Genomic DNA, 72,089 nt, shown 5'->3' on the forward strand with positions numbered 1-72,089 from the left:
TTCACAATCTGCGACCAGTGACTCTTCCTCAGAACTGATTGTGGCTAGGAAAATGCTGTTTTTTTTTAATGTAGAAGATAGGATGTGGGGAGAGAGTATGGGGTAAATCTTAGGCATAGATAGAGCCCAAAAAGAGAGAAGAACGGTTGGAAAGACAAAGGCGAGAATAACAATCAGTTTGGGAGGGTGAATAGCTATTAATGGGGACTGTTAGTGGATAACACTGGATTGAGGGTAAGAGCAGACTGTGTGATAACAAGGCCTGGTGTGTGGGGGTTGAGATAAGGACATGAGAGAAAGTGCTTCAAGCCTTAAAATTGTTGAACTTCATATTGAGTCCAGAAGGCTGCAGAGTTCCCAAGCAGGCAACAGGACAAAGGACTCTGTCTTAATCTGAATGATGAAGTTCAATCATGGTAGAAAAATATCAGAACTACAGATCTCATCCAATCTTCAAAGGTAAGGATCATGAAGCTGACTATTCACCCACCAACATCAATGTTACCTATAACCGTTCATCTACCAACATCAATGTTATCTGTAACTGTTCATCTTTCAACATCAATGTTACCTGTAACTGTTCATCTACCAACATCAATGTTACCTATAACCGTTCATCTACCAACATCAATGTTACCTGTAACTGTTCATCTACCAACATCAATGTTACCTTTCACCATTCATCTACCAACATCAATGTTACCTATAACCGTTCATCTACCAACATCAATGTTACCTGCAACCGTTCATCCATGAACATCAATGGTACCTGTAACATTCATCTACCAACATCAATGGTACCTGTAACCATTCATCTACCAACATCAATGGTACCTGTAACCGTTCATCTACCAACATCAATGTTACCTGTAACCATTCATCTACCAACATCAATGGCACCTGTAACCGTTCATCTACCAACATCAATGTTACCTGCAACAATTCATCTACCAACATCAATGTTACCTGTAACCATTCATCCACGAACATCAATGGTACCTGTAACCATTCATCTACCAACATCAATGTTACCTGCAACAATTCATCTACCAACATCAATGGTACCTGTAACGATTCATCTACCAACATCGATGTTACCTTTCACCATTCATCTACCAACATCAATGTTACCTGCAACCATTCATCTACCAACATCAATGGTACCTGTAACCATTTATCTACCAACATCGATGTTACCTTTCACCATTCATCTACCAACATCAATGTTACCTATAACTATTCATCTACCAAAATCAACGTTACCTGTAGTCATTCACCTACCAACATCAATGGTACCTGTAACCATTCATCTACCAAAATCAACATTTCCTGTAACTGTTCATCTACCAACATCAATGTTACCTATAACTGTTCATCTACTAACATCAATGGTACCTGCAACCATTCATTTACCAACATCAATGGTACCTGTAACCATTCATCTACCAACATCAATGTTACCTGTAACCGTTCATCTACCAACATCAATGGGGTACCTGCAACCATTCATCTACCAACATCAATGTTACCTGCAACCATTCATCTACCAACATCAATGTTACCTGTAACCATTCATCTACCAACATCAATGGTACCTGTAACCATTCATCTACCAACATCAATGGTACCTGTAACATTCATCTCCCAAAATCAACATTTCCTGTAACTGTTCATCTACCAACATCAATGTTACCTATAACTGTTCATCTACCAACATCAATGGTGCCTGTAACCAATCATCTACCAACATCAATGTTACCTGTAACTGTTCATCTACCAACATCAATGGTGCCTGCAACCATTCATCTACCAACATCAATGGTACCTGTATCCATTCATCTATCAACATCAATGTTACCTGCAACCATTCATCTACCAACATCAATGGTACCTGTAACCATTCATCTACCAACAACAATGGTACCTGTAACCGTTCATCTACCAATATCAATGTTACCTGCAACCATTCATCTACCAACATCAATGGTACCTATAACCGTTCATCTACCAACATCAATGTTACATGTAACCATTCATCTACCAACATCGATGTGACCTTTCACCATTCATCTACCAATATCAATGTTACCTATAATCATTCATCTACCAACGTCAATGGTACCTGTAACCATTCATCTACCAACATCAATGGTACCTGTAACCATTCATCTACCAACATCAATGTTGCCTACAACCATTCATCTACAAAAATCAACATTACCTGTAACTGTTCATCTAGCAACATCGATGTTACCTATAACTGTTCATCTACCAACATCAATAGTACCTGTAACCATTCATCTACCAATATCAATGTTACCTATAATCATTCATCTACAAACATCAATGGTACCTGTAACCATTCATCTACCAACATCAATGGTACCTGCAACCATTCATCTACCAACATCAATGGTACCTGCAACCATTCATCTACCAACATCAATGGTACCTGTAACCATTCATCTACCAACATCAATGGTACCTGTAACCATTCATCTACCAACATCAATGTTACCTGCAACCATTCATCTACCAACATCAATGGTACCTGTAACCATTCATCTACCAACATCAATGTTACCTGTAACCATTCATCTACCAACATCAATGGTACCTGTAACCATTCATCTACCAACATCAATGTTACCTGTAACGATTCATCTACCAACATCAATGTTGCCTACAACCATTCATCTACAAAAATCAACATTACCTGTAACTGTTCATCTACCAACATCATTGGTACCTGTAACCGTTCATCTACCAACATCAATGGTACCTGCAACCATTCATCTACCAACATCAATGTTACTTGCAACCATTCATCTACCAACATCAATGTTACCTGTAACCATTCATCTACCAACATCAATGGTACCTGTAACCATTCATCTACCAACATCATTGGTACCTGTAACCGTTCATCTACCAACATCGATGTTACCTTTCACCATTCATCTACCAACTTCAATGATACCTGTAACCATTCATCTACCGACATCAATGTTACCTGTAACCATTCATCTACCAACACCAATGACACCTGTAACCGTTCATCTACCAACATCAATGGCACCTGTAACCGTTCATCTACCAACATCAATGGTACCTGTAACCATTCATCTACCAGCATCAATGTTACCTTTCACCATTCATCTACCAACATCAATGTTACCTGTAACCATTCATCTACCAACATCGATGTTACCTTTCACCATTCATCTACCAATATCAACGTTACCTATAATCATTCATCTACCAACATCAATGGTACCTGTAACCAATCATCTACCAACATCAATGGTACCTGTAACCATTCATCTACCAACATCAATGTTACCTGCCACCATTCATCTACCAACATCAATGGTACCTGTAACCAATCATCTACCAACATCAATGGCACCTGTAACCGTTCATCTACCAACATCAATGGTACCTGTAACCATTCATCTACCAGCATCAATGTTACCTTTCACCATTCATCTACCAACATCAATGTTACCTTTCACCATTCATCTACCAACATCAATGGTACCTGTAACCATTCATCTACCAACATCAATGTTACCTGCAACCATTCATCTACCAACATCAATGGTACCTGTAACCATTCATCTACCAACATCAATGTTACCTGTAACCATTCATCTACCAACATCAATGGCACCTGTAACCGTTTATCTACCAACATCAATGTACCTGTAACCATTCATCTACCAACATCAATGTTACCTGCAACCATTCATCTACCAACATCAATGATACCTGTAACCATTCATCTACCAACATCAATGGTACCTGTAACCAATCATCTACCAACATCAATGTTACCTGTAACCATTCATCTACCAACATCAATGTTACCTGCAACCATTCATCTACCAACATCAATGGTACCTGGAACCATTTATCTAGCAACATCGATGTTACCTATAACTGTTCATCTACCAACATCAATGTTACCTATAACTATTCATCTACAAACATCAATGTTACCTATAACTATTCATCTACCAAAATCAACATTACCTGTAGCCATTCACCTACCAACATCAATGGTACCTGTAACCATTCATCTGCCAAAATCAACATTTCCTGTAACTGTTCATCTACCAACATCATTGGTACCTGTAACCGTTCATCTACCAACATCGATGTTACCTTTCGCCATTCATCTACCAACATCAATGTTACCTGCAACCATTCATCTACCAACATCAATGGTACCTGTAACCAATCATCTACCAACATCAATGTTACCTGTAACCGTTCATCTACCAACATCAATAGTACCTGTAACCATTCATCTACCAACATCAATGTTACCTGCAACCATTCATCTACCAACATCAATGGTACCTGTAACCATTCATCTACCAACATCAATGGTACCTGCAACCATTCATCTACCAACATCAATGTTACCTGCAACCATTCATCTACCAACATCAATGGTACCTGTAACCATTCATCTACCAACATCAATGGTACCTGTAACCATTCATCTACCAACATCAATGGTACCTGTATCCATTCATCTATCAACATCAATGTTACCTGCAACCATTCATCTACCAACATCAATGGTACCTGTAACCAATCATCTACCAACATCAATGGTACCTGTAACCATTCATCTACCGACATCAATGTTACCTGCAAACATTCATCTTCCAACATCAATGGTACCTGGAACCATTTATCTAGCAACATCGATGTTACCTATAACTGTTCATCTACCAACATCAATGTTACCTATAACTATTCATCTACAAACATCAATGTTACCTGTAACCATTCATCTACCAACATCAATGGTACCTGTAACCAATCATCTACCAACAGCAATGTTACCTGCAACCATTCATCTACCAACATCAATGTTACCTGCAACCATTCATCTACCAACATCAATGGTACCTGGAACCATTCATCTAGCAACATCGATGTTACCTATAACTGTTCATCTACCAACATCAATGTTACCTATAACTATTCATCTACAAACATCAATGTTACCTATAACTATTCATCTACCAATATCAACGTTACCTGTAGCCATTCACCTACCAACATCAATGGTACCTGTAACCATTCATCTACCAAAATCAACATTTCCTGTAGCTGTTCATCTACCAACATCAATGTTACCTATAACTATTCATCTACCAATATCAACGTTACCTGTAGCCATTCATCTACCAACATCAATGGTACCTGGAACCATTCATCTAGCAACATCGATGTTACCTATAACTGTTCATCTACCAACATCAATGTTACCTATAACTATTCATCTACAAACATCAATGTTACCTATAACTATTCATCTACCAATATCAACGTTACCTGTAGCCATTCACCTACCAACATCAATGGTACCTGTAACCATTCATCTACCAAAATCAACATTTCCTGTAGCTGTTCATCTACCAACATCAATGTTACCTATAACTGTTCATCTACCAACATCAATTGTACCTGTAACCAATCATCTACCAACATCAATGTTACCTATAACCGTTCATCTATGAAAATCAGTGTTACCTGTAACTGTTCATCTACCAATATCAATGTTACCTGTAACCTTCACCACAACAGCCACAATATTCAAATAGCTGGTCAGCATGAGCAATTTAGAAATGAATCCACAATTTTTTTTCAAATTTTATGAATGAAAAAATGAACTGTTTTTGTTAATTTAGAAAGGCTTGGTTAAAGTTAATTCACTTGGATCTGCGTGAGAGGTACTCAGTAGGGAAGAGATCCTTTTTTACATCAATGTTGTTGTAACCAAATGAGGATTTGCTGAATAAAGTTCACTCCATTTGAGTAGTTTTGTGTATACCATCCAGAATCACAACCAATGGGGGATTCAGGATCTGTTTACAGTCATTTTCTTATTTTAATTCACTAATAATTGGTTGAACAATTACTTTGAATTTTAAAACATAAATGTTTTTAATATCTATGATTTAAAATGCTCACAAAATTGTCAATTCTGATTGAATTACTTAACCACAGAATTTTTTTCATCATGTAGGTAGTTGAAGAAAAATGTTCTGTCATCAGAGACAGTAGTTTCTTTCTCAGGATTATGGCCAAAATGACAAGGGGGGGGGGGGGGAATCATAGGTGGGGTAGCAAGTGTCGTGAACACTCTTAGGTCTCCACAGCTCCATTTAACCAAAGCAGAGGCATTCAAAATTGACCCAAAAAGATAGGAAGTGTAACTATGACATAGAATGTGAACCCTCTGGTTCACTGCAGAGTTACAGCAATGCTATGACTAACCTAGCTCAAATTTACCAACCATTTTTACCAACTGAGCCATTAAAGAAACACGATTAAATCTGAAGATTAGGTTAAAATAGATTAGCTGCTGTTATCTAGTTCAACTTTGTCACAAAGATCAGCGGACAATGCTGGCAGGAACAGCCATTAAAGAAAGAGACTAAAACCCTTCAAATTGTGATTGATCACTGATGACAGTCACTGTCACCCTTTCATCTTAATTTACCTGCAATGATTCAACAAATCTTTAAACCCCAAATAGATATCTACATAGCCAGATTGGGCAGGATTTTCTCTGTCTCTGTCTATCCAATAGTATTGCTGAAGGCTTGAGAAACATAATAAAGCTCCACAAGAATTAAGCCTACCATTAATATATGTTGAAGCATTAAGTAGATATTCATTATATTGTCATTCTATAATGGAATAAAATGTCCAAAAATTACTTGGCACAGCCCATAGATGTTCAAGCAGTAATACAACACTTTCATGAACTTTGCTGGAAAACTGCTGGATCATTAGAGTTCCCTTATGGTAAATATTGATTTGTTAAATCCTTTGTGGATATTACAGTTGAGGCAAGGAACAGTTTGAAACCAATAATTTGACAGGTCCCACTTAGTATGGAGCTGTCAATCCAGCCTCTGTAGAAGCAACTATTATAAAATATTTGGTAAAAGTACTCCTTGATGTTAATTACATCCATCTGAAATGTAACATATCAGAAACCATTTTTGAATTGACAGGCTAATTTTACAACAGCATTGAGGAGGAGATAGAAATACCTGTGAAGACCTAAAACGGGAATAGACCTACATGCATTAGTTGCTGCATTAGAAATACATGCTATCCTCAATTGCAAGAAATATACATTCAGAGATTATGCTGCACCAATAATTGCTGCATAATGTTCATAAACGTCAAAGGACTTTGGCTCTCCAGTTAAAATTTGCTCATTTTCATTTAGGAAGTATACTGGTCCTGTTAGAAGTTACTGACCTCTGTTTGTGTGTCCTTAGAAACAATAACTGAAAGAAAAATGATAAAATGGGGTTGATACAGCAACCTCACAACTATTGTCAGCCTACTTACTGTTGTCTTAATATTAAAAATTTCTGTAGATTAGATTACTTACAGTGTGGAAACAGGCCCTTCGGCCCAACAAGTCCACACCACCCCGCCGAAGTGCAACCCACCCATACCCCTATATTTACCCCTTACCTAACACTACAGGCAATTTAGCATGGCCAATTCACCTGACCTGCACATCTTTGGACTGTGGGAGGAAACCGGAGCACCCGGAGGAAACCCACGCAGACACGGGGAGAACGTGCAAACTCCACACAGTCAGTCGCCTGAGGCGGGAATTGATCCGGGTCTCTGGCGCTGTGAGGCAGCAGTGCTAACCACTGTGCCACCGTGCCACCCACTGTAATTATGTTACTTCCATACTTTCTTTTCTTGTTATAGAGTCATAGAGATGTATAGCATGGAAACAGGCCCTTCAGCCTAACTTATCTATGCTAACTAGATATTCTAAATAAATCTAGTCTAATTTGCCAGCATTTGGCCCATATGTATCTAAACCCTTTCTATTCATATATCCGTCCAGATGCCTTTTTAAATGTTGCAATTGTACCAGCCTCTACCACTTCCTCTGGCAGATCATTCCATAAACACTCCACTCTCTGTGTTAAAACAGTTGTCCCTTAGGTCCCTTTTAAATCTTTTCCCTCTCACCTTAGACCTATGCCCCTCCAGTTTTGGCCTCCCCGACCCCAGGGAAAAGACCTATCCATGTCCCTCATGATTTTATAAACCTTTATAAGGTCAACCCTCAGCCTCCAACACTGCAGGGAAAACAGCCCCAGCCTGTTCAGCGTCTCCCTATAGCTCAAACCCTCCAACCCTGGCAACATCCTTGTAAATTTTTTCTGAATTCTTTCAACTTTCACAATACCTTTCCTAGAGCAGGGAGACCAGAATTGAACGCAATTATCCAATTTTTGATAATTGTTATAAAAAAGGAATATTCTGTCAAAACCTTTCATCTTATACACCTCAATGGTGACACACTCACAGTCAAATTGATGCAAGCTTAGTTTTGAAATGCAGTGCATCAAATCAAATCCTGGGAGATAACGTCTACCCTAATTTTATATTGTATAATATATTGCACTAACTGCACGTTATCCATATTGAACATATTGGCTATTTTTGTTCTTGAAAAGTGTCCAGTTTACCTCAGATTAGGTCCAAAGTTGCATGAGTCTCTACAAGTTTCTGGTCAGGCCACAGTTGGAGTATTGTGTGCAGGTTTGGGCCCCATATCTCAGAAAGGGTGTACTGACCCTGGACTGTTTTCAGAGGAGGTTCACAAGAATGGTCCCAGGAATGAAAAGCTTAACATATGAGGAAAATTTGAGGACATGGGTCTATACTCGATGGAGTTTAGAAGGATGAACGGGGGATCTAATTGAAACTTAGGGAATACTGAATGGCCTGAACAGAGTGGATGTTGGGAAGGTGTTTCCATTGGTAGGAGAGACTAGGACCCGAGGGCATAGTCTTAGAGTAAAGGGAAATCTCTTTAGAACGGAGATAAGGAGAAACTTCTTCAGCCAGAGAGTGGAGAATCTATGGAATTCATTACCTCAGAAAGCTGTGGAGGCCAGGTCATTGAGTATATTTAAGACTGAGATAGGCTCTTGAGTATTAAGGGGATCAAGGATTACAGGGAGAAAATGGGAAAATGGGGTTCAGAAACTTATAAGCCATGATTAAATGGCAGAGCTGACTCGATAGGCTGTATGGCTTAATTCCTGCTCCTATGTCTTATGGTCTTATGGACACCAGGTTATAGTCTAACAGGTTTATTTGAAATCACAAGCTTTCAGAGCATTGCTCCTTTGTCAGGAGAAAGTCTTCACCTGATGAAGCCGCAATGTTCCAAAAGCTTGTGATTTCAAACAAAAGCTGTTGGACTATAACCTAATGTCGTGTGACTTCTGACCTGGTCGACCCCAGTCCAACACCAGCACCTCCACATCATAATACAGAGTACGGTGAAAAGGATAAGGTCCCTCAAAAATTTGGGTGACTAGAAAAGATGGCTACATTTTGCTGTTATTATGCAATGAAGGGAATATTTTCACTAATAAGATGCTGCGGTCAAGCCAAAAGAAGCTTCCACCCACCACACAAATGAGGAATGTGTTTTATTAATGTCATTGCCAGTGTGATGTCTGTTATGCAGGTTGCTTGTACCAATGACTGATGGACTGCATCAAACAACACAACCTTTCAGCTGTTCGCAACAGGCAAGGACAGACCATTCTCAAATAGCTCATGTTTACAAAATGCAGAAAATTAAGTCCAACATTAGATATGTTATTGACATTGATAGAAAATTAATTGAAAGACAGGAAACAAAGAGGAGGAATAAGCAGGTCATTTTCAGAGTGACAGCCAATGATTAGTTGGGAGCCACAGAGCTCAGTGTATGGAGACAGCTATTCAGAACATCTGTTAATGCTTTAGATGAGGAAAGTATTGCCAAATTTGCGGATAACACAAAGCTAGTGAACTGTGAAAAGGATGCAAAGATGCTTCAGTGTGATTTGGACAATTTGATGAGTGGGCAATGCATGACAGATGAACTATAACGTGAATAAATGTGACATTATCCAGTTGAAAAACAGGGAAGTTCTAAAGCAAAAGGGATCAGAGGGTATTGGGAACAAGTAGGAACAGAATACTGATTTGGATGATCAGCCATGATCATATCGATTAGTGGAGCAGTTCAATGGGCCAAATGGCCTATTCCTGGACCTATTTTCTACATTTCCAATTCGAAATAATACTTGCCTTGATCAATTAGGGTCCACTTACCAATCAGTCAGGACCCTCTTCTCATGCGTTATACATCATTGCTGTTTTTGAAATTTGATATTTTTGTGATTCTGTCCTAATGAGTACATAGGAAAAGTCTTACCAGCATTTTTCATAGAGTCATACTCAAGCTCACTTCAATATTTTACCACCTTCAATTTCCGTTTACTCCAAGTGAATGTATTAGTTTACTTTGTTTTTGTGTATTATGTACATTTTCTGTGTGAGATCCTTCAGAAAGCCATGTATATATTAATTCACATTTTCAGCATGGGTAAAACACTGACAGTATCATACTAGCTGTCTGGTCTATGTAAGACCACAAGACCATAAGACATGGGAGGGAAAGTAGGCCCACCAGATCTGTTAATCCTCATCTTCTACTTCTCTGCTTTTCCTCAAATAATCATTGATGTTCTTACTTATTAAAAATCAGTTTTGAATATATGTAACAATCCAGCCTTGACATCTCTCTGCAGTAAAGAATTCCAAAAACTCTGCATGCATCAAATAAAAAAAGTGAAAGAGGATGAGATTTGTGTGTGCAGTTGAGTCCCTGAATTCTAGTGAACCACATGTACTAAAAATGAAAATGACTGCCATAATTTAGCTCAGGCTGAATTAAAGTACATAAGTAGCAACTATCACATACTCCTTCATGATTTTTTTTTCTTGGTGCAGGACATAGTGTTGCAATCCAGCTGGAGACAAGGAATTTTGCAAAATAAACTTTCACTTAATATTGAAAGGATGATAAGATGAGATTTCATGCTTTAAATTATTTACAGTAACAAATAAACTTAAAGTGCTGCTGAGTAAACACTATCTTCATATGCAACATAAACCAGATACCATAGAACTCAATACATCCTTTTTACTTTTAGCACAACTGAGAAAACAGACTTCATAGTCAATATTACATTGCTCCTTAAGTAAACATTGCCCCTTAAGCCCTGAAGAAAGGCTCATGCCCGAAACGTCGATTCTCCTGCTCTTTGGATGCTGCCTGACCTGCTGTGCTTTTCCAGCAACACATTTTCAGCTTTAAGTAAACATTCAACTTTCCCAAATCAGTTCTAACTGATGCTTTTCCTATTTCGGTTTGGGGAATTCTAACTCCAGGAATGGCATTCATGATGAGAGCATTCCTGAAGATCCTTTCAGCCTCATTTGAACTCCTCAAGTATTGGTCTTTTCAATCCAAGCTGATATTATGCAATAAAGGGAACATCTTCACTAATAAGTCAAAAGAAGTTTCAACTATCACACAAATGAGGAATGTGTTTTATTAATGTCAAGTATCTATATTTGTTCTGGTGTGGTGAGATTTTCAGACTCTATAGTCTCTGACAGAATGCCTGTCTGGGATATACAGTGATATTTTAAAATGATTGTAACTCAGTATCATGTAAGTTTCCTCTTTACCATCCTACCTCAAACATCATCATAGAAATGGGAAGCTTATGTTGAATCTACTGTTAGCACAAAGGCTGCTGACATTGTCTCTACAGTTAAGCACCTTCCTCCTTCTGTCCAGTACAACAAACTGCACCCACTTAAATTGTTAACAATCGAACCACCCAGCTTGCTGTCAGTCAGACTTTAGAACAGGTCACAAGACCCATTTCATTTTATTTTAAATTAAAGGCATTTCAAAAACATAACAATCCTATCAACTTCATAATTGTAACATTACATGCAAACCATAACAAGCATTAAGAAGCTCACCTGAATTATTTTCAAAATGCAGAGTGATATTATTCAAAGCTTGGGCAATTGGATGGATCAAATGTAATCAAGTAGATTGTACAAAGAATATGAATGATGTGGAGGTGTCAGTGTTAGACTGGGTTGGACAAAATTAAAAATTTAAAAAAAAACAGGTTATAAATATGAAGAATATGGAGAAAATGGATTTGATTGATTACCTAATTTTCTTTTGCACTTTTAAACATATTATAAAGGTAAAGACCACCTTCATTTAGGCTTTTTAAATACATCTGGCAACAAAGCACATTAAAGATAATGAATTGTACTTCTAGGACTCACAAACCACAATCTAACCTATATTTTCCATCCAATTACAAATTAAAACTCAAAAAAATTCATCTACACCCACACAAATAAGTGGACTCAGAACATTTTATACACACACACATATATATATATTTTTATGGAAATTCTTCTTTTAAATCTTTCTGTTCCCTATATTAAACTTTACTTTTTAGAAATTGAATTAATATACTGCCAATGCTCAGAAATTAAATGATTTGTTCATGTCCATAAAACCCCTTGAGTGCAGAAGGAGGCTATCACATCTGCACTGACCCACTGACCATATCCCGTAGTCCAAAATTTCCAATGGCTAAATCAATTTGACACATCCCTGAACACCACAGGGCAATCCAGTTAACCTGCATATCTTTGGAATGTGGAAGGAAACCAGCACACCTAGAGGAAATCCAGGACACAGGGACAATGTGCAAACTTCACACAGATAGTCGCCCATAGGTGGAATCGAACCCAGGCCCCTAGTGCTATGAGGCAACAGTGCTAACCACTGAGCCACTACGTACAGTCTACCCTTTTTTTTGGATTTGACCAAAAAATTAGATTTCTCAATGAAGTAAATTTGCAAACTGCACCTGAAAATAGATCATATGATATTCCAGATTAATCATTTAATTTCCCATGTAGAATCACACATCCTCAGATAGTTTTTGTTTATTCATTCACAGAATGTAGGCATCACCAACTAAACCAACATTTATTGAGCAAGGCTGATTGTCCTTGAGAAGATGGTTGCGAGATGTGTATGTGAACTGTGGCAGTCTATGATGGACACATACTCTGTTCCAGAATTTTGACCATTACAGTGCAAGAATTTAGTTCCAAGTAGGAGTGATGTGTGTTGGAGGGAAGCTTTCAAGTTGTGGTACTCCCATGCAAGTATTGCCCATGATCCTTCGAGGCATGCCTGGTGATGTAAGAGTAAATGCACACCCCCTGAGGTTCAAGTAGACCCTGAAATTGAATAAATAATGCTTTTCTTGTTCTAAAACTGAATCTGACCTAGAGAGCATCGATCCATTGCACAGAGTGGGGTACTAATGTAAGAGAACTTGAAGGTAGGATCTGTACCCTTAAGTGGGTGGGAGCCTGATACCGCAAACTTAATTATTTTATGTCTCCAATCCCATACGTGACTAAGATAGCTTTGACTGTGAGTTTTTACCCAATTGTTGAGGACACCACCAAAATTAAATTCAGCCTAGAACATGTAAATCACTGCTTCCACTTTGTAGAAGCATAAGTTAACCTACTAGCTGTACATCTTTCTTAAATTAATAACTGCAGTTAATTTTAAGAAGACACATTGTGAAATGAATATAAAGATTATTCTGATTAGGCATTAGTGAACTGAGTGAACAAAATCATGCATTACCACTAGTGTCATTTCCTGGGATTGGCCTCCAAGTCAATAACATCTTGACTAGTCAATAAAGCTCAATCACCCGACAGACTACTGTAGGAATTGTAACTTTATGCTGCATATTCTAGTACATAGTATGTCAAATTAACTAACAACAAAGTTGATATGAGAAACAATTTCTATATTTAAATGGTTTTATTATAATATTGCAATGATTCTCTCTGCTTGATTAATCACATTAATTTAGGATTTTCAAGCTCAAATCTTCTTCTGAGAAACCAGAAGCAATTGGATTAACACTTCATGAATTGTTACATATAGAAATCTAATACAAAATGCTTCTACTGACAAGAGATTTGCAACTTATTGCAAGTAGTGATAAGTGGTGGGTCTTGAGTTGCATTTATGTGGGGTTGATTGCCACTGGCAAATGTTTGATTGATAGAACTAAACCTATAAAGAAATGGCTGAAGTAACTTGTTTTAAAGGAAACCTTGATTTGACCCTGGAGACCTGAGAGCGATAAGAGTGATCAACCTGATAGTAGTTATTTTAAAAGCAATGAGTTTACACAATGGTCCCCACTGTTCCCTCGTGCACACAAATATCTACCTAACATTGATCTCATGGGGTAACCTCTCTATCAAAGTGTTCCTAGCACTTTGATCTCAGGGCTTCTTGTATAACTGGGAAATGTGGACCTATGGCCTGGGTAAACTGGACTTGAGTAGTAGGACACACAAAGCGGTTGTTAAGCTTGATTCCTCTGTTTGTGAAGTATAGTGTACACTAAGGCAAAATGAGCACACAGAAACCTTGACCAAACAGTGTCTCTAGCTTAGTATTAAAGAAGGATTAGGCATTATGATTGCTGGGTTGTATGCTTTGAAATCAATGAATGATTTGTGACTTTGGCAAAAAAAAACAAATACTAATACAAAGGCTTCTGAACCATTTTATTTTTGGCCATTTTTAATTTCCAACATGTCTGTTGCTCATCCAATTACCAATTCACTTGAACAGCAACTTTTTTCCCTGATGATGTATTGGTGTAGATAAAACAAACAGATGAAGTCAATTAATCGTAATCTTTTCCATTCTTTTCCGCTGAAACCCAGAATACTGGCTTTTCTCTTGCTTGCATTTTGTTGGTAGTTTATTTCAAAGATCTTGGAGAATAGTTCTCAACTAATGGAACATTTAAAATGCATGTAGAATGCCATCGTGAGTCCATCATTTGCCATCATGAAAATAATGTGGCCGCGTTTCCTTTACTCCTTTCCCCTGATCTTCTGCCAGAGCTTCTGCATACATTTGGTGTTGAATCTGGAGAAATGCATTAATTGCTCTTTTCAGCCAACACCATCATTCCATTGGGAGTTCTGCTAATGTCCCTGCGAAATCATCATTCAAGGATCGAGAGAACTCCCATGTAAGTTCAAGGTTATATTATTTTATCGACAACACTTGTTCTAGTGTTTCACTAATCTGTGTGTGTGTGCCATTAATTTCAAAAGTTGCATTGCTAATGGTGTTTATTGCTACACATACAAATAAGAGAAAGTGAGGACTGCAGATGCTGGAAATCGAAGTCAAGGGCATAGTGCTGGAAAAGCACAGCAGGTCAGGCAGCATCCGAGGAGCAGGAGAATCGACATCATGAATTCCTGACGAAGTTCTTATGTTCGGAACATCGATTCTCCTGCTCCTCAGATGCCGCCTGACCTTCTGTGCTTTTCCAGCACTACACTCTACACATACAAATAGGTTTTGTTTATAATGCACATTTTAATTTGTTACTCAGCAGGTAGCACATTTGATATACAAAGAATGCATTTCGCTTACATCTTTTTGTCTCAAACATTTCATCCATAAAAGTTAAAAGCAACTTACAACTGAATGGATTATGTCAGAGTCGAAGTAGAGGAGGAGAACAAATTAATCATTCTGAAATAACAAATCTGACCCTCCAGAATGGACAGTCACCTATAGCACTGAGCAAAATGGGAGCCAATGAAATTACTCAAAGCATGTTTGAAAAACCCTTCTGCTCCTACTCTGGTCTCTCTAAAATAAAACAAAGAACTCCAGTTGCTGGAGATGTGAAACAAAAACAGAAATTAATGGTGAAACTCAGCAGGTCTGGCAACAATTGTAGGAAGAAAGCAGAGTTAATATTTCGAGTCTGGTAAGGCTTCATCAGAACTAACTCTTCATCAATTCTGAAGATGAAGAGTCACCGGACTCAAAACATTGATTCTGCTTTCTTCCAGAGATATTGCTCGACCTGCTGAGTTTCCCCAGCAATTTCTGCTTTGGTTTCTCTCTGCATATTGAGAAGCGTAATTACTGGAGACCTAGGGCTCAATATGTACACACCATTATCAATGTTTTAAGGTGGTTAGATGGCAGTCAGACTGAAATTCCTCCCTCTGTCTGTTTTCTATGACAGGTGAACCTCCTGCATTGAGATTCATCCATTAAGATGGCAGCTTCTTGGTACAATCTGTATTACCAAGAGAGAAGCCACTAATGCCCACTTGTAAAGGTTATGCCTCTGATAGGTATCACAATGGTCTGCACTGTTGCCTCACAGTGTCAGAAATTCAGCTTCAATTCCAGTCTTAGGTGACTATGTGGGGTTTGCACATTTTCTCCCTGTCTGTGTGGGTTTCCCTTGGATGCTCTGGTTTCCTCCTACAGTCCAGGGCTGAACAAGCTTACTGGTTTATCTGTGGTAAATGTAGGGTTACGGGGATTGTGTAGGGGGTTAGGTTTGGGTGGTATGCATTTCAGAGGGTCAGTGTAGATTCAATAGGCCGAATGGCTTCTTTCCACACTGAAGGGATTCTATGCTTTTTGAAATAATTATTTTTTCCCCGAAATTGGAGCCTTATAGTATAAGTCACATCAGTTGGAAAACTGGATTGTAAGCGACAAGAATGATTTCAGATGGGGGACGGGCAAGATCATTGTCAGAAGTAATCAGCTCAACAGCAAGGTAAAGCTAAATGGTGCCACAACTAATCAGTCAGGTGCTATTTGACCTCAACATTAACTGCACGTGAATTGAGGCAGAAAAGTTATGAGATGACATAAGACTTTCTGAGAATTACAGCTGCAGATATGTTTATTCAGTATTTTTGCTCAAAATAATTATGTTTAACAAATAGGTGCCAGATTTGGCTCAGTGATAGTACTTATACATGGAAGCTAAAAGGTTTTGGATTCAAACTCAACACCAGAGACATGCATACATGATCAAGAAAATGTCACGCTGGCATAGAATCAAATTCAAGAAAGCTGAATTTGCAAAGGTGGCAGATGTTTTCAGGACTGTTCGAGCAATTGGGTCATCAGCAAAGCATAGAAAAAAATTCAAAATCAACCTCATGCAAAATGAATTGGTATGCTGATAGAATTAAACTAAGCGCACAGAGTTATCAAAATCAAATTGCTTTAAGCAAAATTAGACTCAAACAAAAATACTTTTACAGGATAAAAGATCTTAAGAGAAGAATGCAGGGATCAAATTCAGCTAAAAGTGATAAAAGGCTAAAGGAGATTGAGGTGAAGATAGGAGATGACCAAAGTGACAACTTTAGGGGAATAAGAACAAAAAAAAAGCATATCCCAATATTCACCGAGGAAACTGCTACTAAAATTCACTACGCTGTGGCATTGTGGGAATATTACTGGGATAGTAATCCAGAATCTCAGACTAATCTTCTGGGAACATAGGTGGAAACAACAACTGGTGATCTATAAATTTAATAAAATTCTGGAACACAATATAAACTGGCCTGATGGTAACTATGTCATTAAGCATTGTTGATTGTTGGAAATCCCCATCTGATTCACTAATGTCCTTTGTGGGACCCGACAGGCTGAGTGGTCTACTTCAACTCATACAAACATTTCAGTCTTGACAAAAACATCGAAAGATTCCACAATGCGGCAGGGAATTGAAAAAAATCAGTTTTCCTGTCACCACATAGCTGAATAATACATTGCAATTCCAAGGTTTGATATTCCCAGTCTCTTACAATTGCCTTAGATGGTCTTCCTGCAATCACTGCTCTCCTTTCCGTTCCCCTTGTGAATGTTAGATTGCAGAATCACCCAAGTGTGTTTAATCATAATGCAATGGAAACTGTGCCACAATGCATTTATTAAACATAGAGATTACAATCTCTGTGAGTGTGTACTCATCAGGACCACATGAGAGGAATCAAACAATAAAACTGACTTCCATATGGCGCTCCATATGCTGCCAATGAGAGATTGTGTGGCTGAGATTAAAGAATTGAGGTCACTTCATTAGATTGGGCTACAATAATGATGTTTAATCCTGCAGTCCTCAAAACTCCAAAGTTAAATGAAAATATTCATAACAAATGTGAATAAGGAATCAATTTTCAAAAAATCCTAAGGGTTTAGGATGGGCCAAATGAATCATGTTAGGAAAAGAAATACTTCAGGAAACAGCAGATATAAGCAAAATATGTTATAATCAATAACATTGCCATAGAATGCTAACCAATCCACCACCTCATCACACATTGTAAAGCCACAAGACCATAAGACATAGTAGCAGAAGTAAGTTATTCAGCCCCTGCAACCTCTTCTACCATTCAGTGTGATCATGGCTGATCAACATTCCTCATATCCATTTCTCAGTATTTCCGTTGATTCCCTTCTCATCAAGAATTTGTGTTGCCCCACAGCTCTCTGTGGCTAGGAGCTCAATAGACTCCCCTGAGAAAAGGAAACCCTCCTTATCTCAGTTTTCAATTGGTGTCCCTTTACTCTGAGATTAAAATAGAAACATAACAACTTGGTACAGGAGTATGCCATTTGGCCCTTTGAGCCTGCACCACCATTCAATATGACCATGGCTTATCATGCACTTCTAGTATCCCACTCTTGCTTTCTCACACTAGCCCTCATGCCTTCCAGTCCTAGACTCTTTCATGAGGGGGAGCATTTACTCAGCATTTACCCTGCCAAGCCCTTTGAGCATCTTGTAAGTTTAAATGAGATCTTCAATCATTTGTTCAGACTCCTAAGAATAGAGTTCCAAATTATTTAGCCTTTGTTCATAAGACAATCTATTCATATCAGCATTCATCCTGATGAAAAACCATAAAAACTGTGGATGCTGGAAATCAGGAAATAAACATTCAGTAGGTCTTTAAACATCAAGAAGAGAAAGCAGAATGAATGTTTTGGGTCGAATGACCTTCAGAACAATTCTGGACCTGAAATATTAATTCTGCTTTCTCTCCACAGTATCATCCAAGTGAACCTTCTTTGAACTGCCTTCAATGAAATGATATCTTAAAACTGCTCCCAATAATCCAGGTGTGGTCTCCCTAGCACCTTGTACAGTTACAGTAAGGCTTCCCTTCTCTTATACTCCAACCCCCTTGAAATAAGGGCCAACATTCCATTAGCCTTCCTGATTACCTGCTTCAGCTATGTGCTAGCTTTCCGGTTTAGATACAAATACTCCCAAGTCCTTTTCAGTTGCAGCTTTCTGATGTGTTTCTCCATTTAAATACAATGTTCTTTTGTTCTCCTTTCCAAAAAGAACAATTTCATATTTTCCCACATTATACTTCATTTGCAAACATCCTGCCCACTTACATAACCTATCAACATTTCTTTGGAAACTGTTTGCATCCCTCTCGCAACTAGCCTTTCCACCTATTTTTCTGTTGTCTGCAAATTTGGCAAAAGTGCATTTGCTTCTGTCCTCCTTACTGTATATTGTAAACGGTTGTGGTCCCAGCACTGATCCCTGTAGAATCCAATAGGGCACAATCACCAACCTGATAAACAACCCCTCATCCCCAATCACTGTTTCCTGCTGATGAGCCAATTCTCTACCCATCCCAATATACTACCTCTGACAGCTTATCACAACCTTCTGTGAAGTCCCCTTGCTAAATGCTTTCTGGAAGTCCAAACACCATGCATTCACTGGTTCCCCTCTGTCCGCTCTGATTGAGACTTACAGTGTCATAGGGTTACAGAGTCATACAGCATGGAAGGATGCCTTTCAGTCAAACTACTCCATGCCAACCAAATTTTCCAAACTAAGCTAGTCCCACTTGCATGCATTTGCCCCGTATCCCTCTAAACCCGTCCAAACATATTCTAAATGTTCTAAATATATTTTCACCCATCACTTCCTCTGGAAATTCATTCCAAGTACGAAGCATCCTCAAGAAACTCGAATGAATCAGTAAGACAAATTTTCCTTTAATGAAGCCAAGACATCTCTGCTTGATTAGATAATGACTTTCCAAATGTTCTGCTATTACAACATTCGTATTTGATTTCAATACTTTTCCAAGCATAGATGTTAAGCTCATTGGACTGCCGTTATCTACATTTTGTCTTCCTCCCTTTTTGAATAGGGATGTCACTTTAATAGTTTTCCACACATCTGGTACATCTCCAAAATCCAGGGATATTTGAAAAATTGCAACCAATGCATTCACTATCGATCTCTTTTAGGATAGTGGATACAGGCTATCAGGTGACTTACCTGTCTTTAGCCCCATTAGTTTGATAGTACTTCTCTTCTGATAATGGTAGTAGTTAATTCTTACCCCATATTCTTTAATATTAAAGGGATGTTCATAAGTATCTTTCATCATAAAGACATTTTCAAAATATCTGTTTAACTCCTCCACCATTCCCTTGTTCCCCACAACCATCTCTTCAGATTTGTTTACTAAAGGGCCACTGTTTGCTTTGATCTCATTCCTTTTTTTTGTATAATTAAAGAAGCACTTATTGTCTGTTTCTATATTCCTTGTTACTTTGCCCTGATAGTTTATTTTCTCTGTCTTTATTAACAGTTTAGTCCCATTTTGCTAGATTCTGAATTTATGCCTATTTTTAGGTCTACCACTCACTTTTGCTTTTTTTAGATTAGATTACATTACAGTGTGGAAACAGGCCCTTCGGCCCAACAAGTCCACACCGACCCACCGAAGCGCAACCTACCCATACCCCTACACTTACCCCTTACCTAACACTACGGGCAATTTAGCATGGCCAATTCACCTGACCTGCACATCTTTAGACTGTGGGAGGAAACCGGAGCACCCGGAGGAAACCCACGTAGACACAGGGAGAACGTGCAAACTCCACACAGTCAGTCGCCTGAGGCGGGAATTTTCTTATATGCTTTTTTCTTTCAAGTTAATAATCTCCTTAACCTGCTTGGTTTATCCCTCTCCTAGAATCTCTCCTCCTTCCTGGGATATACTTTCACTGAGAGTCATGAATTATCTCCTTACATATCTGCCACTAATTGATGTCATTCCTGCTACTCCATCCACCCAGTGCACTTCAGCTAACTTTTTTTTAGATTACTTACAGTGTGGAAACAGGCCCTTCGGCCCAACAAGTCCACACCCACCCGCCGAAGCGCACCCACCCAGATCCATTCCCCTGCACTTAACACAATGGACAATTTAGCTTGGCCAATTCACCTAACCTGCACATTTTTGGACTGTGGGAGGAAACCGGAGCACCCAGAGGAAACCCATGCAGACACGGGGAGATTGTGCAAACTCCACACAGTCAGTCGCCTGAGTTGGGAATTGAACCCGGGTCTCTAGCACTGTGAGGCAGCAGTGCTAACCACTGTGCCACCGTGCTACCCACTAACTCTATGCTTATTTCATTGCAATGCCCTTTATTTAAGTTAAACATGGTTGTTTCTGACCTAAGCTTCTCATTCTCAAATTGAATATTAAATTCTATCATTTTCTGATCACTATTTCCTAGGTGACCCTTTACTCTAAGGTAATTCATTACATCTGCCTCTTTATCCATTACTGAATCCAAGATAGCCTGCTTCCTGGTTGGCTCCATGATGCATTGTTCTAGGAAACTATCCCTAATGCACTCTGTTGTCATAGCTACTCTTTCTAATTTGATTAACCCAATCAACATGAAGATAAAAGTCACTCATAATTATTACTCTATTCTTTTCATATACTCCTATTATTTGTTGATTCATTACCTTTCCTATAGTTTGGGGGCCAACGCATTGCTTCTAGCAATGCCTCCCTTCCCTTGTGTTTTACCCGACTCAAATGAGCCTCAATCATCTCTCATCGTGGTCCTTCTTTCATCGCTTATTAACAGTGCTAACTCATCATCTTTTCAATCCCTTCTTTCTTTTCAAAGAATCAAACATGCCTGAACGTTAAATTCCCAGCTTTCAGCTCCTTATAACCATGTTTCCGTAACGTGTATTAAATCACACCTTGACTTGCTCCACTAGTTTATCTGCCATGTTCTGAATGCTCCATGTGTTCAGATTAAAAGCCTTTAAAGTTTGTTCAGTTGTTGAGTTTCTCTACACTTTTTTTGTTCCCTTGGTACAAAATGGCATTCACATATTCTATCCCATCTTTTTATTTTATGGTTACAGTCATCCCCAAAACGAACCTGCAATCCTACCGTCTCCTTTTCCTTTGATTTTCTAAGTTTCCATGTAGTTGAACCAAACACACTAACCCTACACCCACTGCCCCACCCAGCCCCTACCATTAAGTTTAAATCCGTAAATACAGTTCTCATTATACGATTCCCCAGGACTCTTGTACCAGCCTGATTCAGGTAGTGCCAATCCTATCAGAACAGCTCTCTCGTTCCTCACAAGATGTTGTGATGATGAGTGTTGCAGGTTGAGGGATTTGGGACACAGTGCTATGTGAACTCAAATTCATACCCATTTCTCCCTCAGTAATCTTTGTTGCACATGTTTACCTCTTCATCTTGTTGACCCTGTGCCAATTGCTTAGGATGTAATATGAGGAATATTGTCTTTTTTGGTTCTGCTTTATAATTTAGCATTTTAATTTTACTCATATCCACTCAGCAGAGCGAATTCTTTCCTCTTTTTTGCTTATATTGTTGTTACCTAACAACAATTGGACCTCTCCCCTCTCACTCCAAGTTCCTCTGCAGCCCAGATGGGATATTCTGAACCTGGGCACCAGGCAGACAACACAGTCTGCAGGACTCTCCACCCTGACCACAAGGAACAGTGTCTCTTCCCCTGACTATATGATCCCCAATGAAAACAACATTTCTCTTTTCTCCCCTCTCTCGAATGGCTCCCTGTACCGTGTTGCTATGATCAGTTTGCTCATCCTCCCTACAGCTCCCACTCTCATCCACACGGTGAACAAGAATCTCAAACCAAATTAGACAAATTCAAGGACCTAAGGCTCCGTCAGCTCTACCTCTTGAATCCCTCTACCTGCATCTTTGGAAGTTACACCTTCCTGTCCCTGACCACTGACTGAATTCAAGGTAGTTAATCTATGGGGCGTCAGGACTGGGGATGAGGCTTGGCTGAATAAAGCTGTTTTATTCAGTTTAGTTCCAAATAACATGTGAGAACCTTCTGCAGGTAGATAAAGTTTTACTAGTGCTATTTTGCTGGAGTTTCTTTTGGATCGATGCAGTTGGTTGAGGTGCAACTGCGGCAGCTCTCACATTCCTGGCATGAACCTGATGGTCTGACTTTAGGGCCAGCAACCCTTGTGATGATGTTCCAGTTATAACTTTACAGAGGACTGAGAGCCTGGCCAGGTCTATCCCGTCATGCAGACTGTGGATTCTGGCACTGAGTTGTCCATTCCTCATCAAGTTCAGAGATTAAGTTGTACTACATCCAGGAATGATGGGATATATTTTCACTGTAACCTACCCAAACAGACCTATAATGTTCCATCAGTGGGCTAACATGGTTTGCAGAACTTGGCTGTCGATGAGGGATGATAGTGCCAAGTTTTACTCATGTGTCCTAGATCATGAAATTAAAACATTTTGTTTAAAGTCAACAATTTAAAGACAAATATGCTTTCAGGACAAATAAATTGCCCTGAGATATGGCATGATTAAATCAGTGCAACAGATAACCACTGAGGCTAAAATTCAAGCAGGAAGAGCCAGAATAATAACACAAAGACAACCAAGAATTGAAGTACTCATCTATGGGAATAATAATGAGTTTGTTAGCATATTCACATTAAATTGCTGTGTATACAAGTTTATTTTGCTTACTAATTTAGTTATAACATAAATGGATTAGTGAGGCAACTGGACTAGCATCTAGGTGTGCATTATTAAAATCCAGCTGGAATTCTTCTGCATTCTCACAACTCCTGAGTATTTCGAAATGCTTTAGAACATAGAACATAGAAGAATACAGCGCAGTACAGGCCCTTGGGCCCTCGATGTTGCGCCGATCCAAGCCCACCTAAACTACACTAACCCACTATCCTCCATATACCTATCCAATGCCCTCTTAAATGCCCATAAAGAGGGAGAGTCCACCACTGTTACTGGCAGGGCATTCCATGAACTAACGACTCGCTGAGTGAAGAACCTACCCCTAACATCAGTCCTATATCTACCCCCCCCTTAATTTAAAGCTATGCCCCCTTGTAATACCCGACTCCATACGCGGGAAAAGGTTCATACTGTCTACCCTATCTAACCCCCTAATCATCTTGTACACCTCAATCAAGTCACCCCTAAACCTTCTTTTCTCTAGTGAAAACAGCCCCAAGTGCCTCAGTCTTTCCTCATACGATTTTCCTTCCATACCAGGCAACATCCTGGTAAACCTCCTCTGCACCCATTCCAATGCCTCCACATCCTTCCTATAGTATGGCGACCAAAACTGCACACAATATTCCAGATGCGGCCGTACCAGAGTCTTATACAACTGCATCATGACCTCAGGACTCCGGAACTCAATTCCTCTACCAATAAAAGCCAGTACGCCATATGCCTTCCTCACCGCACTATTTACCTGGGTCCATGAAGAAACTTTGCCATCAACTACTACCCTCTGTCTTCTTCCATCCAGCCAATTCCTAATCCAAACCTCCAATTCACCCTCAATGCCATATCTCCGTATTTTCTGCAGTAGCCTACCATGGGGAACCTTATCAAACGCCTTACTAAAATCCATATACACCACATCTACCGCTTTCCCCTCATCAACCTCCTTCGTCACCTTTTCAAAGAATTCAATAAGGTTTGTGAGGCACGACTTGCCCTTCACAAAACCATGCTGACTATCCTTGATCACATTATTCCTATCCAGATGTGCATAAATCCTATCCCTTACAATTCTCTCTAAGACTTTGCCCACAACAGAAGTGAGACTCACCGGCCTATAGTTGCTTTGTAAACAATGAAATAATTTTGAAGTATCACTGATGGAAGATGAGAAACACAGAAGTCAGTTTACACTCAGTAAGCTCCCACAGTCACCAGATTATCTACTTTTGAGATGTTGAATGAGGGACACGTATTGCTCAGGTTATTGGCGATAACCCATATTCTTTTTCTAAATGTTACCATGGAATCCTTTATACCCACCCAAGCAGGGCAATGTTACCTCGTTTTACATATGCAGGAATGTAAGAACGAGGAGCAGGAGGAGGCCGTCTGGCCCCTCGAACCTGCTCCGCCGTTCAATAAGACCATGGCTGATCTTTTGATGGACTCAGCTCCACCTATCCACTCACTGAATCTAATCCTTAATTCCTTTTTGCTTGCCTTTATTCACAACCCTTTGGGTGAGGAAGTTCTTCCTCAACTCAGTCCTAAGTCTGAACCTATGCCCTCTAGTTTTCATTTCACCTGCCAGTGGAAACAACCACCCTGATTCTATCTCATCTATTCCCTTCATAATTTTATATGTTTTTATAAGATCCCCCCTCATTCTTCTAAATTACAATGAGCACAGTTCCAGTCTACTCAATCTCTCCTCATAAGTTAACCCCCTCAAATCTGGAACCAACCTAGTGAACTTCCTCTCCTAGTTTTAAAGTTTAATCTGAAAGGCGGCACCTTAGATAATGCTGTGCTCCTTCAGTGCTTCACTCGAGTGCCAGTCTTGATATTCATGTACAAGTTTTCGATTGAGATTTGAGCCCAGTCTCAAATTATTGAAAGGTGAATATCTAGGTGAGGGATCACTTATCCATGTGCATATCCTGACATCTGAATGTCATGATTAATATCCAAGTACAATGTAAACTTCAAAATAGGGAAGTGTGAATCTTTCTGTTCATTCTTAAGCATGTTGAATAGTCTTTCCTGAAGGATAAAGTCATTTCAATAAAGAATGGTATTTCTGAAAATTACTTTTCCCTTAAAATTGTTTGCAACATTCCAAGCAATTCTGAGAGGACTCAGGAATAAAGTAAAAGAGTAAATGTAATTTTTGTTGTTGTCAGCCACTTTATTTGCTCCTTTTGTTTTTCCGTAAGAGACCATAAGATTTAAGAGCAGATTTAAGCAATTCAACCCATTGAATCTACTCCACTATTCGATCATGGCTGACATGTTTCTTAACTCCATTCTCCTGCTTGCAACCCTTGATTCTCTTACTAATTGAGAAACTATCTATTTCTGTTTTAAAGGCACTTAATGATTTGGCCTCCACAGCCTTCTACTGCAGTGAGTTCCACAAAGTCAACACCCTCTGGTTGAAGAACTTCCATCTCATCTCAGTTCTAAAGTGTCATCCCTTCACTCTGACGTCATGCCCTCGAGTCCTAGCCCCTCCTACTAGTGAAATATCTTCTTTCAATTCTTCTTGGTAAATTGAGTGATTGAAGTTTCCTGTTCATCTTTGTATCTGAGTTCCAGGGAGTTTGTTGTTCTGGTTCAAGTGCATTAATTCAATGGAAGCATCTGCATTGAAAGAAATTATTTGGAAATGCTTCATTGAAATCACCTTCAGAGAATGAAGAAATTAACTGTCTGCTATTTTTTAAAAAATCTAGACCTTATCAGATAGTTTTAACCTTTTTCTACTTTCCCGTTTACTTACAGGTTTCAGAGCTTTGCTAAAGAAAATAATTTCCAGTTTTATTTATAAGAAGATGGAAGAAATACTAAAGCACATGACTCTTTCTTCAACTCACTCGAGGCAAATAAAACTAAGAAAAATAATTGCGTGCTTGAACCGTTGACAAGGTGTAATATAATGAAATATTAATGGTAACTCTCACATTGCAGTTTTGGGATAGTTCATTGCACAGGTCCAAACTTAAGAATGTCCCTCGCTACCACAGTTCATACTGTATTTCATTTTATAGCATTGTCTGGGCTCAGATTAAAATTCTTGACCCCCTGCAGCACATCAACAAGTTAGCTTTTTAACAAATGATGGGGCACAACTTCTGGTGAAAGTCTGCTGTACTTTGACCGTATGTTCAGAATGTTGGAGTTCAAATATCTCCTATTGTGTGCACAACAAGCATAGGAACAGCTAAATTCTCCTCTATGATGTGCAAATGTCTTAAAAGTAATCTTGAAGTGTAGGAAAATGCTACCTGATTCCACACCACCATCTGGACCTGAACCAAGTTATCCTGTCGACTTTTCAGACCTGACCAGGTTGTTCCTGATGATTGGAGGAGTCCAGACCCAGGTGTCATAATTTAAGGAAAAGGATTAAACCAAAGTAATGAAGAAGGCATTTGGTACATAGAACATTGAACATTATAGTGTAGTACAGGCCCTTCGGCCCTCGATGTTGTGCCAATCTGTGAAACCAATCTGAAGCCCATCTAACCTAAACTATTCCATTCTCGTCCATATGCCTATCCAATGACCATTTAAATGCCCATAGAGTTGGCGAGTTTACAGGCAGTGTGTTCCAAGTCCCTGCTACTCTCTGTTTAAAGAAACTACCTCTGACATCTGTCCTATATCTATCACTCCTTAATTTAAAGCTATGTCCCCATGCTAGCCATCACCATCTGAGGAAAAAGGCTCTCACTGTCCACCCTATCTAACCCTCTGATTATTCTTATATGTCTCAATTATGTCACCTCTCAACCTTCTTCTCTCTAATGAAAACAGCATCAAGTCCCTCAGCCTTTCTTCATAAGACCTTCCCTCCATACCAGGCAACATCCTAGTAAATCTCCTCAGAACACTTTCTAATGCTTTCACATCTTCCCATAATGCAGTGACCAGAACTGTACACAATATTCCACATATGGCCACACTAGAGTTTTGTATAGCTGCAACATGATCTCATGGTTCCAAAACTCAATCCCTCTACCAATAAAAGCTAACACATTGTATGCCTCCTTAACAACCCTATCAATCTGGGTGGCAGCTTTCAAGGATCTATGTACCTGGACACTAAGATCTCTCTGCTCATCTACACTACCATTAGCCCAGCACTCTGCATTCTTGTTACTACTCCCAAAGTAAATCAACTCACACTTTTCCACATTAAACTCCATTTGCCACCTCTCAGCCCAGCTCTGCAGCTTATCTATGACTGTCTATAACCTACAACATCCTTTGTCACTATCCACAACTCTACCGACCTTTGTGTCATCTGCAAATTTACTAATCTATCCTTCCTTGCCCTCATCCAGGTCATTCATAAAATGACAAACAACTGTGGACCCAAAACAGATCTTTGTGGTACTCCACTAGTAACTGACCTCCAGGATGAACTTCTCCTATCAACCATCACCTTTTGTCTTCTTTCAGTTAGCCAATTTCTGATCCAACTCATTAAATCTCCCTCAATCCCATGCCTCCTTATTATGTGCAATAACCTACCGAGGGGAACCTTATCAAACGCCTTACTGAAATCAATGTACACCCACATCAACTGCTTTACCCACATTCACCTGTTTGGTCACCTTCTCAAAGAACTGAATAAGGTTAGTGAGGCACAACCTACCCTTCACAAAACCACGCTGACAATCCCTAATCAACTTATTCCTTTCTAGATGATTATAAATCTTATCTGTTCTAACTCTTTCCAACACTTTACCGGAGAAAGTGAGGTCTGCAGATGCTGGAGATCAAAGTTGAAACTTTATTGCTGGAACAGCACAGCAGGTCAGGCAGCATCCAGGGATGCAGAAGGGCCTGTGCCCGAAACGTCGAATCTCCTGTTCCCTGGATGCTGCCTGACCTGCTGTGCTGTTCCAGCAATAAAGTTTCAACCAACACTTTACCCACAACCAAAGTAAGGCTCACAGGTTTATAATTTCCAGGATTGACTCTACTCCCCTTCTTGAACAAGGGAACAACATCTCCTATCCTCCAGTCTTCTGGCACTGTTCCTGTAGACAATGATAACGTAAAGGTCAAACCTAAAGGCTCGGCAATCTCCTCCCTGATTTCCCAGAGAATCCTAGGATAAATCCCATCCGGCCCAGAGGACTTATCTATTTTAACACTTTCCAGAATTGCTAACTCTTCCTCCTTATGCACCTCAATCCCATCTAATCTAGTAGCCTGTAACTCCGTATTCTCCTTGCCCATATTGTCTTTTTCTGGTGTGAATACTGATGAAAAGTATTCATTTAGCACTTCCCCTAGCTCCTCTGACTCTGCATGCAATTTTCCACAATTATCCTTGATTAGTCCTAATCTTACTCTCATCATTCTTTTATTCCTGATATACTTATAGTAACCCTTAAGATTTTCATTGATCCTACCTGCAAACGAATTCTCATGCCCCCTCCTGGCTCTTCTTAGCTCTCTCTTTAGGTCTTTCCTGGCTAACTTGTAACTCTCAAGCACCCTAACTGAGCCATCACACCTCATCCTAACATAAGCCTACTTCTTCTTCTTAAGAAGAGATTCAACTTCTTTAGTAAATCACGGCTCCCGCACTTGACCACTTCCTCCCTGCCTGACAGGTACATACTTATCAAGGACTTACAGTAGCTGTTCCTTGAATAAGTTCCACATTTCAATTGTGCCCATTCCCTGCAGTTTCCTTCACCATCCTATGCATCCTGTATCTTGCCTAATCGCATCATAATTCCCCCCAGGTATAACTTTTGCTCTGCGGTATATACCTATCCCTTTCCATCATTAAAGTAAACATAACTGAATTGTGATAACTATCACCAAAGTGCTCACCTACCTCCAAATCTAACACCTGGCCGGGTTCATTACCAAATACCAAATCCAATGTGGCCTCGCCCCTTGTTGGCCTGTCTACATACTGTGTCAGGAAACCCTCCTGCACACATTGAACAAAAACTGACCCATCTAAAGTACTGGAACTATAGTATTCACTGTCAATATTTGGAAAGTTCAAGTCCCCCATAACAACTACCCTGTCACTCTCGCTCCTATCGAGGATCATCTTTCCTATTCTATCCTCTACATCTCTGGAACTATTTGGAGGCCTATAGAAAACTCCCAGCAGGGTAACCTCCCCTTTCCTGTTTCTAATCTCAGCCCATAATGCCTCAAACGAGTCCTCAAACATCCTTTCTGCTACCTTAATACTGTGCCAGACTAACAATGCCACAACACTCCCTCTTTTACCATTTTCTCTGTTCTTACTGAAACATCTATATTCCACAACCTAAAATAATCTTTCCTGACCCTGCTCTACCTATGTCTCTGAAATGGCCACAACATCGAAATCCCAGGTCCCAACTCATGTTGCAAGTTCACCCACCTTATTCTGGATGCTCCTGGAATACACATTTCAAACTAACATCTTGCTTGCTGGTGTCCTCTTGCGATCTTGAAATCTTTGTTCTGACTTCACTACTCTCAACCTCCCATATACACGAACTACAGTTTAAACCCAGCCAAAAAGCATTAGCAAATTGCCCTCCCAGGATCTTTGTACCCCTCTGGTTCAGGTGAAAACCATCCTGTTTGTAGAGGTAAATTTATCTCTTCACTCTTCAGGCACTCTGCCTGTACTCCTGAAGGGCTTTTGCCCGAAATGTCGATTTTCCTGCTCCTCGGATGCTGCCTGAACTGCTGTGCTTTTCCAGCACCACTCTAATCCAGAATCTGGTTTCCAGCATCTGCAATCATTGTTTTTACCTGTTTGTAGAGGTCCCTATCCCAGAATGAGCCCCAATTATCCAGGAATCCAAAACCTTCCCTCCTGCACCACCTCTGTAACCATGTGTTCAACTCCTCTCTCTCCCTAATCCTCACCCCACTACCACGTGGGACGGGCAACAAACCAGAGACAACGACTCTGTTTATTCTAGCTCTAAGCTTCCACCTTAGCTCCGTGAATCTCTGCCTTAAATCCCCATCTCTCTTCCAACCTATGTCATTGGTGCCTATGTAGACTACAACTTGGGACTGCTCCCCTTCCCCCTCAAGGATCCTGAAAACACGATCAGAGACACCACGACCCAGGTATCTGGGAGGCAGCACACCAACCGTGAGTCTCTCTCGTCCCCACAGAACCTCCTATCTGTCCCCCTAACTATGGAGTCCTCATGATAAATGCTCTGCTCCTCTTCTCCTTTCCCTTCTGAGCATCAGGGACAGACTCTGTGCCAGATACCTGTGCCCCATTGTTTACCCCTGGTAAGTTGTCTTCCCCCAACAGTATCCAAAACAGTATACTTGCTGTGGGTCTGAAGGCCAGACCAGGTAAGAATGGCAGTTTCCTTCCTAAAAGAGCATTAGTGAATCAGATGGGTTTTATGGCAAACCACAGTGGTTACATTATCACCAACTGAAGTGATGAGTCTGTTATTGAACACTACTCTCAGTGACTACATAATCACTGTTGATCGTGACTCCAGACTCACAGTAAAGTGGTTGACTCTTAAATGCCTTTATGTTCCCCCCCCATTTCAAAGGCAATATGAGATGGGTGATAGATCCTGGCTTGCCTTTATTTGTCAATGCATTGAGTATAGCAGTTGGAGGGGTAGGGGGGTGGGGGGGAGGGGTCTTGTTGCAGCTGCACAGGACATTGGTGAGGCCACCTTTGGAATAGTGTGTGTAATTCTGGTTTCCCTGCTATAGGAAAGATGTTGTTAAACTTGAAAGGGTTCAGAAAAGAATTACAAGGATGTTGCCAGGACTGGAGGGTTTGAGCTACAGGGAGAGGCTGAACAGGCTGGGGCTGTTTTCCCTGGAGCACTGGAGGCTGAGGGGTGACCTTATAGAGGTTTATAAAATTATGAAGGTCATGGATAGAATGAGTAGCCAAGATCTTCTTCCAGGGTAGGGGAGTCCAAAACTAGAGGGCTTAGGTTGATGGTGAGAGGGGAAAGATTTAAAAGGGACCTAAGGGGCAACTTTTTCATGCAGAAGGTGATGCATGTATGGAATGAGCTGCCAGAGGAAGGTGAGTTTCGTGGTGGGGTAGGGGTGGCATGGAGGAGGGAGCTGGGGTTTGCTTCAGTGTCAGTTTGTGTCCGGCTGTGGTTCAGGTCCAACAACAACAGGGCATTCAGGAGTCGGATCTGACCCAGCAGAGCAGGAGTGGGGGCACCATGTCTAACAGCAGGGACATTCAGGGAAAGGATCTGGCAGGGGTACCAGAGGGTCAGGTCTGATGCAGGGAAGGTGAGTTTGACTGAAGAGGGTGGTATGAGTGCAGATTAAGGTGAGGGTGTTGACTGCCGTGGGGGAAGGGGGCATGGGGGAAGACCCAGGGGAGGGGGATCATTGCGTCCTTGGGGGTGGGTGAGGTTTGAATCCCAAGATAGATGGGAGGAAGTGTTACTTCTGGAGTTGGTGGCATCAGGTCCCAAGGATTCAGATCCTGGGGCCAGAGGTAAAGGGAAGGTGGTGAATTGGTGTTGGGTCTCTGAGTTTTGTTGTTGCATCTGGGATTGGGATTGAGGCAAGTATGCACCAGATTCATTGTTTGTCGGGTGTTAAATGATGTAGTTACTAGTTTAACCTTTCCTGACTAACTCTTTTTCTTAATTTCATATGAACCATCCAAAGTCTTTGATTTTTATGGAGACTATAAGAGGGATCTAGGAGTAGTGGAATTTCCAAATGGAAAATCTAATTTTCTGGGCAATTCTTTAGGAGACTTCTATAATGGGAAATCCATAAGGTCTCAATGCAGAGCTCCCTCGAGACTGGAATAACAACTGCCTGACAGTAAAGGGTCTGCCCTGATATCACCTGCTGTTCCTATTTGCATTAAGAGGTTGTTTTTCCCCGTGGACTTGCGGTAGCAGGCCTAGAATTTCCTTACCCTGATTCACCACAGCAAAGTGTTGTTCCAGAATATCTACTGGCTAATCTTATTCCACAAGCTGTTTTGAGTGATTCAAATCTGCTTGGCATTTACTGTTTTGTTCCTGAAGATCTTCCAACTCATTTTGTTGCTTCCCAGTTTTCTGGATTCCTCTGAATGTGTCAAATGTTTAGCCTTGTATTGTTCCAGTATATTTTTTTTCATTTATAGATGACTTTAATAACTGTTGAGCCTGTCCAAAATCTTTTCTTCATTTTGTTTTCTTTGAAGCCTGGACCTCTTCCACTTGCTGCTTCAGGGGTTGTTTAGTTTCCTCTGTGTCTGGCTTGAGACCTTTCAGTAGAGCATCATTGACTTCTGAACAGACTGTCTCATAAGTGACAGCTCCTTCTTATTTGCACTGTGTACCTCTACTATTCTTGTGTGGCTGTAATTTTCAGGAGTTTTGATTCATTCAAGGAATGTGAGCATCACTGGCTAATGCCATCATTTATTGCCCACCATAAACTGCCGAGAGGACTGTTAAGAGTCAAATAAATTGATGTGGGTCTATAATCACATGTAGTCTACACAAGAATGGCAGATTTTCTTCCCTGAAGGACACTGGTGAACCAGACAGGTTTTTATGATAATTGAATGTAGTTTTATGGAAATCATTTAGCTGTTTTTTATTATTCCAGAGTCTTTATTGAATTAAAATTTCTCCATCTGCCATGGTGGGATTCAAACGTTTGCCATGCCCCAGAACATTAACCACCTCTCCTCTGCAGTTGCTTCTGTTTTACGCTCCCGATCATTCTGTAAACCAGCAATAATTTCACAGGATTGACCCAAGCAGTTCATCCCACTTCCTTGCTTTCTCTTTTAGCTCTTCATTCACATTTTTGAGCTGAACAGAGGGATACCCTCAATACTTCTTCATCTCAAAGATAACATTCTTAATTTTGGATTTGTCCAGAGTACTCAAGTTCTTTCTACATTGAGGAGCTGAGATTACAGCTCACTAGAAAGTAAAGTGGCCTGTTTTCTTTTCATATTCAGTCCTGCAAAAGTTTCTTGAATAATCTGTTGCAGTTTCTGTTGATTCTCTAACGTCAGGCTGGTCACTAGTGCAAGGTTACAGCATGCTTGTATAATCTGTAATCAGTAGTCGAGGATGGAGAAATGTGTGAGGTCCAGGAAAATTCATTGGACTTGTAAGGAATGGAATTGGTCAACTATTCATGTGCTGAACATTTTATGTTCATTGGTTTTATCCTGACTTCCCATGCCTGTTGGTATATGTTAGTTAGAATTAGCAGGATTGTTTATTAGCACTTGTACCCTGTGACAATCTTAGCCAATCATAGATTGTGACCTGTTTTCTGAGTTCAGATCATTTGTCTTTCAGATTGTATGGTGGCACTGATGTTTTGCATGAGAGTGACTGCTTGAAACATAAATTCCCATTGATTGTCTTTTATGTACTGCATCAGATTCTGATTTGTCACGAATTTCATGTGTGTGCCCTGACTGGGTTGGGAGATGGCTTTTATTGTTGATATTCCTTGTGCATAGTTTTGGTGCATGAATCTTTGTTCCTCATTCTTCTTTGCATTGGTAAATTTCCTCTGCAACATTTCTGTCATATGCCTTGCACATTTGATTGAAAGCTGGGAATTTTCTTGGTGCACTCAGAAGATTATACCTTCCACATCTTGCTATGTTTAGCTGCTTTAGTGACTGTGTCAACCATTGAGGGATGAGGCTCCTTGGACTAGGAAGAGTAATGCATGTGTTGAGAGGATAATGCATTTTCTTCAATCAACTGAAACTGCTCTGGGAGTAAAGGATACTCAAACAAAAGTGGTCATATCATTATCTGCCTTTTACTCATAGTTTACTTGGAATCATAGAGTCATATATTCCTACAGCTTAGAGACAGGCCCTTTGGCACAAACTTGTCCATGCCAACTAAAATGTCCATCCACTCTAACCCCATTTCCTTGCACTTGGTCCATATCCTTCTAATGCTTTTCTAACCATTTATTTGTCCCAATGTCTTTTAAATGTTGTTAATGTACTCGCCTTAAACACTTCCGCTGACAGCTCATTCCATATGCGGACCACTAAGTCTGCTACGCTCTAAAGAAAAAAGTACTCTTTCTGTACTCTTTCAGTTTAATAATATCCTTCCAATAGCAAGGTGACCAAAACTGAATACAATACTCCAAGTGCGGCCTCACCAACATCCTGTATAACTGCAGCATAACTTCCCAACTTCTATACTTAATGCCCTGACTGATGAAGGCCAGTCTGCCAGAAGCCTTCTTCACCGCCCTGTCTACCTGGGACTCCACTTTCAGAGGACCGTGCACCTGAACTCCAAGGTCCCTCTGTTCCATTACACTTCTTAAGGACCTGCTATTCACCATGAAACTCCTACTTTGATTTGACTTTCCAATATGCAAGACCTCACACTTAATTATATTAAACTCCATTTGCCATTTCTCAGCCCACTTCCCCAGCTGATCAAAGTCCTGCTGCAATTTCTGATAACCTTCCTCATTGTCCACAATACCGCTTATCTTAGTGACATCAGCAAACTTACTAATCATGCCTTTTACGTTCTCATATAAATCATTGATACAGATAACGAACAGTAATGAGCCCAGCACCTACTCCTGAGGCATTCCACTAGTCACAGGCCTCCAGTTCGATAAGCATCCTTCCACTAATACCCTCTACTTCCTCTCATCAAACCAATTTGTATCCAATTTTCCAGCTCCCCCTTGATACCATGCAAATTAAACCTTCCAGAGCAGCCTACCTTATCAAAGGCCTTACTGAAATCCATGCAGACTATATTTACTGCCCATCCCTCGTCAACCTTCCTGGTCACTTCATGAAAGAACGCTAACAAATTTGTAAATACTGAATTTACTATGGCTCCCATACACCCAATAATGTTGCAATTGCAAGAGTTGGGGCAGAAGACTCGCTAGTGGTGGTATTGGCACTGGGGGGGAGGAAAGAATTGTGTTTGCACCACAGTATACATCGCAATATTATCAACTGAAGGGAGGGAGTTCAGGAGAACAGCAATAAGGGCTGCTTTCATCAGGAAATACATGGGTACATTAACGGCATGCTAATGCCTTCAACAAGAAGTGCAGTCCTAACAAACTGGGGGGAATTCCATGCTAACATTCGCTAACAAGGTGAGCAGAATTTTAAAACGACTGTCTAATTCAAGAATTCCACAAGGGACATATATGGGATCTTCCCGGCTCCAATAGATAGCTGCACACAGGATTTAAAATAAAGCTCTCTATTGGTAAAAATAAGCAGGTCACAAGAACAGTTAGCTTCAGTAACATTAAACATTTCTAGCTATTTTGATCCAGGCTGATATTATCACCAGATAAGTTGTATCCCAGACCGAAATCTGGCTTGGTAGATCTTTTATTTTGCTTTTAACAAGTTGGTGTCCCATTGAAACACAAACACACAATGTTGGAAATTAGAATTTCACAAACGTTTATTATACAAAAGAAATAAGCTAAACTGAAAAGCATTTTTTTCCCAAGCTGTAGGTGTTTCCCATAGTCAAAAGAAAAATCAATTCCTGACCTTCCACACTGAAACTATAATGTTAAAAATCACATAACACCAGGTTATAGTCCAACAATCATGTTGCGGCTGTACAGGACATTGGTTAGGTCACTTTTGGAATATTGCATGCAATTCTGGTCTCCGTCCTATCAGAAAAATGTTGTGAAACTCGAAAGGGTTTTGCCAGGGTTGGAGGATTTGAGCTACAGAGAGAGGTTGAATAGGCTGGGGCTGTTTTCCCTGGAGCATTGGAGGCTGAGGGGTGACCTTATGGAGATTTATACAATCATGAGGGGCATGGATAGGGTAAATAGACAAGATCTTTTCCCTGGGGCGGGGGAGTCCAGAACTAGAGGGCTTAGGTTTAGGGTGAGAGGAGAAAGATATAAAAGGGACCTGAGGGGCAACTTTTTCACACAGAGGGTGGTACGTGCATGGAATGAGCTGCCAGAGGAAGTGGTGGAGGCTGGTACAATTGCAACATTTAAAAAGCATCTGGATGGGTATATGAATAAGAAGGGTTTGGAGGGATATGGGCCAGGTGCTGGCAGGTGGGGCTAAATTGGTTTGGGATATCTGGCCCGAGTTGGACCAAAGGGTCTGTCTCCGTGCTGTACATCTCTATGACTCCATACAAGCTTTCGGAGCACTGCTCTGTTGTCAAGTAGCTAGTGAGGCAGGATGATAGGACACAGAATTTATAGTAAAAGACCAATGTTCCATATAACTGTTGCAATGTATTGAACAAACCTATATTACTGTTAAGCCTATAATCACTTAGAATGGCAATGCAGGTCTTTACATCGAAACTATAATGCATTAACTGTTTACTTTATTTGCAAATACGTCTCTATATAAAAAATTCCCATTAGTTTCCTCAAAAAATTTCTCTCATATTATTTTAAAAACGTGTCCCCAAAAATGCCTTCAAATTAATCATCAAACCTTTTCAAACACATAGAAAATCCACATGCCACTTGTTCCAAATTTAAAACTCCCAAAGAAATGTTATTATAATGTATATAAAATGCACACCACATCTTACAACAGGTGGATGGTGTGATTGACTTTAACTCATGTAATCATTACAGCAGCCTGGGAATGGTCAGCTGGTTTTGTTATTTGGAAATGTTTCACCCGTAATGGTCATGTAGTCCTTCACCACCGGACATGAATAATGCAGGTGTATGCTCATTTCCCAGGCAGCTCTCAAGGCCCCTACATTTTGTAGAAATTCCAGCTGCTGCAGTACAATAGTAGGGTCGGATCCTGGGTGACAAGGCATATCCCTTAGAATGAGCCTTTTGACAGCAGTGTATCATCCCCACAGCTCAGAGGAGGAACATTATAACAATGCAGCATATGGATTGATCAGGGCAATCATATGGATTGCATCGGACTGAGGAAACTGTGTTGCATGACTGTTCTGGCAGTGCACTGCGATATGTACCACAAATCATCACAATGTCACTGCAATTTCATCAGCTTAATTAGTAAAAAGCTCAAAACCTTGCAAGGAATTTTAGAAAGCATACAATTACAGCCTCGGTCGTCAGTCTAGGTTGACAGCCAGCTCCTTGGAGGTGATCCAATAGGACTAACCTGCTTCCTTGATGCTTTGCCTCTGAAAGTGCCAGTTGATTAGGAATCCTGGCCTCTTTGTTTGCCCTTGGACGCATAGCGACCATCCTTCTGTCTGATCCTTCTGTACCCCTTGCTTGGCTTTTCGGGGACGAGTGTCTGCTCCACATCAAACTGGATTTAGTCCAATATATCCTGTCAAGTCTGATTTTCCACAAACATTCTTCCTGAGCACAGTCACTTAACCACAAGACATCTGGTGCATTTGCCTTTTCTCTCCTTCAGGCGCAACTGTCTCACAGGCAACCACCTCCAAGTTATGAATCACTGGCTGTGTCAAAGGTCAAAGGAGAAAATACAATTGCCAACGATCTTCAATAAGAGCAGCTTGGCAAGTTACAAGATGCTCTAAGAATTGTCAGCTCAATTCAATTGAATTGAACATGTTAGCATACTCTTACAGGGCGAGTGATTAAGGATAACTACTGGAAGGGTTCAAGCAGGATTGTTGGAGAGTTGGGAGCCACATGGAAATATTGCTGCTAGCCTTGAGGATGGAAGGACTGTTTTACAAATTGGTGTGGATTCTCTGTTTCTGTGGAGATTGAATGCTTGCAAAAGTGGAGCTTTTGATGACTTCCCTGACCTGAAATTCAGCACCAACTGATAGCAGTGGCAGCCACATCTCTTGCTTGTGCCCCCTGCTGTGTGTTTGTACATGGGACATATGCCTACCACAATCGATATTGTGATTGCCTGTGGTGGGACTTTCCCTGAACAGCAGAAATCCCATCCACTTCTAGTCCTGTTGGTAGGAGTCACACTCCTTTCATGAAATTCTGCTCCAGTCCTCTCAGTGATGTTAGACCTCTGCATGGAGTTGGTGATGTGGATTTTAAAGTCATCTGTTCCCCGTCATGGAGTTTATTGTCACAGTTGCTCTTGGCCTCCGGCATGACATAAATGTGGAATATTGGCCATCCGTCGAGAAAGGCAGACTGGATCTTTAAATACATGGTTTTACCCACCAGGGTCATCAGAGACTGCTGCTCCATGAGTGTCAGGAGCTGAGATTGGGTCAGCTATGTTTCAGCTCTTGGTTCCCCCTGATCAGAGACATCCCCATTCCCCCATCTCACCCCACCCCCTGCCATGCCTACTGCAGCTAAACACGCAATAATCCATCAAGACATATAAGCTAGCTTTAACCAGTGGAAATTGTCATCAAATCTGAGTATACAGCCATACAGTAAGGGGTCAAATAGATTGCAGGGCACAGTCAGGAAGATAAACTAACATCAAAAATGTGCATCATCTTGCATCACTCCCATTGAGTATGGGGTAATTGTTCATCCTTGTCCCAACTCTAGACAATGGGCCTTGCCAATATTTAGCCTTAAATGAGTAACCAGTTACAAGCAGTCATGTATAAAGTAGCTCTATCCCAGTTAATTGAATTGAACTGAATTGAATTTATTGTCACGTGTACCGAGACACAGTGAAAAGCTTTGCCTTACGAGCAATACAGGCAGATCACAGAGTTAACTCGCATAGATAGTAAATAATAGGTAAACAGCATCAAAAACAAAAACACAGGTACAAGCAAATACTAAGAATTTGTGAGCTCATTCAGTATTCTGACAACAGTAGGGTAGAAACTATTTCAAAACCGGCTGGTGCGTGTGTTCAGGCTTCTGTACCTTCTCCCCGATGGTAAAGGTTGGAGAGATGCATTGCCTGGGTGGGATGGATCTTTGAGAATGCTGGCGGCCTTTCCTTGACAGTGGGCCTGGTAGATGGATTCTATAGATGGGAGGTTGGCCTTTGTGATTGTCCGGGCCGAGTTCACCACTCTCTGTAACCATCTCCAATCTTGAATGGTACAGTTGCCATACCAGGTAGTGATACATCCAGACAGAATGCTCTTGATGACGCACCTATAAAAGTTGGCAAGGGTATTCTCCATCATGCCAAATTTCCTCAGCTGCCTGAGGAGCAAGATACATTGTTGGGCCTTTGTAACCAGTGCATCCACATGAAGCATCTAAGTAAGCTTGTTGTTGATGACCACTCGCAGGAGCTTGACACTCTCCACACGTTCCACCTCTGAGCTGTTAATGTGTAGGGGGGCATGAATAACATCCTACCCAAAAATCAATAATGAGTTCCTTAGTTTTGCCAGCATTGAGAGCGAGATTGTTCTCAGTGCACCATTTTTCCAGGTCTTCCACCTTCCGTCTGTAGTCTGTTTCGTCGCCATCTGAGATTCGACCGACTATGGTGGTGTCATCAGCAAACTTGTAAGTGGCATTATTCTTGTATTTGGAAATGCAGTCATGGGTATATAGCGAGTACAGTAGTGGGCTGAGTATGCACCCCTGGGGGGCTCCAGTATTGAGTGCTAGTAAGAATGAAATATTGTCCCCAGTCTTCACTGATTGTGGCCTGTGGGTCAGGAAACTGAGGATCCAGTTGCAGAGAGATTACTAAGTTGAGTAAGCAGTCTCAAGAGGATAATAGTGTTGAAGGCTGAACTGTAGTCAATGAGCAGGATTCTTATGTAGCTGTTCTTGGTGTCAAGATGTTCTAGGAAGGAGTGAAGGACAAGTGATATGGCATCTGATATGGATCTGTTGGTCCGATAGGCAAATTGGAGTGGGTCTAGAGTAGTGGGGAGGCTGGAGTTGATTAATGCCATGACCAGCCTTTCAAAACACTTCATGACCACCAAAGTTAGGGCCACTGGGCGGTAGTCATTGAGACATGCTGCATGAGCCTTCTTAGGCACAGGTATGATGTTGGTTCTCTAGAAACAGGCAGGGACAGTGGCCTGCTGCAGGGAGAGGTTGAAGATGTCCAAGAAGGCCTCTGCCAGTTGATCTGCACATGCTCTGAGTGCATGGCCTGGTACTCCAGCTGGTCCCATCGCTTTCCTTGGCTTCACAGGAAGGAAAACTGATCTGACCTTTGCTGCAGTGACTGTTGGGATAGGTTCATCAGGACTTGTTGGAATAGATGTTACCTCTCCACCGAAATTCTGTTCAAAATGAGCATAGAAGGCATTGAGATGATCTGGGAGGGATGTGTCATCGTCTGCTATCTTGCGCTGTCTCTTTTTAGAACCTGTAATGTCATTCAGTCCTTGCCATAGTCGCTGGGTGTCTGCCTGAGTCTCTAGTTTGGGTCGGTATTGGTCTCTGGCTGTCTTAATGGCTCTGTGAAGGTCATTCTTGGATTCTTTATATTTGAGTAGGTTTCCTGATCTGAAGGCCTCACGCCTGGTTTTTAGCAGGTTCTGTATGTCCTGATTCATCCAGGGTTTCCTGTTGGGGAACACCCGGATTGACTCCCTCGGTATACAGTCCTCCACACACTTGCTGATAAAGTCTGTGACGGTGGTGGCGTACTCATCCAAGGTACCTGTGGACTGTTTGAACATGGCCCAGTCAGCCGATTCCACACAGCACCGGCGTTGATCCTCTGCCTCCTCTGACCAGCACTGGATCTGTATCCGTGAAGGAGTCTCCTGCTTGAGATTTTGCCTGGAAGGCGGAAGAAGAAGCAGGGAATTGTGGTCTCAGCTCCTGAAATGAAGGCGGGGGATGGAGCAGTAGGTATCCTTCACAGTGGTGCAGCAGCAGTCGTCTAGAATGTTCTTGCCCCTGCTGGGGCAGGTAATGTTCTGTTAGTACTTGGGCAACACCTTCCTGAGTTGAAAAGTGTGGTGCTGGAAAAACACAACATGCCAGGCAGCATCTGAGGAGCAGGAAAATCGACGTTTTGGGCATAAGCCCTTCTTCAGGAAGGGCTTATGCCCGAAACGTCGATTTTCCTGCTCCTCGGATGCTGCCTGGCCTGCTGTGTTTTTCCAGCACCACACTTTTCAACTCTGGTCTCCAGCATCTGCAGTCCTCACTTTCTCCCAACACCTTCCTGAGATTGGCCTGACTGAAGTCGCCAGTTACAATAAACAGGGCCTCGGGTTGTTCTGTCTGCAGGGTGTTAGTGGGGGAGTACAGCACATCCAGAGCTTCCTCAACCTTTGCATGTGACGGTTTGTACCCAGCAGTTTTCATACATTCACAGTTATTCTCCATACTTTTCAATAAAATCAAATAAGGTTTCTACCTGAACAAACAAAAAATATTATGCCGAGGATGTGAGTGCATTAACAAGATCAGCATTTGCTGTCCATCTCTATTTGCCATTGAGAAGATAGATAGTTAACTCTTTAAACTGCTGCAGTCCATGTGGTGGAAGTCCACCCACAGTGCTATTAGGAAAAATATTCCAGGTTTTAAGCCTGTGACCATGAAATGCTGTGTCCTAGACCTATAGTTCCATGTCAGGATGATGTGTGAGTTGGAAGAGAAGTTGTAGTTGGTGGTTTATGGGTGGTAGAAGTTGCAGGTTTGGAGGTGTGGTCAGAGGTACTAGAAGAAGCACTGGTGGTAGCAAAGACTGAGTATGTACTGAGGGGTGGGGAGTGTCAAAGTTATTCGCCACGAGTGGACGGGTAACATCACATCTGGCTGAACCAGCTAGGTCTTGAATGACATAACTGCTAGACGGGGCCATCGGTAGATGGTGAGGAAATCAACAGGAGAAATAAAAACTGACCTCACTGTCGTCATATAACTTGTCACCGAGATATTGGCAAGAGTGACTGTTGCACAGTTCCTACAACATCTTATCATTACACTGAGGGAATCATTAATCATGTCGTGTGGCACTGCCCTTTACTAAATGAGATAGCTCCAGAGTAGATCCAGCAACTCAAAACTGGGCATTCATGAGACATTCATTGTGAACACACAATGTACATGGTCTGGTGTATCCCTCATTCTGCACAACTCTCATTCTGCTGTTATAATCAAAAGAGATGGTTAATCTTGGTTCAGTGAAGAATGCGGGGAGTCACTGGGAGGAGGTATAGTGGAGTCACTGGGAGGAACATCCAAAAAGTAGGTGTTGAAAATATAACACAGGGCTACTTGCATGAATAACAATGGAAGCAGTGTGTGATAGAGAGAGCTAAATGATCCCATAGGATATAAAAGCAAATCTCTGCAGCATTGGCACATTGAGTTATGAATGGTGGTGGACAATTAAACAACTAACTGGAGGAGAAGGTTCCTAAGTATCTTAATTCTCAATGATGAGGATATGTGAAGCCCAGAATATACCACAAAAGACTTTAGGCAGATGTGCTGATTGGGTGATCCATCTCAGCTTATTCCAATCATCTCCAACATCATAAACATGATCTTTAGACAACATAAGTCACTCCATTTAATATCAAGAAATGCCTGAACGGCATTGCAAAGGTTTGTATTTAACAGTAATTAAGTCTTCTGCTTCAGAACTTGTATTTTTTCAGAAGCTGTTCCAGAATAGCTGCAATGCTGGTCCCTACCTGGCAATGTTGTAAGCTACACAGGTATGTTTTGTCCACAAATAGAAAGACATTTTTAATTAAATATGATTTATTAATGAGATACAGTGAAAAGTATTGTTTTGCGTGCTAACCAGACAAATCATAACTTACATAAGTACATCATGGTAATAGACAGCGAGCAGAAAAGAGTGTTACAGCTACAGAGAAGGTACAGAGAAAGATCAACTCTAATACCTGAGAAGTCTGACATAATTCTGATAGCTGTGGGGAGCATGGTGTTCTTGAACCTGTTAGCACATATGTTAAAACTTTTGTACCTACTACTTGATGGAAGAGGGTGGAACAAAATATAAATGAGGTGGGAGGGGTCTTTGATTATGTTGACTGATTTCTGGAGGCAGCAGGAGGTAGAGTGGAGTCACTGGGAGGAAGGTCGGTTTTCACCCCATTGGTCTACTCCTGATTATCAGCAAAGCTATCTTAAAGTATCATTGAAAGCTATTAGTAACAGTGCTATCTGACAGGTCTTCCTCAGCAATAAAGTGACACTCCAAAAACAAAGCCAAAGATCTGTGGATGCAGCAAATCAAAAACAGGAACAGAAATTGCTGAAAAACCACAACATGTCTTTAAGCATCTTTGGAGAGAAAGCAGAGTTAATGTTTCAGAGCCATAACCCTTTACTGGACCCAAAGCATTATCTCTGCTATCTCTCCACAAATGCTGCTAGACTTGCTGAGTTTTTCCCATAATTTCTGTTTTTGAACCTGATGTTCCATTTGGGTTTTGCCAAGACCCGTAGGTCCAGACCTTAGCACAAACATGGACAATGGAACTGAATTCCAGAGTTGATGTGACAATGACTACCTAAGCAGCACTTGACTCAGTATAGCATCAAGGAGCCCTTGCTAAACTGAAGTTAGGAAATTAGCAAAGTATCTACACAGGTTAGAACCATATCTAACAGCCAGGAAAATAGATTTGGTTGTTGAAGACCAATCATCTCAGCCCAAAGACATATCTGCAGGAGTTTGTATAAAGTCCTAGCCTCAACCCTATCCAACTGCATCATTCTATACTACAGCTTCAACATGAAAGTAGTCTGAAAGATGGAAACCTAAAACATCTACAATAAAAATAAAGATTTTAAAAATCTCTATGGATAAGAGAAACAGTCAAGTAATTATAATTTAAGAAAAGCTTTTTTCTATTTTCGTTAATAAAATGCTACAAATTGTTCTCAGGAAACTGAATGTCTTGTATATGTTCAGATTGCATTATCTGTCTGTAGCTGATAGCCAATTTGGTGGGAAGGCTTGAAATGAAACTTGAATGAAGTTGTTAAAAGATGTGTAGAATAATGGAATGTCTAGATATATATGCAAGCAAGACATGGAATCATTGACAATAACATTTGTTTAAGAAATATTTTATACAATCAGAAAGAAAAGGCAGACAAAATTGTGTTGCATGAGTAATCCATACTGATATTCATTCTTCAAAAGCAAAATACAGCAGATGCTGGAAATCTTAAAAATGATATTGTTCACTGCTAACAGCAATTAGTTACAAGGGTCGAGAGTGTGGTGCTGGAAAAGCACAGCAGGTCAGGCAGCATCCAAGGAGCAGAAGAATCGACGTTTCAGGCATAAGCCATTGGTCCTCAGGTGCTGCCTGACCCGCTGAGCTTTTCCAGCACCACACTCTCGACTCTGATCTCCAGCATCTGCTGTCCTCACTTTCTCCCAATCAATTACAAGTCACACTGGCATGTTAGACATTGTTACAGAGATGACGAGGAAGTCCGAGATTTTCAGTCTTACAACTTTGACATCTTCGGCTTTTCTCCAGCTAAGTTTGTATGACATTATCATAATGGATGGTGCTTCAGACATTCTTCAGCATTGTTCCTTTCAGATCTTTCCATCATTCTACAACAAACTAGTCTTAGGGTTTTGAATTAACATCACCCCGTGTTTGCTTACAGTTTGCTTTATTATACCAAATATTTAATTTGGAGCTGTTCCAATCTTTTAAAAAATATTTATCATCTTGTCTTGTTCAAATCAATACACTTGACTAAACTCATAAACCAAAACATAGTCAGAAAAGGAAGAAACTACTATTAGACTGCATAATTATAGATGTGGGACCATGCGGAGTTCATTGAGAGCACTTTACCATTCAATGAAACCATGGTTGATCTGATAATCCTCAAATCACACTCCCGCATTTCCCCATGAACATTGATTCCTGAACTGATTAAAAATCTAGTTAACTCAGCCTTGAATTTGTTTATCTGCGCAGCCTCTATTGCCCTCTGCAATAAGGAATTTCACAGATTCACCACCTGTGAGCAAATAAATTCCTCCTTATCTCGGTCTTAACACCTCCTCACTCTGAGATCACATTCTCTGGTCCTGAGCTGTCCTACAAGGGGAAACAGCCTTTCCACTCTGTCAAGTCCCCTCAGAATTTTCCATGTTTCAATAAGGTTTCCGCTCATTCTCCTAAACTATGATGAATCCAGGCTCAACCTACTCCTGTTCCCTGGATGCTGCCTGACCTGCTGCGCTTTTCCAGCAACACATTTCCAGCTCAACCTACTCAACCCTTCCATATCTGAGATTGGCCTGTGGACCTTCTCTGGACTGCATCCAATGCCAGTATATCTTTCCTGGATGCAACCCATTAAGTCCAGGGAATTTATTGGCACATTTTGGTTTTGTTTGCTAATATTATTTTTGCTCGATCAATGAATGATCACAGGATTTAAAGGCCAATAAATGTGAGTCAAAATCATCTAAGAAGTATTCGTGATGGAGGATATTGCACAGCATCAACCCATTCATGATGAATTTTGAATAGTAAGCTAGCAAATGAGTCCTGGCCTTGATTTAAAGGTACCAAGAAATAGCAGCCATCTACTTAAATACAACAGTAGAAAATCACGGGATGTCTGGCTTTCATCAGAGAGATACAAATGCCAGAAGCAGAAGCTAAAATACTTTGTTTGTAAAGAATGTCTTCAAATTGTTAATATCATTGTAATTACTTTAGTACGTTTAATTCCAGTATGAGAGTTCCTTTTCCACATTAAGAGCCATGTCATATTTGTTGGATTACAAGGTTTCTCAGTAAGGTCAGGTGTGTCAGCCATCAAACATAGGCTCAACGCTCTGGGAAATTTTTGATCTGACATAAATTTTAAAAGGTCACATTGGTTGATTGCAGCCACAATTGATGACAAGCTCCGTGTTATGTAATTTCCAAAACCCATTTGTATCTGCAAAATACAGCTCAGTTTAAATTGTTTGCCTGCTAGCACCAAAGGGTCTGTACATTTGCCAATTATTATGTTTAATGAATTGCAAAAACATGTCTGTGGTTAAGTCTTCAAAGTGGTTCAATCATCCAAAGGCACAATATGATTCCTTTAGAAGCAACTTATTCATTAATAAATATTCATGACTACTGTTGTAGAGTTTTATTAATCAAATAGCAATTGCGCCCTCAATTATGACTGTAAAAATGATAAATGGTAATAATTGCACATATTTTCAAAATATTTGCTGAGTACTAAATAATACCAGGTGATTGCAATGTGGATGTAATTTTACAACATTTTACCAAGTGCACCTAGATAAAATTCCAGTTACAAAATTTATTAAATAATTTGATTATCTGACCTACTGATCTAGAATTTTTTTAAATCGGAAAATCAAGTCTATTGATCTAAACAAAATGTTATTGTCAGAAGATTACATTATGACACAGGAAGCAAAAACAACCAAATCATAATTTTTTGTATGATAAATGTCTTGTAACCTTTAATGATAAATTAATTTTCATTTCAGTGCTGATTTTGTATATATTTGCATGTCAGTCTGAAACACAACTGCATAGCTCCAGATGAATGGAAAGTTGCACCATGAATAGCCGACAAAATGTAAATAAGTGAGGTAACAGGTCAATCCCTGGCTTTTGTCCAGATGATCCCACTTTCTTACTGGTAGGGAATCTTAAATTGACTTCAGAATATCATTCCCAAAAAAGTGAGGAATTAGCCCAGTTCTGAATCTGATACTGATTACTTCTGAGGTGATATTCTACTGACATTCATAAGACCATAAGACCATAAGACATAGGAGCGGAAGTAAGGCCATTCAGCCCATCGAGTCCACTCCGCATTCAATCATGGCTGATGGACATTCACTGGTATAGCTCACATACAAAAAAGTTTACAAAGTGATCTTGGGAAATGTGGTGGATACCTTCACCATTTGTAGAGTCCATCTGCAATCTAAGTCAATGTGGGAAGTTTCTGTCCTCATGCTTTAACACTAACTTGTTGGAGCAAATTTCCTTCCCAATGATTGAGAAGAAACATAAAAACACATGCTTTCGGTTTTTTGATGATTGATGAGGGAAAAGTGGTTGATGTTGTCCATATGGACTTTGGTAAAACCTTTGACAAGGTTTCTCATGCAAGGCTGGTACAAAAGGTGAAGTCACATGGTTTCAGGCATACGCTGGCAAGATGAATACAGAACTGGCTTAGTCATAGGAGACAGAAGGTAGTGATGGAAGGTTGCTTTTTGGAATGGAGGATTGTGATTTGTAGTGTTCAACAGGGATCAGTGCTGGGACCTCTGCTGTTTGTACTCTACATAAATGATTTGGAGGAAGATACGTATGGTCTAATTAGTAAGCTTACAGACATACAAAAATTGGTGGAGGTGTAGATAAAGAGGAGGATGGTCAGGAACAGTTGGAGGCATGGTCAGAAAACGGCAGATGGAGTTTAATGTGGACAAATGTGAGGTGACGCATTTTAGGAAGGTTCACTACAGATGGAAATTAAATTAAGTGAATGGCAGAACCTTTCGCAGTATTGATATGCAGAGGGATCTGGGTGTGCAGGTCCACAGATCACTGAAGGTGGCAGTGCTGGTAGATAAGGGAGTAAAAAAGGCCTATGGCATGTTTGCCTTCATTTGGACATTAAGTATCAGGATAGGCAAGTTATGTTGCAGCTTTATAGAACTTCAGTTAAGCCATACTTGGAATATTGTGTACAGTTCTGGTCACCACATTACCAGAAGGATTTTGATGCTTTGAAGAGGGTACAGAAAAGGTTTACCAGGATGTTGCCTGGTATGTGGGAATTTAGTGATAAAGAAAGGTTGGATGGACTGGGTTTTGTTTTCACTGGAATGCAGGAGGTTGAGGGGTGACCTGATAGAAGTTTATAAGATTGTGAATGGCGTGGTTAGCGTGGAATGTATGAGGCTATTTCCCAGGGTGGAGGGGTCAATTACTAAAGGGCAAAGGTTCAAGGTGTGAGGGAGAAAGTTTAAAAGAGATGTGTGAGGCAAGTTTTTCACACAAAGGGTGGTGAGGGCCTGGAAGGCACTGCCGGAGAAGGTGGTGGAAGCAGACACAACAGCAGCATTCAAGAAGCACCTGGACAGATACATGAACAAGAAGGGAATAAAGGGATACGGATCCTGTAAGTGAAGACGGTTTGTATAGAAGGGCAAAATGTGGTGGCGAGGGCTTGGAGGGCCAAAGGGCCTATTTCTGTGCAGTATTGTTCTTTGTTCTTCCTTGTCTTACATTAGATTGGATCCACCAGCTTATTGTCCCAGTGATAAAATTAAAAATGATTCTCAGTGATTTTAGAAAATGAGAAAACTGTGGAAACATGCATGAAGACAGTGTCATGCTAAATTCCTTTCAGATAAATATTCTTGTTATAAAAATAGAAAGAACTGGAAAAACCCAGCGGTTCTGACAGCATCTGTGGAGATGAGATATCGTACTAAAATCAAAACAGTAATTCTGTTTTTCTCCCCACAGATGTAGCAGACCTGCTGAGTTACTCCAGTTCATTTGTTTTTATTTTAGATCTCCAGTATCTACAGAACTTTGCTTTTCCTTGGTTGCATTCCCGTAATTTTGTTTTCAGCAATTACACTGGGTACCTTAGAGATAATGATCAATTATCAGAACTCACTCATTTGAAGCTGAAATCTCATTCTCTGGTAGAAATGAAAAAAAAATAGTTATTGTGTATGTCAGGGAAGGTTGCGCACAGTTACAGGAGAGACTGGGAAATAATTCTAATTAAATAGATAAACATGAGCAGCAGTAGAAACTCAGGTGAAATTAAATATAAATATTACAGGTAGAAAGTTGAGGGAATCTCACTCAATTTGGCAAGGATGATGTGTTGGCCATTGTATTTGTTTGCAGGTGAAAAGAAAGCCATAGAGTCAATGGTGAATTGCATATGCTAAGGAATTTGGTTGTTGCAATTAGACATCGCTGTGGGGAAACTTGAACCCCATTGTGTTTTGGCTTTAATGAGCAATGGACTGTTTTGTATTATTTGTGACACTTACCATGTCTTTGTTAAAGAAACCTGTTAAAAATAATAAATGACATGAAATCCTTGGAGTGGCATGTCAATTCAAGGAATGTTGATTAGAAATAAGATGTTACTGATACCATAAATTAAACTATCATAAACACAATTATGTAATTACTGCACGAGGTCATTTTCATCCCCCAGTAAAGTAATACATTCATTTTTAAATTTGTCACATGCATTCAAGCTGTTTGATGGAAGTTTTAATAAGATACTTTCAGAAATACACAGAAACAATTCCCCTCAGAATGGCTGGTTCCTTTTTCCAATCCATCATATGACACAAATGCCAGGATTCAGACAATTCAATTCTCTCAGTGAGATATCAAGAAATGGCTGAAGACATTGGATACAGTAGAGGTTATGGGCCCTCACAACATCCTAGCTGCAACATTGAAGAGTTGTGTTCCAGCATTAATCACACCATTAATCACGTTGTTCCAGTAAATCTACAACACTAGCATCTATCCAACAATGAGAAAAATTGATCTGTTCACTAAAACAAGACAAATCCAATTCAGCCAAATGCTACTCCATCAGTCTACTCTTGATCATCAACAAAGTGTTGAAAGGTACTATCAGCAGTATTACCAAACAGTACTTCCTCAGAAAAACCTGCTCACAGGTAGAATTCTGCTAGGGCTGTTTAGCTTATTAAGCCTTTGTCCAAAAATAGATATAAAAGATTAACTTCTGAAGTGAGATGAGAGTCTATCTTAAAACCAAACTGTTTGACTAAATGTAGCATCAAGGAGCACTATAGATCCTGAAGGCAGTGGGAATTTGGATGAAAATTTCCTGCTGTTTAGAAGCATGTGTAGTACAAAAAAAAAACATACTGTAGCTATTGTAGATAGTCACCTCAGCTCCAGGACATTTCTGCAGAGTTCACTGACATAGTATTCTAGGCCCAACCATCTTCAGCTGCGTTACTAACATTGTTCCCACTATCACAAAGTCAAAAGTGGAAAAGTTCACTGATAATTGCACAATGTTCAGCACCATTCATGATATCTCAGATACTATAGCAGTTCCTGACCATAGGCAGCAGAACATGGACAACACTCAGGTTTGAAAAAGTGACTGCAGATGCTGTCGTAGTGGATATGATGCTTGATTGGCATCATATCCACTACGACATTCAAGTCTTCCACCACCAATGCTCTATTTCAGCAGTGTGTCCTACCTACCAACAACTCACCAGGCACTTTCAATAGCACCTTCCAAACCTGTGACCTCTCCCACTTAGCAGGATAGAGCAGTAGAAGCAGAGGACCATGCCACCTGCTAGGTCCCCTTCAAGCCACACAGCTCCCTAACCTGAACTACATCACTGTTCCCCTTTTGTCCTGGACTCTCTTCCTATCAGCTGTCTAGTTGTCCTGACAGCAATTGGATTATAGCACTACCCGGGAGGCTAATCCAGATGAATGCATGCTGGAGAGACGATGCAGAAAGGAGGCTTTAGATTTTTTGGGACACTGGGACCATTTTGGGAGGAGTGGGACTTGTGATGATGCAGATGTGTTGGACATGAATTAGAATGGGACCAGCATTCTTCCAGGGAGGTTTGTTAGTGCTGATGGGGAGAGCCGAGACTAACTTGGCAGCGGACTGGGATCCTGAGAAAAGGTTTAACAAGGGGAGATACATGACCAAATTATGAAGAGACGACAAGAGAGTTAGGAAGGCATAGAAATGATAAGCTAGTTAAGGCAAAAGGGAGTTTGGCAAGATTGGATGGTATTTATTTAAGGGCTAGGCGTCTGACAAAGAAGGCAGCTGAGTTAAGGACACAAATTTAAACATTAGATAGTATGGTGTCATTGCTATCACTGAGACCCTGTTGAGAAAGGGGCAGCTCAATATTCCAGGGTGAGACTGGAAAAGAGCTAAAAGAGAAGAGGTATTTTAATATTGATTAGAGAATCAATTACAGCAGGAAGGAGGAATGGCATCTTAGAAAGTTACGGGTAAATTTAAAAACCAATGAGGAGCAATCACATTGCTGGGTGTGTACCATAGACACACATGCACACACACACACATATACACGTGCAAACACACGCACACGTACACACGCCCACACATGCATACCCACACACGGACACACACACACACACGGACACGGACACACACAGAGCCACATACACGCACACCCACGCATGGATACACACGTACGCACATGTGCCCACACACACACGCACATACACGTTTCAAAGATGTATAGTTGTAGAAGGGTCGATAAGTAAGTTCACAGATTATATGAACATTGGCGGGATGGTAAATAGTGAGGAGAATAGCCTTAGATTAATGGCCTGGTCAGATGGACTGATCAGCAGTGAATGGTGTTTAATCTGGATACATGTGATGTGAAACACTTGGGAGGACATACAAGGCAAGGGAATACATGATGAACGGTCAGACCCTAGGAAGCACTGAGGATCAGCAGGACCTAGCAAGACAAGTAGACCAAGTGGTTAACAGACCATAAGGGCTATTTGCCTGTAATGGCTGAGGCAGAGAGTTTAAGAGGGAGGTTGATGTTGGAACTGTACAAACTGTTGCTTAGGCCACATCTAGATCACTGTGTGTAGTTCTGGAATCCACATAATAGGAGGGATGTGACTGCACTGGAGAGGGTGCAGAGGACATTTCCCAGGATATTGCTGGGACAGTTTTAATTTTGAAGAGCGGTTGAACAGACTGGAGCACAGGGGACTGCAGGTGGGTATGATTGAGATGTATAAAATCATAAGGGGCACAGGTAGAGTAGACAGCAAGAGCCTTTTTCCCCTTGATAGAGGGACCAATGACTGAGGGCATAGCTTTAAGGGAAAGGGCAAGAGGTTTAGAGGACTTTGAAGGAAAACTGTTTTCACCCAGGCAGTGGCAGGAATGTGGAACACACTGCTTGCAAATGTGGGAGAGACAGAAACCCTCATAATATTTAAGAATTATTAGATCTGCCTTTGTGATGCCAAGACATTCAAAGCTATGGATCAAGTGCTGAAAAGCCGAATTAGAACAGTTAAGAGCTTTTTGACCAGTGCAGACTCAATGGGTTGCAGAACCTACTGAATCTATGACACTAAGGCAGCTCACTACCATCTTCTTCAGGGAGAGAAACGCTGACCCAGCCAGAGATGCCAATACCTCCTCAAGAAGTGAATTTAAAAAACGACTTTGGATAGGTACACCCTCCATTGAGAACGCTTTCTCAATCCCTTTTCAAGTAACTGGTACCAAATCCGGGTCCTTTTCCAGGTCGTGCTGCAAACTGATGGGGATAAAAGTAACAGCCTGTCTGACCAGCTACAAGTTCTGCAAAGCAAAATCCTTGAACTGAGAAGAAAGCTTTCATCACATGTAACACCAGTCCCTGCAGACTTCACCAACTTTAAGTAGTACATAACTCTAATCAATTCCAAATATTGCTTTCAAGTCCTGTTGAAATGAACCAGCAACTGACAGATCTTGTGATTTCCAGAAGTTTGTAATATTCATGTTTTTTCATTCAGATCCAGAGCCTCACATTGAACAATCACACCATGGGCTCTGGAACGACACATTGTTAGTTTGGTATCACAGATTATAAAGCAGCAGTGAGTCATGTGGCATACCAGATACTTATGATTACATGCACGTAATGCCATTCTCTGAGCTTGTTTTGAATAAGAACACAAAGTAAAAACAGCTGATCTGAAAGGGGGTTGAAGACTATCCTGTAAACAGCACTGTGCAAGTGAATGCTAATTTTGTTCTGAAACAGTACGTGAGGGGGTCACAAAATGCACTCTGTAAATCCTTGTAATATACAAGAGGCGGGACAGTGGTTAGCATGGCTGCCTTGCAGCACCAGGGACCCAAGTTCAATTCCAGCTTTGGGCGACTGTCTGTGTCAAGTTTGCACATTTTCCCTGTGTCTGTGTGGGTTTCCTTGAGGTTTCCTCCCACAATCCAAAGACGTGCAGCATACGGTGGATTGGCCAAATGAAATGCCGTGCTATGGTGATAGGGTGGCATACATGGGATGCTCTTCAGAGGGTCAGTGCAGATGCAATGAGCCAAATGATCTCTATCTGATTGTCGGAGTTCTATGATTCTATGCGAATAATATCACAACTTCACTTCACCTGATAAAGGAGCAGCGCTCTGAAAGCTTATGGTTTCAAATAAACCTGTTGGACCATAATCTGGTCACATGACTTCTGACGATATCACAAACAACCTACTCAGTATACATCTGATTCACAGTCTTGGCATCAACATGAACCATCTATGTGTGATGCAGCCAGCAGTATGCATGTGCATGCATGAGTTGGCTGCCATTTTGGATCTGTGACCATATGTTTTAAAAAACAAGTGCTGCATGACAGAATCAGCCAATGACTGATAACTTCTTAAAAATGTGGAATTGGAAGCTGTGGTAATAAAAAATTAAATCTGTTGTGTCTTTTCAATGAGATCACTGAGGTTATTTTAGCTGTGCAGTGTTAATCACCATGACCCTAAATTAAAATCTTGTGCCTTTTTCTACGAAGACACCACTAACTCTTGCTATGCAGTGGAGACTGGATGAAACCGGAGTTAAAATACACTGAGACAAGTTCTGCTCCGTTTTCAAAACTGGTATCATGACAACTCTGTTTATTCAGGTAGGTGAAGCAGTACCTGAATCAGATGGGAGCTTTGTGTGTTTAAGCAAATCAACATCCTATGACTTACATAGAACCTTTATGGTCTTTCAACCACTGAACAAGTGAGTAACTGAACTGCAACAGCCAAACCGTTCAGTTACATCTGTTCTACTGTTAGAACAACAGTCTGTTGTGCAGGGAAAGTTTTAATCATGGACTTTTGTAAGGTGCATTGAAAGCATGGACCCCAAAATTAAGTTGTCAGTTGCGGCTTCCAGTTTTGCTTCTAAAACAGAAAATCTCAGGGACGTGAGCAGAAAATCCAGCTGACATGCCAGTGCAACACTGTGCTGCCTGCATCGGCTTTCTCAGGTAAATGGCAGAGAATCATATGGCTTTATTTCAAAGAGAAAGAGAATTTCTCTGTATTGTCTGGGCTAACATTCATCTCTCAACCACCATCACAAAAACAAAATTACTGGATCATTGTTAAAGTGCTGCCTTTGGGATCTTGCTGTGCTCCTACTTTACAAGTGTGACTACATGATAAACGGTCTTCATGAGCTGTAAGGCACTCTGGAACATACCAAGTTTGTGAAAAGCAGTTACATAAAGGTTTGCCAAAAACAGAAATTGATGGAAAAGCTCAGCAGGTCTGGCAGCATCTGTGGAGAGAAATCAGAGTTAACGTTTTGGGTTGAGGGATTCTTCCTCAGAACAGAGGAAGAATATTCTTCTAAGGAAGGGTCTCTGAACCCGAAACATTAGCTCTGATTCACAGATGCTGCCAGATCTGCTGAGCATTTCCAGCAACTGCTGTTTTTGTTTCTGATTTACAACATCCACAAGTTCGTTCAATTTTTACAGAAATGTTTCCCTTTTGTTTTCATTTTCCTGCTGCTGCCCAAGATTAACATGACCATTCCAAAGCCTATCACTGTTACCGACATGACAAATCAACTCTCTTAGTTGCCCAACCTACAAGCGGGAGGCAGGCCATGGAAACATAAATGAGATCTGCCATTAAGATCACTTGGAGCTCCTATGGCCAATCCCTGGAGATACCTCTGGGTAGATTTTATAAATACAAACTTACAGCACAGAGCTTTTGAAGAATTTGGGCTGCATGGTTGGAGGAACCCACAAGATTTTGTCTTCAATTATTTAAAGATTATTTGTTTAGACAAACAGAAACCACACCAATATCCTCCATGGACATTATGGAATGAATCTGACAATTCAACAGGAAGAATATCCCCTCCAGCATATTAGAGTGGTACAATGTTAGGTACAACAGCCAGGCAGCACTTAATTAACACCCTCTTCCAAAAGATATCAGTTGGGTGAATTGATCATTCATTGACTGTAAATCTGTTGCTCAAAAAGCAAGTGGTCTCTGTTTATTCCCTGAACCAAACATAGCACCTTTTGCTGTCAGAGGAAGTGTCACTGGACCCAAAACGTTAACTCTGATTTCTCTTCACGGGTGCTGCCAGACCTGCCGAGCTTTTCCAGCAACTTCTGTTTTAGTTTCTGATTGACAGCATCCACAGTTCTTCAGTTTTTATTTAGTTATTTCTCTTTTTTTGGAGTATTCAATAATGGCTGTTTGAATGCTTTCCGATGTGTGATGCAGTGACATTGAACAACAACAAAATGTTTTGCTTTGCTGGGCATTTGAGAAAGAGTTGCACTCCTTCAGACAGTGTTCTAACATGGCATAGCCCTCAGGACACAGAGTCTGTGTAATGTCAGTTTTTCAAAAGAGTTAATGGCTGTGTTACGAAAGCACAAAAAGAATTTTATATAAACAAACGAACTGTTCAGTAATTAAAGGAAATTAAGCCATTTAGTAACCTAATTTGCATGTCTGTCATGCAGATAACAATTAACTTTCAATGCTTTGATGGCATAAATAGAGATAAAATCTAAATAATATAAAACTGTCAACAAATGGAAAGCATTTAGGTGTTTGTAAATAATTTCAGTTCCTTTCATCGCACTAGGGAATACTCTGCAGTCTTTGCTCTGAAGTCTGATTAAAAGTAACAATGTACGTTACACATGAAAATGCTTTCATCAACTATTTACACAAGCTTTCCTTATGTCTCACAGCCAGACAATATGTAATTGCAAAAGTCACTTCAAAAGCAGAATTAGTATACTGACAAAATTGTCCTGATACAAGTAGAAAATTATTGTCTACCAACTCTTCTGGGCCATGTGTTAATAATCAATCATTACTTTTTAACCTTCCAAATGATCTCTATTAAAGAGGTGTTTTCCTACTCATCTTGGGTCACTGAGTCTTGATTGACTTGTCTCGTTAGTTCCCTGACCTTGTTTTTAGACCAATTAGGATTCTTTTCCTCTAATCTCTTTTCATTGTTATGCTTTTCATTATGGAAGCTGTCCTCTCTGAACTTTCCTGTCATTGGTTAAACCAGTGACTGAAGAATTTTGGATTAGCTTCAATTTCAATTCTTGACAGATTTTGCTTGTACAAAAAGCCAAAAGGGCATCAGGAAAAGGTCTAACAGATCAGAAATTCAGTTGTTGTGGGCTAAGGAAGCAACAGCAGGACGTGATAAGGGTCAATGCTCTCAGTGTGGATGAGAAATGGATTACAGAACTTTGTCTCATGAAGGGAAATGAAAGAATTGTTCCTTTTTAATTAATTCATCTTGTCTTTTAATCTACCATTTTTCTATCATGACAAATATAATGTTCAGGCAGTAAAACCCCAACCTGGGATACAACCAAGTTTCTAAGCAGCTACTAGGTCAGCTACTAAATGACAACCATTATGATAGTCTTTGAACCAAGATCAAAGATTAAACCTTATTAGTCGATACATCTTTGCTTTTCCATAAATATGTTCAATTAGTAATGACTTTTACTTCGCTATTTCCAGGGAATTCCATCATAATAATTAAATGCATTAAATTCCACTACCTATATCCAAAGTAATTCTAAGCAAATTACAATTACACACTGCTTTATTCTCAATTACTTTTATAAAACCTTTTGGGAGATGGAGTGTGAAATACTTCAAAAATTCATCCTATATGAATTCTTTTTAAATTGGAGCTAAGATTAATGTAAGTTAAATTCCAAGAAACAATAAACAGTTTCATCTTACATCATCATTCATGGTGAAAAGTTGTAGAAATTAGATGAATTGTAAAACAAGTATTTGGACATTATTTTGTTTTGTCCTGCAAAAATATGTATAACTCCTATTCCATTAAAGAATTAAAAAGTTTGAATCAGTTTTCCACTTAGAATAGGGAGGCACGGTGGCTCAGTGGTTAGCACTGCTGCCTCACAGCACCAGGGTCCCAGGTTTGATTCCAGTCTCGGGTGACTGTCTGTGTGCAGTTTGCACATTCTCCCTGTGTCTGCGTGGGTTTCCTCTGGGTGGTCTAGTTTCCTCCCACAATCCAAAGATGTGCAGGTCAGGTGAATTGGCCATGCTAAATTGTCCTATAGTGTTAGTGTTAGGAGGGAAATGGTTCTGGGTGGGTTACTCTTCCGAGCGTCATTGTGGACTGGTTGGGCCGAAGGGTTTGTTTCCACACTGTAAGTAATCTAATCTAATAAGGCCTTAATCTCCAGCTTTGATTTGTTGATTATTTGACCTGTAGACTGTAATAATCATGTAAAACATTTTCAGCAAATGATAGGGAACTAAGGCTTGTTTCCCCTTATTTGGACCATTACAGTCAGTTCTTCTACAACATAATGGTTGCATTCTTATGCAATGCTGCGCTGTAGAAAAATCATGCTTTAGAAACAGCGCTAAAAGTGTTGGCGATGTAATCATGTTACAGTCAGCACATGTTTTAAAAGTTCACGCTTAAGAAACAGCGTCCCCAATTTGTCCATCGTGTTACAGTGAATTCACATTGACGAAATGTGTGTTATAGCAAAACAACCTGTATGTGTGTTATGGGAAGTCCATGTCCAACGTAGACTGAATGGGAATTCTGCATTCAAACACAAAATAATTTTGGCTTCATACTTACTAATCCCAACTAGACTTTCTTTGATAATTAATTTCAGACAAACATATAACTGCTGAGAATGCTCTTCGTGCATATCGTATTAATGGCCATTCATGGATTTCAATCAGACATAGATTGGATTAGTATATCAAAGTTTGCTAACCACAGAAATATGGGATAGTTATGGAATGAAGGGCACCTGTTGTAGCTGGCTCTCTGAAGGAGCAAATAAACTGGCGCTTTTTTCCCTGCCTTTTCCCAATAGCTCTGCAAATAATTCTTTTTCAGATTATGGCTCCTTTCTGAAAGTCTGCAGTTAAACCTGCCTCCACCTCAATGCATTGTCAATGCTCATCCCCACTGCCTGACAAAGTTTTCTTTCTGTTATGATTGCTTCCTCAATTATGTCATATCTATGTCCAATACTTCTCAATTCTTCGACTAATGGGATCAATTTCTCCCGATCAATTCTCCCAATCAACACTGAAAACCTCTATCAAATCTCTTTAATGTGGATGTGCCAGTGTTGGACTGTAGCGTACAAAGTTAAAAATCACACAACACCAGGTTATAGTCCAATAGGTCTATTTGAAAGTGCAAACTGTCAGAGTGTTGTTCCTTCATCAAGTAAGGAGTGCCCCACAAGCTTCCTGATGAAAGAGCAGTGCTCTGAAAGCTTGTACTTTCAAATAAACCTATATGACTATAACCTGGTGTTATGAAATCTCTTTAAGACCTTTTTTTCAAAGGAAAGTTGTCCTAATCTTGACAATCTTTCTAGGAATTCTTCTTGCGATTTTATTTCTGCATCTTCTTTCATGCCTTGTCTTCCTTCTTAAAGTGGGGCACCCAGAAATGAGCAATACTCCAGTTGAGATCCTATCAGGGTTTCATACAGTTTTGATGTAGTATTCTTTCTTATGTGTTCTATACCCTTATTGATAACACCAAGATGCTGTACGCTTTATATACCATTTCCTCACCTTGTCCTGGCATTATCAATGATTTATGCATTCAATTACTTCTGCTCTGCATCCAATGTTGAATTCTAACTCTTACTTTTTGTCATTTCTCTGTGCCCATCTCTCATTGAGATAACGTTGAAAGCCAAGACTAAAAGAAAAGTAATAGCAAGGCACTTAGGTAATTTCAAAGCAATCAGGCAGAGTTAACATGATTTTGTGAAGGGGAAATACTTGGCCAATCTATTGGAGTTTTTTTGTTTCAATATATACTGTTGACAAAAAAAGAGCAAGTGGAAATGCTTCTGTAGAAGGTATTTGATAAGATGGCACATCAAAACGTTTTGCAGAAATGAAAAGCTCATAGTGTAGGGAGGAGCATAATGCCAGTGATAAAAGATTGGCTGGTTAAAAGAAAGCAGAGAATTTGCACAAATAGGTCATTTTCAAGTTGGTGGGAAGCAATCAGCGGTGTGCCACAGGGATTAGTGTGGGATCGCAACCATTTACAATTCATAAAAATCATTTAGATGAAGAGGCGGAAGGGATGATTTGGCAAATCATTGCCAAATTTGTTGATGACACAAAGATAAGTGGAGAAGCATGTTGTGAACAGGACACAAGGAGTTTACAAAACAAAAGATTGGTTGAGCAAATGGGCAAAAGATGTGGCAAATGGAGTACAAAATGGCAGAATATGATATTATCCATTTTGGCAATAGAATAAAGAAGTACCATATGATTAAAATGGTGAGAGATTTCCGAGCTCTGTGATGCAGTGATTTGAGTGTCCAAGTGCATGAATCACAAAAGACCAGTATTCAGGGGCTGCATGTGGTTAAGAAAGCTAATAGAATGTTATCATTTACTGCAAAAGGAATCCAACACAAAACGAGAACGAATATGCTTCAGTTAAACAGGGGAATGTCATCTGAATGGTCATCGATAAAGGACGCAGATACATCGGAGGCAGGTTGGACAATTGTCACAAGGCGAGTACTTAGAATAAGTGGATGGTCTTGTGAGGAAAGCTTGGATAGTCTAAGCTTAGACACACTAGAACGTAAAAGAGTAAGTGATGGCTTAATTGAAACATATAAATCCCCAATGTGTGTTTCTTCTTCTAGGAGAATTTGAAACTTGGGGTTTGTAGATGGTACTACTTTCTAGATGGTATGAAACTCAATGCAATGGATAGCCACAGAGACTTGAGTGTTCAGGTGCATAGATCTTTAATACATCATGAACAAGTGCAGAAAATAATCAGGAAAGCAAAGAGTCTGCTGATCTTCAAAGCTGGAAGACTTGAGTACAAGGATGCAGTTGGACAACATTTTACAAACCCTGATTAGACCCAACTTGCAATACCATGAGCAGATCTAGGCACCACACCTTAGGAAAGATATATTGGCCTTGGAGGGAGTACAATGTAGGGTTACAAAAATGATACTTGGCTTTCAAGGGTTAAGAGGAGAGATGATTCAAATTATGCCCGTATTCTTGAGAATTTAGAAGGTTAAAGGGTGAACTGATTGAAGCCTTCAAAATATTAACTGGAAAAGACAAGATAGATAAAGATAAATTATTTCCACTGTTTGAGGATTCTAAAACTAGATGTTATAGTCTGAGAATTAGGAGCAGGCAATTCAGGAGTGATGTTGGGAATCACTTCTGTACGCAAAGTGTAGATGCTTGGAATTCTCTTCCACAACTGACAGTAGATGCCGGATCAGTTCTTAATTTTAAATTTGAGACAGATAAGTTTTTATTAAGCAAAGGAATTCAGGGATATGGGCCAAAAGCAGGTATACAGAGTTAGGCCACAATCAGGCATCATCTCATTGAATGGTGGAACAAGCTTGAGGGGCTGAATGGCCTACTCCTGTTCCTATGTTTTGAGAAAGAGTTTTGATGATGTTGGACAATGAGGAGACAGGAGGTGAACAAGCAGTTGTTACAATTCCTATGTTTGATCGAAAGATATTGTGAAAGTGGGTTGGGTTTTAAAGGTGACTAAGGAGTGGATCAGAATGCCACAGAGAGAGTGGTGCCTTCAAACTGCTGGAAGGGAAGAAGGTAGATTTGATGGAGCCATCATGCTGCCGTTGGTTGAAATGTTGGACTGGTGACACGCTGCTGGAGAAAATTATCGTGTAAATGCTCCAGGTATCCTTGTCCCACTCTACACTTAATACTGCCAAGCTCCCAGTCTGTATTTGCAAAATTAAACTCTCTCATTATAACTGGTCTGTAATTCTTATAACTCTCTGTAATTTCCTTGAATATTTACAATTGTTGAGCCTGAGAAAAATGTTCAATTTCAGTCTTGGGTGTTTCTGAATATGCAAAGTGATTCTGTAAGTAGCTAGAGGAAAATTAGGAGCCAAGTCAAAATAAAAACTCAGTTAAAGCAGTTATGCTTTGGTACCACATGCACACACTGAAAATTGTTTGTGTGCACAATATAAACTTGAGGAAGTAGTGGGTAAGGTGGAAATTTGCCTAGAATAGAAAGCATGAGGTGGGAAATATACAACGTTTGTCAATGGAGAATTGCAGCTCCACATATATACAGAAAGGATGTATATGCTTCATGAGTAATTTATTGTTCTCATTTTGGAAAAAAAACAAAAGTGATTGTAGGAAACTACCTTTAACACATCAAAGGAAAGGACTTTGTTACAAAATAACATTAAAAATGAATGAATGAATGAATGCTTAATGGTCACATATATTTTACAGTGAAGTACCATAAAACACAGTCAAGAGCTTTCATTTGTTGCCTTAACCAAAGCCATTTTGATCATTTAAGAATAAGAGAAAATGAAAAGATACAGCTTAAAGAGAAGTCCATTCCACGTACACGTTCTGAGGGAGCTCAGACTCACCATTGCATCACCAGACCCAACTAACATCGAAATTACTGATCCTCAGGTGCCATCTTTCGCGGCTGGGCCAATTCATCTTCACCACCGCCATTACCGGGCGCACCAACATCAGCGACTACCACAGTGGCCGATGTTGCCATTGCTTTCTCACTGCCAGTGCCTGACCCAGCCAACAATCACGTGGGCAATCCTCAGGAAACATCTTTCTCACTGGGCCAGCTTTGCTGATGTTGCCTTGCTTTCCCCCAGTGCTGGGCTCACTCTCCACCGTGCTGGGCTCACTTTCCCTCACACTGGGCTTACTCTCTCCCTGTACTGAGCTAACTCCCCTCCCACACTGGGGTCACTCTCTCCCTGCACTGGGCTAGCTCCCCTCCCACATTGGGCTAACTCCACTCCCACACTGGGCTCACTCTCGCCTCACACTGGGCTCACTCTCCCCCCACACTGGACTCACTCTCTCCCTGCACAGAGCTAACTCCCCTCCCACACTGAGCTAACTCCCTTCCCACACTGGGGTCATTCTCTCCCTGCACTGGGCTAACTCCCCTCCCACACTGGGCTCACTCTCTCCCTGCACTGAGCTAACTCCCCCCCCACACTGGGCTAACACCCCTCCCACACTGGGCCCACTCTCCCCGCACACTGAGCTAACTCCCCTCCCACACTGGGCTAACTCCCCTCCCACACTGGGCTAACACCCCTCCCACACTGGGCTAACTCCCCTCCCACACTGGGCTCACTCTCTCCCTGTACTGGGCTAACTTCCCTCCCACACTAGTCTAACTCCCCTTCCACACTGGGCTCACTCTCCCCCCACACTGGGCTCACTCCCCTCTCACACTGGGCTCACTCTCCCCCCACACTGGGCTCACTCTCCCCCCAACACTGGGGTCACTCTCCCCCACACTGTGCTCACTCTTCCTCCACACTGAGCTAACTCCCTTCCCACACTGGGCTCACTCTCCCCCCACACTGGGCTAACTCCCCTCCCACACTGGGCTCTGTCTCCCCCCCACACTGGGCTCACTCTCCCTCCACATTGAGCTAACTCCCCTCCCACACTGGGCTCACTCTCCCTCCACACTGGGCTAACTCCCCTCCCACACTGGGCTCACTCTCCCCCCAACACTGAGCTAACTCCCCTCCCACACTGGGCTCACTCTCCCCCCAACACTGGGCTCACTCTCCCCCCCAACACTGGGCTCACTCTCCCCCACACTGGGCTCACTCTCCCCCCACACTGTGCTCACTCTTCCTCCACACTGAGCTAACTCCCTTCCCACACTGGGCTCACTCTCCCCCCACACTGGGCTCACTCTCCCCCTGACACTGGGCTCTGTCTCCCCCCACACTGGGCTCACTCTCCCTCCCCTCTGAGCTAACTCCCCTCCCACACTAGGCTCACTCTCCCCGAACACTGGGCTCACTCTCCCCCCACACTGGGCTAACTCCCCTCCCACACTGGGTTCACTCTCCCTCCACACTGAGCTAATCCCCCTCCCACACTGGGCTCACTCTCCCCCCACACTGAGCTAACTCCCCTCCCACACTGGGCTCACACTCCCCCTGGCACTGGGCTCTCTCTCCCCCCACACTGGGTTCACTCTCCCCCCACACTGGGCTCACTCTCCCCCTGATGCTGGGCTCACTCTCCCCCGCACTGTGCACTCTATGTTTAGAATTGAATTTTTATATATATTATATATTAAGAGCATATTGATTCAAATCTGTTCCTCAATGGTTTAGCAAACAGATAACGTAGATTTAACATTGACCTGATAAGCTTTCTTGACAACCAGGGTGACAGAGTAACAATTGAAAATAATGTCAGGTTTAAAGGTTCAAAATCACTACAAGAGTCTCCTGCCTTCACCGTCTCAGGGCACAATAGCGAGCAAAATGGCGGCGGTGCCTGGATGGACGGAGGATGAGCGCTGACCATAAAACCCGGCCCGCAGCTCCTCTGCACATTCCCTTGTGCCAAACAAAAGTCATAAAAATTCTTCAGAACTGCTCCGATTTCTTTTCAAACTCTGAGTGAGGCAGTGTAGATGGAGCAGGAGCACCTCTGAGGACTTCCAGATGCCATGTTTCTCAGATCAGACAGATGTCCAGCAACAAAATCACTTTCGAGTGTGAGTTCAGTTTGTAACAAAGGTTTTAAAATGCCCCATGCTGTAAAATATTTATACACCGTGTGCTGTAGTTACTTATTACAAAGGAAAACTTTCCTTCCATGGTCTGCTCCTTGGAGTGCACTTTCATTGCTTTCACCACAGTAGTTGCCAGCAACAGTCTTTGGGATTCATAAGCACTGACAAGGAGCATGGTTGACCCTCGAGAGAAAAGAATGTAAATTGAAAATAAAGGTTGATTACAAAATGATGAAAGGAATTTTTTTGCCTGGATTTAATCTGATGTTTACTGAAAACACAAAATTGTGGCAGGATTTATGAGACAATCTATGGCCCTGAGCCCTGTTGACTGGTTTTTGTGCTTAAAAGATCTCAAAGCTTTATGCCCTGTGTAATGATTTAATTATTGTTAACATGGTCAGAAATAAAAGCTCAGCAGAGAAATGGCAATCTTAACCATGGAAGTTTGAGGCAGGAGGACAGATAAATGACATGTGAAATTTTAGATTATTCTTGGATGATATCTGTAAGATTTGCATCAAAGACCAGATATCAACAATTAATCTGAAAATTCTCAAGAGATGTTATATGTAAATGTACTAAACTAAAATAAAATAAAGATAGATAAAAGAACCATACCGTTTATTAATGGTTCAAAGACTTGGTTTTCGTTTTTATTTTTATATATATGATATTGCCTTACCAACTTCAGATAACTCAATGAAATTTAACAATGAAAGCTAAACTAGTCTTTGTAAAAACTAATGAACAAATTGTTAGCAATCGAGAGTGTGGTGTTGGAAAAGCACAGCAGGTCAGGCAGCATCTGAGGAGCAGGAGAGTTGATGTTTCGAGCATAAGCCCTTTATCAGCAATGAGGCTTGTGGGCTGGCGGGGACTGAGAGATAAATGGGACGGGGGTGGGGTTGGGGGCAAGGTAAAAGTGAGGACTGCAGACGCTGGAAATCAGACTCTAGATTAGAGTGGTGTTGAAAAAGCACAGCAGGTCAGGCAACATCCGAGGTGCAGGAAAATCGACATTTGGGGCAAAAGCCCTTTATCAGGAATGAAGGCAGGGAGCATCTGGGATGGAGAGATAAATCCACCAAGGTAGCTGAGAATGCAATAGGTAGATGAAGGTGGGGAAGAAGGTGATAGGTCAGAGAGGAGGGTGGAGTGGATAGATGGGAAAGGAGATGGACAGGTCAAAAAGGTAGTGCCAGGTTGGAGGCTTGGGACTGGGATAATGTAGGGTAAGAGCTGAAAATGAGTTGCTGGAGCAGCGCAGCAGGTCAGGCAGCATCCAGGGAATAGGAGAATCGATGTTTCGGGCATAAGCCCTTTGAAGAAGGGCTTATGCCCGAAACGTCGATTCTCCTGTTCCCTGGATGCTGCCTGACCTGCTGCGCTGTTCCAGCAACACATTTTCAGCTCTGATCTCCAGCATCTGCAGACCTCACTTTCTCCCCTAATGTAGGGTAAGGGGAACTGAGGAAACTGGTGAAATCCATATTGATCCCGTGTGGTTATAAGGTCCCAAGGCAGAATATGAAGCATTCTTCCTTCAGGCATCAGGTGGTAGGTGATTGGTGATGGAGGAGGCCCAGGACGTGCATGTCCTTGGTGGAGTGGGAGGGGGAGTTGAAGTGTTCAACCACGGGGCGGTGGGTTTGGTGGGTGCGGGTGTCCCAATCATGTTCTCTGAAACGATCTGCTAGTAGGCATCCTGTCTCCCCAATGTAGAGGAGACCACATAGGGTGCAACGGGTACAGTACATTGGTGGAGGTACAGGTAAATTTCTGTTGGATGTGGAAGGATCCTTCGGAGCCTTGGATGGAGGTGAGAGGGAGGTGTGAGCACAGGTTTTTGCAATTCCTGCAGTGGCAGGGAAAGGTGCCAGAAGTGTGGTGAGGGCTGGTGGGAGGCGTGGATCTGACGAGGTAGTCACGGAGGGAATGGCCTCTCTGGAACGCTGATGGGTTGGAAAGGGAAATATATTGTTGGCAACTTGATATGAAATTCAAATAAGAGTGCCAATACCTCTGCTAAAACGATCAGCACAAAATATTTTACAAGTATAATAAATATGTGCTAATGTTCATACAATATATTTATAATGCCTACTATTTGTAACTGCTTTGTTTCTTAGGTTTAGTTATAAATTTCAGAAAGATTTAATGCTTGCAAAATATTATATTTCATGCAATTAACTCGGAAATAAATGAACTGGATGGTTGGAAATGAATTGCAAGGCAGTAACTCAATAAAGCAACTGACATAAGCTGTAAGAATGAAACCTTAGGTGATCTGTGAATGTCACCAGGCATTAAAATGGAATTATTGCCTAAACTCACGGCTGGATATTTTCAATACACGTCCGTTAGCTGAAATTTAAAGTTTTCATGGTATGAATTCCTTTTCCATCTTAAATATTGTTATATTTTGCAACCTTGTCTTGAAATTTATGCTAAGAATTTTCTCAGTAATTCTCCTAATTGAGCACATTAACTTCACTGAATGCATGTAAATGTAAGTTATGCCAATTTTCTGCTAAGGTTACAATGGTTGACCAGAATGGTCCCTATACCTTGGACCCACAAACATTCTTGATTTTGTTGCTTCATGACAATGTCAGACAAAGTCTTTATTTGACATTGTTTTTCATTCTCAGCAATAATAGAAAAGCCACGGTTGAAACCAACATTGAAATAATAACCTCATATGTCAGGTGTGAGCCATTCTGCAATGCCTCAATGATGTATCATAATTCCAATCTGAGACTGCCATCCATTGCACTAATGAGAGAATTAGCAACAAATCAGCAATTTGACACTAGCTGCTATGTCCTTAGAGGTCCTTCAACTTATGTGAACAAAGATGTTGACCTTTATGGTCAGAAAGCCCTATGTCAGGTAAATTCAACAAAACTGGATAATCTTCAGGATGTTTGTTCGGTTTTTGACCTAAGGGATGTAATAGATCTTAGGCAGAGATAGGGGTGGGGAGGAATGAACAAAAAGGAAATGCCTGTACTAGGTTTGAAGGGAGGGAAGATTATATGACAGCAAGAAATGATAGGACAAGGCAAATGTTGTGCTGAGGCAATAACAAAACTAATGAAGAAGGTCTAAAAGTAAATGGGAATAGCATCATTACCAGCAGCCGCTGTCTGAAAAAAAAGGCTAGAAATTGTGATTTATTGAATCATAGAGGGCCGTACAGCATGGAAATAGACCGTTTGAGCCAATCAGTCCATGCCGATCAGAATCCCAAACTAAACTAATCCCACCTTCCAGTGCTTGGCCCATATCCCTCTAAACATTTTTTACTCACGTGATTATCTAGCTGTCTTTTAAACATTGCAATGGTATCCACATCCACCACTTCCTCTGGCAGTTCATTCCACACACAAACCACTTTCTGTGTAAAAACATTGTCCCTCGTGTCTTTTTAAAACCTTCCTCCCCTCCCCTTAAAAATATATCACCTAGCCTTGAAATATTACTCCCTAGGGAAAAGACGCCTGCCATCCACCTTATCTATATCCCTCATGATTTTATGAACCTCTCCAAGGTCACCCCTCAACCTCCTAGGCTGCAATGAAAAAAGTCAGTACCTATCCAGCTTGATTTTATCACAAAAACCCTCCATTCTTGGCAACATCCTGAATTTGTTTGACTCAGTGTTGACTCTGAAAAATGTGTTGCTGGAAAAACGCAGCAGGTCAGGCAACATCCAAGGAGCAGAAGAATCTACGTTTCGGACATAAGCCCTTCTTCAGGAACCTTCTTCAGTTCTGATCTCCAGCATCTGCAGTCCTCACTTTCTCCTCAGTGTTGACTCTGGAAGGTTGTAAGCTGCCTAATTTAAGGAAAACGTACTGTTTTGTTTGTGCTGGAAGTGTGAAGTGAAAGTTGCCATCATCACAGTAACATAGGCTGTTCTCTCATTAGAAAAAGAGATAGCTCATGGTGAGTTTAATCTGAGGACCACTGTGCCTCAGTCAAAAGATGGGGCCTTCACAATAGCCTATGCCAGTACAGGAATTGAACCCACACTGCTGGCACCATTCTGAATCACAAACCAGCTGTGCAGCTAACTGGGCTAACCAACAACCAGCATAGAGGACTGAAGTCAATATGTCAAGGGAGAAGAATTAAAATAACTAGGTAAGGGAATCCCCAGGTTCTGCTTATGGTCGAACAGAGGTTTGTATAGTTCACACTTTTCTGGTGTCAGCAGCTTTGATGAAACAGTGTTGTTGAAATTTAATTTACATTCTTTAAGAGGTATACTTGTCTGCTGTCCTGATTAAATACCTGCATTCAAACTCAAAGCAGAATGTATGTATCCAAGCATATTTTTTAAGAATATAGGTTTAAGAATAGAGCTTTGGCCCTTTGAATGCAAATTAATTGGCATTTCCTTTCCTAAAATTTATCAGAAAACTGTAGCAATGGGGATAACATTGATTAAAGTAGAACTACAATGGTGTAGGGTTTACAGATAGGAACATTAAAATATACTTTCATGGTGGATTAAAACATATAGATGTCCTGAAATTCAATGCTGGTTTTAGTATTGCTCACGGCTGAAGTCACTCTCCTGGCCAGAACTTTGGAGCAGAAAACATTCTTGTGGGTTTATGCTGAAGGATCTGCAGACCTGGAAGTGGGAAACGTAACACCTCCACCCCTGCCACATCCCAACCCAGCAGCTGCTGCAATCTGCAACTCATTCCTGAATTTTCAAAAGTCGCACGGTTAATTTTCCACTTTCCCAAATATTGCTGTAATAAGCAGGATTTCTAATAATGATCAACCCCAGGATGTACTGACATACTGAGTTCATGGTTGAGTGAGTTTGGACAGTATAGGTCCCAGCTGAAATGGTAACACTGCCATAAATAGCCCTCTGGAAATTCAAAGTCATCACATAATCTGGATGTTTACCTTCAATCTGTTGGGTTTAAGTAGTCTGCATCTATCAGATCTAACTTTGTCATAATGATAGATAATAATCAGGGCCACTTATGAATCAAATGTTTTTCTTCTTTTGTGGGATTGTATGATTGCTGCTCGTTCTTTCTGAATCTCATTCTGCATGTACTTCTAACAAGGCATTTGTCAGTGACTTTGATTTTGCTAACATCTGGTGGGTCTATTTTTTGGGAATGAAGTCAATGAAACTAAGAAAAAACATCTAATGCATTGTTGTAATCCTTGTCTTACAATGAGTTAGCCATTCAAATTCATTTCAAAGCCAGTGACACTTTTCAACAATTAGATAACCACTTGTACACCACATAAGCTTCATTGTGTTACTGCTCCTTAAAATTCTGAATCAAATTTATTGCTTGTGAGAGGTTGGGTCGGCCCACTGGTGAAACATAAATCACATCCCATGGCTCTTCATAATTCATTTCTTTTTCATTCTGGTTCCACAATAGAGAACATCCATACTAAAATGTTTTGAAGAGACTGAAGTACAGGTAGATTCATAGGTTAAGACCTCTGTATGGAACCAATTTTATTGCTTTGGTTTTCTTCCAGGAATTAATCTCGGTGGATTTGGAGATTTCGCTGGAACATGCATTTTCCCTAAATAGTATGGGGGAGACACAATTGGGTTCAGTTTTTATTTCACTTTGGCTGTATTCCTTATTTCAGCATCACTTAACTTTGTGATGGTAGTTATTGAATGATTAATTATTCCCCAGTGTTATTATAATATTTATGGCTCTAATAAAGTAGATTTCATGCAAGCAAAATTGTGATTGTTTAATTTAACGTCAACTGTATAATTCCAAAACCCAAAAGATCAGGAAAGAATAACAGAGATTTATCTGAAGCATTTGTGACTTCAAGACTCATATTTATTGAAGATTGCATGATAGTTTGTCTGAAAGTTGTGGTGTGCTGAAGTTTTTATTGAGGTGTCATTTTGTAAGATGAAGAGTTTGAATCAATTAATAAACACCAACCTTACTGTGGGTCACAATATTTAGTTTCTAATAGTGTATCATTGCTGAGGCAAATGAAGCAGAATAGTAATTATCCAAACAATTGTTGCCTTGTTTCTAATCAAGAAATAATGGATATTCCTTTACATCTTGTTACATATGTACCTTCAAACCAAAAAATTGGTCTTCATTTTTCCAACGGTGCTGTTCTTTGAATGATGAAACCATAGATGCAGAATATGCCCCAGGAAGTAACAGACTATTAATAAGCCAATGCTATGACCATGCAACTATGTCACACTTTGTCACTAGACCTAAAGCCGGTACGTTTGCGTGGATAATAGAAATCAACTGGATTAACAAACGATCTTGATGCAACACATGCTTTAAGTCAAAACTCATAAACTAAACGGAGCAGAATACACTCCAATAACTAAGCTTTGGCTCAATGTGATATACTTTAATAAAAGTTTTAAAAAGCAGAATATTACGAATGCGCAAAATCATAATGAATTCAAAATCCATGCCAGTTGTCATGAATCTGCAGTTGAAGTAATTGCTTAGTAGTTAGCATCTTATCATTGCTACAGCGTTCTGGTAAAGCAGCTACCCCAAGATGTATATTTCTTAAACCCTTTCTACATAATATTAATAATTTAATTAACTAAGACATTTTCACTGATAGGTTTGGCACACTGTAATTGAGCATTGATTACAGGTGTTGGGACATCATGTTACAGCTATACAAGACATTGAAAAAGCCACATTTGGAGTGCTGCATACAGTTCTGGTCTCCTTGCTATAGGAAAGATGTTATTAAACTAAAAAGGGTGCAAGAAAGATTTACAAAGATGTTATCAAGACTGGAATGTTTGAGTTATGAGGAGAAGCTGGATAGCCTAGTGTGTCTGTAGTGTAGAACAGATCCGATGTACACGTAGGGCTTGTCCATAGAGGATGGCTGTTTTAATATGTTTTGGGTGGAAGCTGGAGAAGTGTAGCATTGTGAGGTTATCTGTGGGTTTGCAGTAGAGTGTGGTGCTGAGGTGTCCATCCTTGATGGAGATGCAGGTGTCCATAAATGAGACAGATAGTCGAGAGTAGTCCATGGTGAGCTTGATGGTGGGATGAAACTTGTTGATGTCACTGTGTAGTTTTATCAGTGACACCTCACCATGGGTCCAGAGGAAGAAAATGTTGTCAATGTACCTGGTGTATAACATTGGTTGGAGGACTTGCATAGGGAAGAAGTCTTGTTCAAATCTGTGCATGAAAATGTTGGCATATTGGAGTGCAAATTTAGTCCCCATGGCTGTTCCGTGTGTCTGGATGAAGAACTGGTTGTCAAAGGTGAAGAAGTTGTGATCGAGGATAAAGCGGATGAGTTGTAGGATGGTGTTTGGAGACTGGCAGTTGTTGGTGTTGAGTACTGAGGCTGTTGCCGTGATGCTGTCATTGTGGGGGACGCTGGTGTAGAGTGCGGAAATGCCCATTGTGACGAGGAATGTTCCCGGTTCGACTGGTCCGTGGGTGTTAACTCATTTTTTTAGATTGGAATCAGTCTACACATTATGGCACAGACAACAGAACACAGGGGGCTAACACCTACAACATCTTATCTGGGCTGACACCAATTGTTGCAGTTAACCTGAGAATGTAACTTTTAAAAAAAAAGTTTCGTGATTTACACATGAAGTAAGTGAAACTATCATGGTTGTTTTAACAGATGAGAGACTTAACAAACAATCAAGGTATTTTTCAATGTATAATTTCAATTATGTCACTCTGGAAACTTTTGCTATAAATTCTATGTCTT

This window comes from Chiloscyllium plagiosum, unplaced genomic scaffold (assembly GCF_037043375.1).
Source record: "Chiloscyllium plagiosum isolate Xiang-an unplaced genomic scaffold, Cpla_swu_hap1 HiC_scaffold_3, whole genome shotgun sequence".
NCBI classification, from domain to species: domain Eukaryota; kingdom Metazoa; phylum Chordata; class Chondrichthyes; order Orectolobiformes; family Hemiscylliidae; genus Chiloscyllium; species Chiloscyllium plagiosum.